Raw genomic sequence first — 72089 nt, 5'->3', positions numbered from 1 at the left:
ATAACTAAATAACTAAATAACTAAATAACTAAATAACTAAATAACTAAATAACTAAATAACTAAATAACTAAATAACTAAATAACTAAATAACTAAATAACTAAATAACTAAATAACTAAATAACTAAATAACTAAATAAATAACTAAATAACTAAACAAACAAACAAATAAACAAATAAACAAATAAACAAATAAAAAACCCACCCTGTTTTGCCTCGGAGAATTTCAAAATAAAATACTGTACTGTGTGTCTATAACAGTGAGCTCATAATAGGGCAACTCTATCAATATCAAAATGCCACTTAAATAGTTGAGCTAGTTTCAAACTAGATTTTGATTTTCTTTCTCTCTTCCTTACTCCCATTCTTTTTCTTTCTCTTTTCCTTCCTCTCTTTTTTCTATCTGTTTCTCTCTCTTCCTCTCTTCCTCTCTCTCTCCTTCCCTCTCACTCTTTCCCTCTCGGCTTCTGGGCAGGTTTGGAAAACTCTGAGTTGATGATGATTTTTAAGTGAGCGATTGCTCACTGCTCAGCTTAGAGGGAACTATGCTCCCAACCCCTCCAGTCGGTGCAGAAGGATACCATGATCAATGGTATCAAAAGCCATAAACATCAGGACTTTTATAGATAGTTTGGCAAGCCATTAATTTATCACCAACCTCTGCACCGGTTTGACACATGCTCCAAAGAGAAAGCAACTCCCCAACAGAGCTGCACAAACTGTGGTGGACTGCATGAAAGAGCTGAATGCAGATTCCACACAGCAATTTGCCATGCCCATGGAAAGCAGGGTAGAAGTCATCAGGAGGAAAAGCCCCCAGGTCAGAACAGAGTTGAATAGTTCTCAAGAAGACACAGTATCTAATGTACAGAGGCCCAATGTCCCATAAAAGGAAAGAAAAGACTCTTTTCTTTGATAAGACTTGAGGGTAGGGCCATCTGTCAAAAGGAATGGGTGTGGTGAATGGTTCTCTGGATTGGAGTATCATTTTTCTCCTGCTTCTGATCATTTGACGGACCTTTTAGGGTCCCCAGTCCCTCAGAGGAGGACAGGAAGAAAGAAGTGTCCTGAGGAGTGATTTTCGGCAGTGGTTAGGATCAGCAAAAACAGGAGAAGCCTTGGAGAAGTCAAGTGGGGGAAGGAGACAGCCTGCAATGGTGGCCGCAAAAGAATGACAACTGACAGCTGGCTGAAGATAGTGGGATGGAGACATAACAGATCCAGTAAAAATTAATCCTGGAGATTCAGTGGGAGTGATCCGGGGTGAGAGAACTAGCTGGAGGATTTCCAGAAAGGAGATAAGAAGAATGGGGCCCAAAATAGAGAGAGGAGAGAAAGTCCTCCTTCTCACTTGAAGTAGCGGTAAAAGGAAAGTTTGGGCAAAGAATTAATTTAATTTATTGTATTTCTATGCTGCCCAACTCCTGAAGGACTCAAGCATCCCTGCACTATGTAAATTATATTGGCTGAAGAAATTAAAAGTCAAAAGACATTGGAGGAGCTTCTTTTTTCTAAAAAAGCTTAAATACAAGAAATCAGATCATTTAAAATTTAGAAAGGAAAAGTGCTGAAGAAGCTAAGGAAGTTGACATTTTGAATTAAGACCGTATGCAGAGTCCTAAGACTGAAGGACTCTGAAGGGTCCTTTGTGGAAATTATATTGGCTGAAGAAATTAAAAGTAAAAAGACCTTGAGGAGCTGCTCAAAGCTTCTAAAAAAGCTTAAACACAAGAAATCAGATCATTTAAAAGTTACAAAGGAAAAGTGCTGACAAAACTGAGGAAGTTGATATTTTGAATTAAGACTGTATGCTGAATGCCAGAGAAAAAAGCAAGAGGGATATTTATGGGCTAAAAAGAGAACAATTCGGGGGGTGGGGATAATAAGCCCATGATTTTAAAGTTCATTTAATTTTGGCTTTAAGAGCAAATTGACATATAAGCAAATACTCTCTGATTTTAAGTTCTAAAAGAAATTATATGAAAAATTTATAAGAAGAAATTGTGAGTACAGTAAAGATGAAAAACTATATATACCTGTTGAATTTATTGAAATTATTGACACTTATACTAACAAAAAGATTGATTGTCAATTATATAATGGATGTTATATTAGGAAGGAGGTATTTGCTTGGACTGAATTTATAATACACTTATTGATACATTTATTCTGAATATTGATTGCTATATAATACTGGTGATTTAGATTTATAATTTAACAATATGTATTTAGAATTAGTTAGTTAATTATCTACCTATTTTTAATATCTATTGTTATATATATCATATTATAGTGTTTGCTATTTGTATTCAATATATTTAATTGATAATTTATTATTATATGTAAAATGTAACCTATATAGACCTAATAGCAATAACTTTGATTATACTGGAGAGAAATATATAAACTAAATAAATGGGGAGGCTGGTTTGAAGAATTCAAAAAGATCACAAGTATTCCCAACCTGATGAGAATTGGAACAGGAAGAAAAGAGACAACACAAACTATAACAATGGAGCCAAGCTCAGCTAGGCAAAGATCTTTGGAAGAGGTGACTCAAAGTGAGAGAGTGAACTCATTTAAAAACCCGCAGTTAATGTTGCAATCAATGCAAGAGGTGATGTGTAAAAACCATGAAGATCTAAAAAAAGAAATAGGGGAATTGAAAAATGACACTGGAGAGCTTATGGAAAAGATGAAGTCAATGGATGGGAAATTTGAAAATTTCTAACACCAGATTATGAAGAATGAACAAAAGCTAGAGGAAATGGAAGAAAGAATGGAAAAATAAGAAAAGAGAGTAGACTAAATGAATGAGAGATTAATTCATGCTAACAGGGAATTGGAATAAACAGTTATTTCCCTGGAATTAAAAAAGGCAGTCCATTTCCTATAGTTTCAAAAGGTTAGAGAAGAGAAAAATGAAGACCTACCAGAGATGATGGCAGACTTACTGGTGGGATCTTTAGGAACTGGTAAAGATGAGATGGCGAATGAGATTGATGAAATCTATAGAATACATACTAATTATGTGAGAAAATATAATCTTCCTAAAGAAGTTAACAGAAGATTTATCAAGAAATCTATTCGAGTTGAGATATTACATAGAACTAGAGATGATCCACTGGAATATTGTGGCAGACAACTAATTGTACCTAAATAAGTACCTAGAAGAGTGAGGGATCTAAGACTTTATCAACAAATAGTCTCTAAATTGACAAGGAAAAATATTAATTTTTGGTGGCTGATGCCGAAAGGGATCATGGTGGTATGAAAGGATAAGAGGCTTCACAGAAGCAGAAGAATTCTACAGACAAAACTTAGGCAGTGAAGAAGACTTAGTAGAAAGAGAGACAAGAGAAGAAGGTGAGATAATAGCACAAGCCATAGAAGAAAAGGAACCACAAATTAAAAACTAGGAAGCTGGGAAAGAAGAGGATATAGATAATAGAAAATATGTTGAGGATAGACTCAAGGAATTCAAAGAGGCTAGACCAACAAGAACAACAACATCCAAATATATAGAGAAAGGAAAGAGAAAGTAGAGATTCTATCCTTGAATGTTAACAGGTTAAACTCCCCATTAAAAAGGATTTTAAAAAAAACTTAGCAAGATTTTTTTGGGTATAATAATCATATAAGAAGCCCACATAAAAAGACACCAATAATTACTAAATTGCCCTAAATTAGGAACCATGTTTGGAGGAAAAATAAATCTGAATCTGATCAAACACTTGTAAGAGCTCACATTGAGACTTATAAAGTGGCGCACAAGGCGACAAGATGCACATGTTGCCTTGTTTGCATCTGCAGAATCCCACCCAGGTACCCTTTTTAGGGTGACTCCCTCCATCCTTAATCAGGGTGGGAGATTGATGAACTCTTGCAGGGTAGTGTTGAAGATTTCAATACGTTTTTCAGAGATAAAATCATTCAGGGGCCCTGGGGGGAGGGATGGTGTTGTGAATGATCCTTATACTCCTCAGGCCATGCCTGATTCTGAGGATGATGAGCCAGGTCCCTCAGGATATCCTGGGTTAGGGAGGGTGTCAGAGGAAATGGAAGCTGAGAGTGAGGCAGACAGTGATTTGGGAGTGCCAGAGGGGGCTGATGTTACATTGGGAAGTTGGTCTCTGTCAGATAGTGAGGGAGACTTATCAGTAGATGAATGGATTGATCCAGGCTATAGAAAGATGGACAGAAGATGAGAAGAAATCCAAGGTAAAAGGTAGTAGTAGCTCTGTGGGTTGTGTGATGTCACTTCCAGGATACAATAGAAAGGGGAGGCATGGTCTGACAATGTTGGTGACAAAGAATGGCTGAGATTTTGTGGTATTCCTGAACAAAGGTGTAAAAATCCTTAGATTTGCCTTTCCAAAATGAATTGAAAACTGCATTCGTGTCTTTATAATGAAGTGCGGTGAGGTAATTGACTTTAAGCCTTGATTTACAGCCTTGTAATCTAAGAATTGGCCAAGGAATGGAATGTTGACATGCTTCCCAGGGAGTTTGAGTTTCAAGCCAAGATAAACTGTATTATTCTTGCTACTTGGCATTTACTTTTCCACCCATGAGGGATGGGGCTTATGTGGCAGAAGGGATATTTTATATTGTTTTTTATATGTTGTAAGCCACCTTGAGTCCCTTATAAGGTGGCATATAAGTAAGTAAGTGAGTGAGTGAGTGAGTGAGTGAGTGAGTAAGTAAGTAAATAAGTAAATAAGATATTAGCATCAGTATCATAACAGAAGAAAGGAGGAGTTGTGATATTAAAAAGAACATTTCAGCAAAACAAATTTATGAAGTTAGTAGAATATTAATAAATTTATGAAATTAGTAGAATATTAGTAGAAGTAATATTTAAAAGATAAAAATAGCCCTTGTGGGAATCTATGCCCTGAATGATGGGCATAAACAATTTTATTAAAAAATATGTGGTGTTATTGGTGAGATTGAATATGATAATATCTGCATAATGAGAGATTTCAATGCAATAGCAGATAGGCATATAGTCTATAGAAGCGGCAAGTGGTATTCATAATTGAGGAACCTTTGATAACTGCCCCAAAATCGATTAAACAAATTGAAGAATTTGGAAAAGTGGCGGGACTAAAAATTAACAAACATAAAACAAAAATCATAACTAAAAATCATATCAAAAACCAGATAAAACAATTAGAACAAATTACTGATATGAAAATAGCCAAACAAGTAAAATATTTGGGAATTTGGATTACAGCCAAAATGGCAACATTAAAAGAGGATATTTATACGATTTTAATGGGCCAAATTAAAACTGATTTTAAAAATTGGGAAAATTTACAACTTTCACTATTAGGAAGAATCAATTCAATTAAAACAAGTGTCTTGCCTAAGCTTCTGTTCCTGTTCCAAATAATTCCAATAAATCCAGGTAAAACTTTTTTCAAAGAACTCACTAAAATAGTATTAAATTATATTTGGTTAGGCAAAAAACCGAGAATCAAACTAAAGGCATTATAAGACATGAGGAGGGACCTCCTCTTTTAAATTATACCATTATGCATCATCATTAACTTGGATTAGAGGGTGGATTATGTTAGAAAATAAGTGAATATTAACTATAGAAGGTCACGATTTATTACTAGGTTGGCATGCCTACCTCTGGTATGGAAGGAATAAGATACTTAAGTATTTTAAAAAACATATATAAAGAAATTATCTTATACAAACCTGGAAAGAAATAAAAAAACATTATATAAAGATACTAGAATGGGTCTCACCAATTAAATTAAATACCATCCAAGTTTAATTAGATCTGAAAATACAATCAGATATAAAGAATCATCAGATAAACAAACAAATCTAAAATCAAAGAAAGAATTGGAACAAAGTGGTAAACCATTAAATTGGTGGACATATCTACAAATAAAAGATGCCTATCAAAAAGATAAAAGGGAACATGGCTTTCAAGTAGTAAGGGGGGATCTAGATAAGACACTCTTAGGGAACAATGAAAAATTAATTGGTAAAAATATTCAAATACCTAATTCGATATGAAACAGAGGTGGAAATTGTAAAGGAAAATATGATAAATTGGGGAAGAAATTTTGGATATACAATCAAACTTGAAAAGTGGGAAAAGCTTTGGATTTACAATTGGCAGATGACAAAATCAATTAAATTCAAGGAAAACCAGTATAAGATGTTTTATAGGTGGCAACTGTCGCAGGAAAGACTATCCCAAATGTTCCCGCCAGTCTCTCCAATATGCTAGAAATGCAAAAAAGAAAAAGGTACATTCTACCACCAATGGTGGACCTGTCCAGAGGCAAAAAATTACTGGAACAAGGTGGTTGACTGGTTGAAAGAAATAACAAAGGAAGAACTGGAAAAAAAAACCCAGAATTATATTTATTGGGTATTTTTAACAAATTTTTTAAAAAAAGAAATAAGATACTTGGTCATTCATATTTTGGCAGCTGCAAGGATAGTTTACGCTCAACAATGGAAATCTGATAAAATACCGGAAGATGGTATGATAATTAAAAAGGTGTTAGATTGTGCAGAGATGGACAGGATGTCAAGAAAATTAGAAGGGAAAGAAGATTCAGAATATTATAAGATATGGGGAAATTTTTATGACTGAATAGAGAAAAGGACAAGAATAAAATAAATAAATTAAAAATTTTCAAAAGACAGATTTTTTTTAAAAAAAGGTAAAAGCAATGCAAAGCAATACGTTAACAAAATAATAACAAGTTATGAGGAAAAAATCTCCAATTGAACATTCTAAAAGAGTGGGGAAATTACTTTTCCCAAATGTTTTGTTTATATGTTTTGTTTTGTTTTCTGTTATGTTTATTTGTCTGTCTGTTTGTTTGTTTTTATTTACTTATACTTATTTTGTTTGCAATGTCTTTGTGTGTATACACACACATATATATGTATCACATGTTTTTGCTGAATTTTTAAAATTAAGGGAGACTAGGATAGCACTATTTTGGCCTTGTTCTGGCCTCATCAGCTAGCCATATCCTTACTGGGATTTGATCCGGCAGCTTCTACCTTGTAAGGCAGAAAATTACCCTCTAGGCCACCAGCTCTGATCCCTTCAGCTTTGTACCAGGGAGGGGCTATATGTTCTTTCTGTTGGATCCCCTCCCTGGTACAAAGCTGAAGGTATCAGATCTGGTGGCCTAGACGTTAATTCTCTGCCTTACAAGGCAGAAGCTGCCGGATCAAATCCCATTAAGGATATGGCTAGCTGATGAGGCCAGAACAAGGCCAAAATAGTGCTATCCTAGTCTCCCTTAATTTTAAAAATTCAGCAAAAACATGTGATACATACAGAACATAGTTTGTTGGCTATGAATAAATTAACTGCCTTGAAATGGCCCTGGGTTGGGCCTAGAGGCAAAAAAGGAGCTGTGACGTTCCTTCAATATACCAGGGTGATCCAACAGAAAGAACATATATATATATGTGTGTGTGTGTGTGTGTGTGTGTGTGTGTGTGTCTGCCTTACAAGGCAAAGGTTGCAGGTTCAAGTCCCAGTGGGTATGGCTGGCTGATGAGTCCAAAATAAGGCCAAAATAGATCTATCCTAGTTTCCCTTAATTTTCAAATTCAGCAAAAAAAAGTGACACACACACATACACACATACACACACACACACACATATATATTTGTTTTCGTAGATTTTCACGGGTACAGGTATGACGGTCTTGGTATATCCCATGTAGGATTTGGAAATTTCTGGCGACGTTTCGACGAGGTCCCACTCGTCATCTTCAGGCTGGTGTTTCTATCCTTGTTCTAAGGCGAACACTGCGACACCTGAGCTGCCTTCCTTCTATAAATACTGGGGGCTGGGTGTGGTTTGATGGCTCAGCAATTGCCTGCTGTGTAGAAACTTCCTGGTGAGTCGGTGGGGTAACATCTGGGGTCGTTGATGTAGCTGAGGTATGCTGATTAGTTAATGGTTGTAGATTAGGCGTGATATCCTGAGTAGTTGGAACTTGCAGGCTACTTGATTGTTTTGCAATGTGTGTTCTGAGTCTGGTTTCTATGGCTGGGATACGTTTGAGGGCTGGCATATATGCTCTGCCAGGCTTCTCCACACGATTAAGTTCAAAAGTAGAAATTCAGGCACACACAGTTGTAAAGTCAATAACACTGTTTTATCAAAAGGAAAATATGAGCCAAACACACTTTAAGTCAGTCAAAGTGCTCTCCTTCAAAGCAACAGCCTTGAATGCTTTGAAGAACAATAAACAAACACAAAGCAGATAAAAGGCAGCTGTAAAGACGTCACAGCCAGCCCCCTTCAAGAGTTCTCAAGTCACAAACTTAACTATGATTTAGTTTAAAAATCCTGGAAACAGTTCAAAGAGTCCTTGTAGAATCCTGATGCAAAGCACACTTCTCTCCTTCACCGAATGGATAAACTTCCACACCCAGATGCAAGAATGCTGGCAATTTAACAGCAGCCCCATTAGCCTAATTACTCCCAGCCACAGGTGATCTCCCTTATTTCCTATAGTATTTCCACAGTTTCTCTTTTCTTGACATTGCCCTGCATCTGCGCACATCTATGAATGTCTCCCCTTCTGAATCCAATGATGATAATGATGATGAATCACTCATGGGGCAACTATCTAATGGGCTGCCTGTAATTACCTGCTATGGGGATCCTACACTTTCACTATCTGCTACAGACACTTCGCTGTCGGAAGCAGTTGGCAGTAAAACTGGCCTCTGACAATGGGAGGATTCTCCCACATCAATCCCCACAGTCCTTGGAGCAGGAGCTAGCCCAGAGCCAACCACAGCATATATATAAAAGAACTGGCAAGATTTGAAAAGGAATTAGAAGAACACTACCTAGGATTTTCCTTAAAATGATGGCAGAGTTGAACATTCAGGATAGCTGGAGGGAGACAAATATGAAAAAAACCCTTACTATTTAAGTAGACATTCATCATAGTCCAGAATCTACATGGTGTGGCTGTCAGTTGATCTTAAACTCTGACGTGAAAAAAGTTATAATTGATACAAACTCCTGGGCAGACCACAACCTAGTTAGAATTAGATGGAGAGGACAAAAGAAAATAAAGAAGTGGACTTTTAAAAGAGCATTTTAAAACATGAAGTATTCAAATTGAAAATGGAAGACCATTTTTTCCAGACAAATAAGAAAGAAGATACAAGCTGCCAAAATTTATGGGATACAGCCAAAGCTTACATGAGAGGAGTTGCAATCACTTATATGGCCAGGGAAAATAAAATTAAAAAGCAGCAGCAAAAAAAATTAGAAGAAGACATTAGGAGAGCGGTTATAAAATTACAAAATGAACCACAAAGATGTGAATTGAAACAATAAATAGACCTAATTAAATATAAAATGTATGGCACAGCAAATAAAATGCACCAAACAAAATTTCTTTGAAAATGCGAATAAACTGGGGAGATGGTTGGCCTACAGACTAAAGAAACATAAGTAATAGATGAAGGATTAGTAAACTATATAACAAAGAGTTAGAGATTATGTACCAAAATGAAGGGAAGAAAAGCATGGCCAATGAATTTTATAAGAAATTATATGATGACGAGGAATGTAAATACAAAGACATTTTACAGCATTGGTAGATAGCCGAAGTACCAAAAGTTCCAGAAGAGATCAAAAACATGTTAAATAAATAGATAACACCCTTAGAACTATCCGATGCAATCAAGAAAAAACAACAACAACAAAACACAGCTCAGGTCCTGATGGTTTATTAGCAGAAATAGATAAAATTGTACAAAAATCTTTAGGTTCAATATTAATATTTATTTATTAATTAATTGGATTTATATGCCGCCCCTCTCCTCCCCTTCAATAAAGTTCTTTAAAAATGTGAAAATTCCAGTCTTGTGGGAAGAAGCAATTATCATATTGGTCCTCAAGGAAAACTCAGATTTGGCATTTCATAAAAATTATAGACCTATTTAATTACTAAATTCAGATTATAAAATTTTTATGAGCATAGAGATTCAAAAGATTCTTGGTAGAATTTATACATACTGATCAAAATGACTACCTGCTGAGAATTTTGGCTATTAAAATAAATATCTTACCTAAATTGCTTTATCTCTTTCAAAAGGCACCAATAAAACTTGGGGGGGGGGATTCTACAAGGAATTAGATAAATTAGTCCAAAATTTTGTATGTAAAGGAAAAAAGCCCATAATTAAATACAAATTACTTCAAGATAAAAGGAGACAGGGAGGATTGGGTTTATCTAACTGGAGGATATACCACCAGACAGCAACAGTAACATGGTTAAAAGAATGGGTAATTTTAACAAATAAAGAACATTAAATATCGAATAAATATCAATATTGAGTTGGCATAAATACCTTTGGAGTGAAGAAAAAAATTTTCCAAATTATTTCAAAAAACAACATTTATTTATTTATTTATTTCTCATACAAATATAGTATTGTATTGTGGTATGTTTAATATAATATAAGTATAGAGATAGAAAAGATAAAAATAATTAGGACAGGAACAGTAGGCACAAAGGTGCACTTATACATGCCCCGTACAGACCTCTTAGAAAAGGGGAGAGGTCTATTGTAGATAATGTAAGGTTAAAGATTTTGGGATTGGTGGAAAAAACAACAGAGTCTGGTAGTGAATTCCAGGCGTTGACCACTCTATTGCTGAAATCGTATTTTCTGCAGCCTAGTTTGGAGCGATTTACATTTAGTTTGCGTGCTGTTGTGTTGCTGTTGTTAAAGGTGAAATAGTCACTAACAGGGAGTACATTGTGATGTATGATTTTATGAATCACAGTTAAATCAGTTCGGAGGCAGCATAGCTGTAAATTTTTTAAATATAGTAATTGAAGTCTGGAGAAGTAAAGTAATTTGTTGCATGAGGAGGAGTTGAGGACTCTTCTTGTGAAATATTTCTGGACTCCTTCAATTGTATTAAGGTCTGTTGTGCAGTGTGGATTCCATACAGGTGAGCTGTATTCAAGAGTTGGTCTGACAAATGTTTTGTATACTCTGGTTAGTAGATCATTGTTTCTAGAGAAGAAGCTGCGTAGAATTAAGTTTGTGACTCTTAGTGCTTTTTTGGCAATGCTGTTGCAGTGGGCTCTGGTACTTAGGTCATTGGAAATGAGTACTCCCAGGTCTTTGACTGAGTGAGGGTCTTCTGCGAGTTCAGTTTGTCCAAATGTGTATTTAGCATTCAGATTCTTTTTAACAATGTGTAGGACAGAGCATTTGTTGGATGAGATTTGGATTTGCAAGTTGTTAGACCATTCAGCTGCATGGTCAAGGTCCTTTTGAAGGGTAGAAGTATTATCAGAGGTATTAAATAGCTTAACATCATCAGCAAAGAGAACACAATTGCTTGTAATATTGTCACAGAGATCGTTTACGTAGACTATAAAGAGAGTAGTCCTAGTACACTGCCTTGGGGAATGCCACTGTTAACTGGAGCAGGACTATTATTTGTTTATTTGTTTTTTTATTTTATTTATTATATTTGTATGCTGCCCCTCTCTGAAGACTTGGAGTGGCTCACAACAACAATATACAATACAAATCCAATGATTAAAAAGAGAACAGATAAAGCCCTTGATTTAAAAACAATCATACATGTTGTTAGTGTGGGCCCATACTGTTAATCTGTCTAGATCTTTCTGTATTTTGAGCCTTTCCCCTAGGGTGTTGGCTGCCCCGACACCAAACTGGCAGGGGTAGCCAACACCCTAGAGGACAGGCTCAAAATACAGAAAGATCTAGACAGATTAACACTATGGGCCCAGACTAACAACATGATGTTCAACATTGACAAGAGCAAAGTCCTTCACCTTGGTAAAAAAAAAACAACCCTAGACACACATACAGCCTGGGAGAAACCCCACTTAGCAGTAGTGACTGTGAAAGAGATCTTGGAGTCTTGATGGATAATCAACTAAACATGAGCCAGCAATGTGCAGCAGCAACCAAAAAAGCCAACACTATCCTAAGCTGCATCAACAGGGGGATACACTCCAAGACCAGGGAAGTATTAATACCACTCTACTATGCCCTGGTCAGACCACATCGGGAGTACTGCATCCAGTTGTGGTCACCACACTTCAAAAGAGACATTGAAACTCTGGAGAAGGTGCAGAAAAGAGCAACCAAAATGATTAGGAGACTTGAAACCAAGACTTACAAAGAGAGATTGCAGGAACTGGGCATGGATAGCCTAGAGAAAAGGAGGGGCAGAGGGGACATGATAGTTGTATACAGGTATATGAGGGGTTGCCACAGAGAGCAGGGGGGCACTCTATTCTCCAGAGCACCAGAGGGCCGGACGAGGAACAATGGCTGAAACCTGACCAAGGAGAGATTGAACCTAGAAGTAAGGAAGAACTTCCTGATGGTCAGAGCGATCAACCAGTGGAACAACCTGCCTGTGGAGGTTGTGAACTCCCCAACTCTGGACACTTTCAAGAGGAGATTGGACTGCCCTTTGGCTGGGGTGCTTTAGGATTCCTGCTCAGGCAGGGGGTTGGACTTGATGACCTACATGGTCCCTTTCAACTCTAACAATAAATAAATAAATGAATGAATGAATGAATGAATAAATAAATACATAAATAAATAAATCCCAAACAAACCATACATAAAACGGGACGGCCGAAGAGAATCAATTTCCCCATGCCTGGTGGCAGAGGTGGGTTTTTAGGAGTTTGTGAAAGGCAAGGAGAGTGGGAGCAGTCCTGATCTCTAGGGCGAGTTGATTCCAGAGGGCCGGGGCAGCCACAGAGAATGCTCTTCACCTGGGTCCCATCTGACGGCATTATTTTGTCGTTGGGACCCGAAGAAGGCCAACTCTGTGGGACCTAATTGGTCGCTGGGATTCATGCGGCAGAAGGCGGTCACTAAGGTATTCGGGTCCGATGCAATGAAGGGCTTTATACACTTTGAATTGTGACTGGAAACTGATCAGCAACCAATGCAGACTGCGGAGTATTGATGTGACATGGGCATATCTGGGAAAGCCCATGATTGCTCTCGCAGCTGCATTCCGCACGATCTGAAGTTTCCAAACACTCTTCAAAGGTAGCCCCATGTAGAGAGCATTACAGTAGTCGAACCTCGAGTTGATGAGGGCGTGAGTGACTGTGAGCAGTGACTCCCAGTCCAGGTAGGGCCCAGGCGAACCTGGGCAAACGCCCCCTTCGCTACAGCCAAAATATGGTTTTATTTATTTATTTATTTATTTTATTTATTTATTAGATTTGTATGCCGCCTCTCACCATAGACTCGGGGCGGCTAACAACAATAATAAAACAGCGTATGGAAAATCTAATATTAAAATAACTAAAAACCCTTATTAAAACCAAACATACACACAAACATAAATTGCATAAATTGCATAAATTGCATAAATTGTATAGGCCTAGGTGGAAAGGAGTAACGCAATTCCCCCATGCCTGATGACAGAGGTGGGTTTTAAGGAGCTTACGGAAGGCGAGGAGTCAATTTTGATCTCTGGGGGGGAGCTGGTTCCAGAGGGTCGGGACCGTCACAGAGAAGGCTCTTCCCTAGGGTCCCACCACATTGTTTAGTCGACAGGACCCAGAGAAGGCCAACTCTGTGGGACATAACTGGTCGCTGGGATTTGTTTCCGAACACTTTTCAAAGGTAGCCCCATGTAGAGAGCGTTACAGTAGTCAAGCCTCGAGGTGATGAGGGCATGAGTGACTGAGCAGTGACTCCCCGGTCCAAATAGGGCCACAACTGGTGCACCAGGCGAACCTGGGCAAATGCCCCCCTCGCCACAGCTCAAAGATTTTTCTCTAACGTGAGATGTGGATCAAGGAGGACACCCAAGGTGCGAACCCTCTCTGAGAGGGTCAATAATCCCTCCCCAGGGTGATGGATGGACAGATGGGATTGTCCTTGGGAGGCAAAAAGTACAGTCACTTCATCTTGTCAGGGTTGAGTCTGAGCCTGTTGACACCCATCCAGACCCAAACAGCCTCCAGGCACTGTTGTGGTTGGCTCTGGCCCAGCTCCTGCCCCAGGGAATGTGAGTGACCTGGAAGAGGGGGGCTTGGCACACAGCCTAGGAAGCCAATCTTCCTTATCTTCAGTCGCTTCGGATGATGAAGTGTTAGACACACGCAGGCGCAGAGTTATGCGTAGAAAAGACCAATTGAGAAAATATTACAGGAGATAAGAGAGGCCACCTGTGTTTGGGTGGGGCTCAAGTAATTAGAGCTGCTGCTATAAATAGCAGCATGCTAGTTTGGCCGTTGTGGAAGATTATCTGATCACAGTTCTTCAGGATCGTGCCTTGCTGTTTCTGAACTTTGTTTGTGGATTTTTCATGCTTTTGACAACAAAGCAGAGTAAAGTGTGTGTATGTTTCACTTTGTTGGAAGAAGGAGGGCTGTGATGTTTCTTCACAGCTACTAGCTAAGTACTTAAGGACTGATTAAGGGACTTGCACAGCCTACAAGGTTGTTTTGGAGAAGAGTGCTCTTTGCAATACAAAAAGGGTGCTTTGTTTCTTTTGAACGTGTGTGTGTCTGAAATTTGTACCCTTGAATTTTCGGGAGGCTTCTATCAGAGAGCCCAGCAGAACAGTATAATCTTCCACCCCCCAGACACACACCGTTCCAGAGTGAAGTGTTTTGGATTGTTTGCTTCTCTTCTTTCTGGCATTTATCTGCTCATGGCTGCTGGTATGGAAGAAATCAGAGGTTGGAAATCAAAGGGTTAACGCAGATAGTGCTGCAATTACAGAACCTGTAATTATCTCAGCAGTCTGTCATTCCACCGGTACAGCCACCAGCTCCTGCCCCATAGCCCCTTCCAAAGAGGAAATGCTTTGCTGCCAGAAAAATTCTGGGGTGACAGATGCCTGTTTGCAGCTTTCCTCAGTCAAGTGCAGTTGTTTATTAATGCACAACTGCCCCATTTCCCAAGAGATGCAGAGAAGGTGGCGTTCCTCTGCAGTTTGTTGGCTGGCCCCGCTGCTTCCTGGGTGTCTCCATTTCTGGACAGAGATGATCCGACACTGCAGGATTATACTGCCTTTTGACAGAAATAGAGATAAATTACAGCCCACGTGGACCATAATAAATCATTTCTGAGAGTCAATGGATTTAAAAGAAAGAATCCTGCTGCAGGATTTTAGATCATAATAGGAGGAGCTAATAAAACACACACACTCTTAACTATTTAATTACTGAATAACTCTGAAAGTCTCTGAATGTCTCTGGGGCTGTCAATACTCATCTTGCTATCTTCTTTCTCTTTTCTCTCTTTTTTTCCCTCTCCCTTTTCTCCCCTTCTGTTTTTTTCACTATTTTTATATTAAGGGTTTGTTCCAGTATAGAGTTTTGTTCTACTGTCATGTTTTTGGTTATAATTTGAGTTTTATCAAGGTTAATTTTAAGACCGGTTATTTCCCCAAATCTATGGATTTCACTCATTAGAATGTGGGCTGATTTAAGGGGGTCTTGAATTGTAAGTACTATATCGTCTGCGAACACTTGAATTTTGAAGTGTTCCTTTTTTTATTTTAAGTCCATTTATTTTTTCATTGTTTCTTATATTTTTAAAAAATGTTTCAATAGCTAATATAAAAATTAAAGGTGCTAAAGGGCATCCCTGGCGTACTCCTCTCGTTATTGTTATTTCTTCTGTGATGGCTTTGTTGAAAAGTATTTTTGCTGTTTGTTGGGAGTAAATAGATTTTATTAAGTTAGTAAAGTTATCTCCAAATTTCATGTGTTCGATTTGTATTATAAAATATTCCCAATAAAGGGAATCAAAGGCTTTTTTCAAGTCAATAAACATGAGTGCCACTGGTTTATCACAATTTTCGTTATAGTATTCTATGGTGTTAAGTATAGTTCGGGTATTATTGCTTATATTTCTTTTTGGTAAAAATCCTTTTTGGTCCGGATGTATGATATTATTTAATATATTTTTGAAGTGTTCTGCAATTATAGATGAAAAGATTTTGTAGTCTGTGTTTAGTAATGAAATTGGCTGGTAGTTTTCTACGTGTTTTTTGTCTTTGTTTTCCTTTGGTATGATGGTAATGTAAACTTCGGACCATGTTTTCGGAAGTTTGCCTTGTTGTAGTGCCTGATTATATAAATTTAGCATTATTGGTTCTAGTATGTCCTGGTGATGCTTATAGAATTCTGAAGGAATACCGTCAGGTCCTGGTGTTTTGTTATTGTGTTGTTTTGCAATAGCCAATTTAATTTCTGTAAAAGTGATATTTCTAATTAGCTTTTTTCTTTGTTCCTCTGTTATCTGAAATGTGTCGTTTAGAGCTAAGTATTTTTTAATTGCAGAATTATCTGGTTTGTCTGAATTGTATAAGTCCTGATAATATTGTTGTATTATGTTTTTCTTTTCCTCTGTGTTTGTTTTCAGTAAGCCCGAATTATCATAAAGAGATTCTATAGTTTTGTCAGCTTTTTGTTGCGCCAGTTTAAAGGCCAACCATCGACCAGGTTTATTAGTGGATTCGAAATTTAGTTGCTTTAGGGTTTTATATTTGGCAGTGAGTTGTTGTTGAGTTTCTAGGTTTATTTCATGTTTTATGGTTTTGATTTTTATTAGTGTTGCTGGGTCATCCGAATATTTTATTTATTTATTTATTTATTATTTGGATTTGTATGCCGCCCCTCTCCGAAGACTCGGGGCGGCTCACAACAAGTGAAAACAAATCATAAATAATCCAATTAATTAAAATATTGAAAGATTTTTAAAAAACCCATATACTAACAGACACACACACAAGCTGTATTGCTGTAATGTTGTTTCTGCTTCCTGTAGTTTTATGTTAAGGCTGTTAAGTTTCTCTTTTTTTTGTTTGTTAGTGTAGGCTGAGTAGGATATATATTTTCCACGTTTATAGGCTTTCATTGCATCCCAAACTACCTGTAAAGTTGTATCTCCTTCGCAGTTGGTCGTTATAAAAGGTGGTAATTCGTTTTCTATTTTGGTTTTAAAATGCTCTTCATTTATGGTGGAATAGTTCATAGTCCATCTTTTGTATGTTATAGAGTCTTGGTTATTGAGAGTTAAGAGTATGGGATTATGATCGGCCCATGTGGCAGGTAAGATTTTTATTTCTCTTGTTTGATTTATAATATAAGAATTGGACCAAGCCATATCTATGCACGCCCAGGATTTGTGTGGGTATGCGAAAAAAGTGTATTGTGTATTTTCCGGGCGGTGTGTTCTCCATATATCTTTAAGGGCAAATTCGTATGTTAGGTGATCAAATGTAGATGGGAGGATTTTTTGAGAACAGTGGTGTTTGCTACTCTTATGGTCTTTGCTTTTGTTGTGTATCGCGTTGAAATCACCTATTATAATAAAATTTGTTAAATTTAATTCTAGAATTTTTTAATGTAGTTGGGTGTAAAATGCTAGTTGATTAATAGTGGGTGCATATCTTCCTTTTATTGTTAATTGTTCGTTTTTTATCGTTATTTGTACCATTAAAATTTGGCCATCAGGTTCTTCATATATAAGGTTTGGTTTATATTGACTTTTGACGTATATTGCTATTCCTCTCCTTTTAACTAATGCTGATGAGGTGAAAAGTTCACCAAGAGCTGGGAGTAATAAGGTCGTGATGTCTTTTTTTACGATATGTGTTTCTTGTAGACATGTAATGTGGAAATTATGGCTTAGGAGTTTGTGGAAATTTTTTTCTCTTTCTCAATCCATTAATATTCATTGAGAATATGGTAATGTCATCTTTTTGTGTTGTAGTATCTAATTTTCTGCCATTTTTATTTTTTGGCTTCAGCTTTTGCCCTTGTGATCGGTCCTTGTCTGTCATGTTTGTTTTGTAGTTTCTGTGGGTCATTTTCCTCAGTCTGTATTGTTTCTGGCTCTTTTTCTTGGATGATGTCTTCTAAACTTGATTCTTCGGTGTTTGTTGTATCTTTATCTTCTATTTCTTTTGAAAATCTTTCTTCGAGGGGTTTTAATAATTCTTCATAAAATTCCTTTGCATTTTCCGGTGTCGTTATTTTATATTTTTTGTCCAGTAGAGTTATGAGTATCCCTTCTGGTATCACCCATTTAAACATAATTTTATTTTTGTTTAGTTTGGATGTTAGGAATTGGTAGGGTTTGCGTTTATCTTGTAGTCATTTGGGAATCTGCCTTAGTACTGTTATTTCTTTTCCTCCATGTGAGATTACATTTTCTTTTGATGTTCTATATATTTCATCTCGTATATTTCTCTTTGTGAATCTTATATGTATTTCACGAGGTAATCTGTGTCTGCGTGCAAATGAGGTAGAGACTCAATATGTCAATTTGTCCTAACATTTCCTGTTTTGTTTTCCGGTAATTTTTGAAAGGATTTTGGATATGGTTTGTGGAAGATCTTGGTCATCTGTTTCCTTCACGTTTTGAAATCGCAGGAAGAAGGCAGATCTTTCCATTTCTAAGTTCATCACCGCCTCTTCTAAATTCTTGTTTATGTATTCTACTCTGGCCTCTGTAAATTGCAGACGCGTTTCTGTTCGTTCATTTTTTTCTTCTATTGTTTGAATTTTTTGACCGTTAGTGGTTACTATTTCTTGTACCGTTTCCATTTTGTTGTCTAGTTTTCCGACGCGTTCGTCTAGGCTGCCAATGTTGTCTTGCATTTTTTAAATATCTTCTCGCATTATTCCCATGCTTCCATACATTGATTCGTGGTTGTGATCGATGGATTCTTGCATCTTTGTCATCATTTCGTAGAGTGAGGCCATTGTAATATTCTGGGGTGGTTGTGAGGCTTGAGGTGGTGTTGCTTTGTCTATAGGAGTTGCCTATGGTGGACGTTGAGCAGATGATGTGGCCGATTGTGTGGTATTCTTTTTCCATGCTTTCGTTATTGTTGTTTGGTTTGTTATAGACATCTTCAGATTTATTGTTCGATATTTCGCGTTAGATTTGTGGGGTGGTATTCAATTCAATTCTTGGGTTAGTAGAGTTATTTAAGTAGGTATAGCGGATAGAATAGTATTAGTATCTTTAAACGTATATTAGTATGTTAATTGATTAATTTTATTTAGTTTTATTTGAAAGTTAAAGATTGTTAATAAGTTAGTAAGAAACATAAGATTTTAATGTATAGGATAGAAGTAAGGTATATGTAGAATAGGAGAATAAGGCATTCAGTTTTGTCAATCAATTTTGTCTATAACATATATAAGAAAACACAGTAAATTATGTTATTAAGTAGGTAGAGTTTTATCTATAATAAATATAAAAAGGAAACACAGTATTCTATATTATAATTTCAGTACAATTTTGTCTATAATGTATATAGGTTATGTTATACAATCAATTAGGAGAGATTTTTATATTTTGTTAATTGGTTTTAATCTATGGAAGATCTACTATAAATATCTATATAAAATCAATTATAAATGTTTCAATACAATTATTTTGATTTCCAATTAATGTTAATATTTACAAAATAACTTTATCTAATAGAGATTCAAACAATTCATTAGTTAATGTTGTATATAAAGGGTAGAAAGGAGAGTAAGTATAAAGTAGTAGGTTTAGAAAAGGAGTAGATTTAGAAAGGGAAAAGAAAGTGGGGAGAGTATATATATTTTATATAAAAAGAAAATAACAATCTAATTGACAATTAATTATATCAGAAATATTATGTGTAATAAGGTTTTTTTCAGTTAATTAAATATATAAAGTATGCAAAGAGGAAATATATATATATTACTACTACATTTCTAAATCTTTTACTATATTAATCTAAATATTAATCTAAATTATTTAGGTACAGGAAAAAAAGAAAGAAAAGAGAGAAGAGATGTTAAGTAAATATAATTATTACTTTAAGTAAGAGTAAGCTATTATTATAATTGCTTATAAAATTAATTTAATAAACAATTAATTAATTTAATAAACAGTTAATGAGGTCGTTTTCTTATCTTTTTTCAACGAAGTATCTTCAGCATGTTTGGATATGAAGTTTAAAATGTTTCAAAGATATTTCACAAAAATGTTCCACCGGTATTGTTGTGGTTCAGCCTGAGGCTGCTCAGGGACTGGCTGTGTCTCTGCTGGCTCCATGCACGGAGGAGGATGACAGCGAAGAGGAAGGGGAATGAGCAGTCGGACATGGGAGAGGAAAGTTAGGAATGGGACAAAGGAGAACAGCAGGAGAGCCACGGGGGGGGGGGGGGCTCTCCCCAGCCAGTAGCTTGGAGTCATTAGGTGATGAAGCACAAGCCGTCATTGACATGCGACAGAGACATTCAGATCAAAGAAAGGAGCAATTAAAGAAGTATTATCAGCACTGAATTAGGAACAGCTGGGCTTGGGTGTGGTCCTCCTTAGTAGGGTTTAAAAGGCAGGCAAGCCCTTGAAGCTATGTGGAGTGTTATCAGTTGGAGTTAGGGTGATCTGCTTTGTTCTCGACGTCTCTATTCCTGGCTTGTGGCCCAGAAATTTGGAAGACCCATGGGAGGTGTAGGTCTGCTATCTACAGCCTCATCTTGGCAGCAAGAATCCTGTATTGCTGCATGGACTTTTGCCTTCGTGGATATATTTGAAGATACAGCGTTTCCCTGTTTGTAAGGACATTTTCTGTTACCTGTGTTTTTCTTGAATTTTATAAACTGCCTTTGCCTTTTACCGGTGTGTTTGGCTTCTCTTTTTGGGTTGGTCTTGGCTTCCGGAGTGACCCAGACAGAACAGGTATTCAAGTAGCTTTTTTAGTCGGAATGTAGAAAATGAGAGAGTTTATTAAATCAGTTTATTTCAGTTTATCAATCTGTCTGGTATCCTCTGTCAATCAGTCAATTAGTCCATCAATTAATTAATCTATCAGTCTATCAGTCCATCTAATAATCAAATAGTCTATAGTCTATAGTTGTTATGAGTAATAGTTATAGCTGGTACAGTTCAAATAGGCACAGAGTTAATATAATCCAAATAGGCTCGAAGAGGGGAAAAGGTAAAGATCCAATTGTGGTTAGGAATCCAAATATTTTAGTAGTTGTCTCTTTGAAAACAAAATAGTTAGAGCAAAGTCTGGGTTGAAATGTGGAGGTAGAGAAGAAAATAAAAAAATAAAAAAGTCAGTGTGGCAATCAGATAAAGGGCAAGTCAAAAGAACATGGAGACATAAAGGGAGAGGATTTTAATAAAGTATATTCCGGCTGTTAGTCTTCAGTATCTCTGACTCAGGTCTCTTTCAGTTCCTTTTCTTCCGTATCAGCTTAGCAGATTTAATCCAACACTTTCACAAACCTTCTTCACTTTCAAAAGACCTTCCACTTTTTCAGCTAGATCTTAACACTTTTTAGCTCTCCCTGGCTCGGTTTCAATCTTTTTAGTTCGGGCTCTGCAGTGCTTTTTTGATGCAATTATTATGTATTCCTGCTGTGTCATGTCGTCTCCTCTGTAAGAGGTTTCAGCCTTAAAGCTACAGAGAGCAAAAACAATGCAATTCCAACGATGTTTTTTATTTCTTTTGGAAACCCCCAGCAATCAAAGTTCTGAAAGAGGTGCTTTCTTAACCATCCACTATTTAATCACTCATGATTCCCTCTTCTTTGTTTCTTTCTGTCACTCGATCTCGTCTTCATGGCTTCCGCTAATGAGTCAAAGGTTGGCAAAGGGGGTTCCCCAATGTCTAGGAGGTGTCGATCACACCCTCAGCTGCCCTGGAGTTTCCCCTATTTGATCGCAGGTCCTCGGGTCTGCGATCGCTTGTTTGGCAGCCAAAAACATCCTTCAAAAGCCCAGCTATCTCGGAGCAGTCGAGAAGAGCAGGGCACCAGGGCAACGTCACAACCAGAAGTCCTACTTTATCATTCTTAATGATGTAAGCTTCTGTTAGTTTATGAGTCCCTTCAGAACCTAAGTCTTCATTCAGGTGATATGTGCTGAGTAAGTTGCTTGTAGCGCTTGGAACATATAAAACATGTGGGATGAATTGTTCCAATTCTTTTATGTAGACTGTTCCTTCTCCTTCGACTTTGCATAAGTGATCTGATACAGCATTCAATTCTTTGATGAAATTCTGTGAAAAGTTCTTTCTGGTAGGTGATGTGAAAAGCTGCTCTGCTGTTTAATGTCCATAAATGTCGAATGTCATACTGTGGACTTTTTTGTGGATCATTGTTCAGGATGAAAGAATTGACATAAGGATGTGGCTCACCTTTCGAACCTTGTTGAGATGTTCTGTAGTTGCTGGAGCCTCTGTTTCTGGAACCCCTTGAATTTGTTCCTCTGGGTGGAGTAGGATATTGAGAAAGTTGAGAATCACCAGATTGAGAGCGTTGAGGATCATTGGATTGAGAGCGTTGAAAATCATCTCTTTTAGGCTGATTGTGCCATGAATATCTTGAAGTGTAGCCCCTTTGTTGATAGCCTCTACTCATTGTAGGTTTGTATCCGGATGATGTAGCTTTGAGTCTGCTTTGCATAAGCCCTCCTTCTTCTGTTAACAGTTTGCATACTCTAGGAGTCGTACGTTGGGCTAACGGTATGTTATTATATTTCATAATATCATCTTTCCATTTATGATTGAGGGAATTGACGATGGCTTTACTTATTTGCATTTGATGTATTTGATAGCCTTGCTCTATTAGATCCTTTTGCATTGCTAGCATCTTAGATAAATGTGGAGCAATTTTCTCTCCAGGTTTTAATTTTGTAGTAAAAAGATCAGAGAATAACAAGCATGTTGCTTCTTCTATAAAGTTCATCTAAAGATGTGATTAACTCATTTGCAGAAATATCATGTGGGAATCTAACTGATAAATCAGTATCCAAAGACATAAGAATCAACAGTGTCGCACGCGTATTAGACTCCCTTTCTTCCTCAGTCCACTGCCTATTTGGTGGATCAAAAACCATTTGATCCACTTTCTCAGCAATTAAAATCAGTCTGATTTCATGCAATTAGATTTTATAATTTTGTCCATTATTCTTTAATCTTGACTCACCTTTCAATGTTGCTAAAGTGACAGGTTGCCTTGGAATTGCAGCTGGCATGGCTGCTTGTTGCGGTACCTGGGGTGCTTGGACTGGTGGTGGTGCCTGGACTGGTAGCAGTGCTTGGACCTGTGGCTGTGCTTGGAGAATTGGATCTTGTGGTCGTTGGTCCTGTTGCATCTGTGCACCTTGGCTTGCTTGTGGTGCTTGTGGTTTAATTGAAGGTTGATCATAAACAATGCCTCTTTACGTCTCCATTCATCTGCAAAAGCCTGTGGGATTTCTGTTAAGATAGCTCTTGACTTAAATTTAAAATCATGTACTCGACTAGATGTTGCTGCAGGATAACTTTTGAGAGTTTCTTGTGGAATGTCTTTGTTCTCAGACACATGGTAAATTTCCACTCCCTGCCTTGCAGATGTGGCATTTTCAGTTTCTCTTTTCTGCTCTTTTTGCTGAATAGAAAAATCTCCAAACTTTTTTCTTAAAAGATTCATTTGAATTTCTCTCAGTCTACTTAAGTGCTTCCTGGATTTAAGAACATCATCTAAGCAAGCATCATTTAACATTTTCTGTTTTTGTGTTAAGGAAGCCCCCAGATCATCATAATGAGCACAATATGCTTGGGTGTCTTGGATCGATTGTTCGAGGTGGGATATCATTCCATTTATTCTATCTAGATCATTAATTGAATCCAGACTCCCGGCTGAACTTCTAAGAGACTGTTTCTCATTGCAATGCTTTACTTTCTGTTTAGCTTTTAAGGAGGGGCGAGTAAGCCCACTGCTTTCGGAGATTCCCTGACTGGCTGATTCAGAGGGAATTATTGTAGCTTCTTCTAAATTACTTTGGTCATAAATCATGTGGGATGGAGCTTCTAAAGGTTTTATCACTTGTGCATCATAAATCACTTGCTCGCTCTCAAGTTGTAAAAAAGAATCAGCACTTACTTTTTGTTCATTGCCCGTCTCTTCTCTTGGAAAGAAAAACATCTCTTCGGCTTGGCTCTTTGTCTCATGAGAGCTTTGCTTTTGCATGGTAGTATTTCTCTTCTCTTTAGAATTATTGATAAGGACCATCAGGTCATCAATTTGATCACTAGACATCTGATCAATGAAGGACTGAGAGAATAACTTCTTGTTCTTATGTTTTGCCGGCATTACAGAGTGTAGTAGCTTTTAAATAAAATCAAACTGAACTCTGCTACCATGACAGAAAGAGAGATAAATTACAGCCCGCGTGGACCATAATAAATAATTTCTGAGAGTCGATGGATTTAAAAGAAAGAATCTGCTTTCAAATAAGGTTTCTTTTATTACAAAAGAAAAAAAAATATCTAAGGAATGCCTTAGGAGGCATATAAGATGTGTCTTACATCATGGCAGCTAACAGAGAATAGAACAATACAAATATGGATGATCTGGAGGGGACGGAAGTGATGCATGAATGATGTGGCAGGATTTTACATCATAATAGGAGGAGCTAATAAAACACACACACTGTTAACTATTTAATTACTGAATAACTCTGAAAGTCTCTGAATGTCTCTGGGGCTGTCAATACTCAGCATGACACCTTTTGCGCCCAGTTGCGGCGGCAGTTTTCAGATCTGGTGGGGAAGCAGACGGCCACGAGGGCATTGAAACAGCTGAAACAAGGTTCATACCCATTGGTGGAATATTTAAGTGACTTTCGTAGCCTCAGTGGACAGGTGCAGTGGAATGAAGCATTTCAGGATGGCTTGTCAGAGACTATGATTGATGAACTGGTGCATGAGGCCCTGCCAGGCACCCAGGATGAGCTGGAGCAGCATTGTTTGACCATTGAGGCTCAGCTGCTGGCTTGAGAGGTGCGCCGGGCTGGGCGGTCTTCCTCCTGCGTTGCAGGCATCACACCAATGCCTGCTCCACAGCGGGGGGTGTCCACTATGCCCGTGCCGACCCCAGTTCCTGTACCTCGTCGCTTCCTGCTTGCCCTGCCTCCTCATCTAGTGGATCGTGCCCCTGCCGGGGAGCCCATGGAGGTGAACTTCGTGCTACCCCATTTGTCCCCAGAAGAGAGAGTGCAGCGACGTGCAACAGGCCGGTGCTTCTATCATAGGGGGGCAGGTCATTTTGCGAATGCCTGTCCCTGCAAACAAAGGAGCACAGTTGCTGCGGTGGTTTTGAATCCTCCCAGTCCTTCTGTTGCCACACTGACTCTTGCAGGACAGCTCCCAGAGTCGTCAACTCCTGTTCCGACCATAGGTCTGGATTCCTCGATGGCTGTCTCCATGCCCCTGGTTTCCCCGCTGGATGTGCAGTCGGGAAACAAATGCAGCCTGGATTGGTGGCAATGCTAGGTCAGGCTGGCATTTCATTGGTTAAGGATTCATTGGATAACAACCCTGGAATGTACCGTCACCTCACGATTAACGTCAAGCTCCTGGTGTATCGGCGTACTCAATCGATTTCTGCTCTTGCCCTTGTGGATTCGGGGGCACCACGAATTCGCTGGATGAGGAGTTTTCACAGAGACATTTGTTGCCCTTGTGTCCTGTGAACCCTCCGTTGACTGTAGAAACCATTAATGGGCGGGTGTTGTTGTCTGGGCCCACTTGTTTTCAGACCTTGCCGGTGCAGATCAGCATCAGGACTCATGAGGAGGCTTTACAATTTTATGTCACGCGGGGCCTCCATTTCCCTCTTGTCTTGGGGTTGTCAACGTTAAGGGCGCATGATCCTCAGGTGGTGTGGTCGCAGAATATCATCACGTTTCCCACTTTACAATGTGTAGACCACTATCGTCATGTTTGTGCCTTGCAAGGGCCCGTTATACCCACAGCGGTGTTACCAGAGGGCCTCGCTGAGTTTGCGGATGTCTTTAATGAAAAAGTGGCGGACCGCATGCCACCGCATCACCCTTATGATTGTGCCATTGAACTGTTACCCGATGCCAAGGGGCCGGCTGGTCACTTGTACTCCATGTCGGAACCTGAATTAGTGGCCCTCAAGGAGTTCATAGATAAAAATCTGGCCAAAGGGTTCATCAGGCCATTGACCTCCCCGTTATCAGTGCCCGTCTTGTTTGTTAAAGAAAAAGACTCGGGACTTACGTCTGTGTTGTGACTACCAGCGCCTGAACGCCATTACGGTGCGCAATCGTTATCCCTTGCCACTGATTCTGGAATTAATTGAACGTTTACAAGCTGCCACTGTTTTTTCCAAGATAGACCTACACAGCACTTATAATTTGGTTCATATAAGGCCAGGGGATGAGTGGAAAACAGTGTCTGGCACCCGATATGGGCATTTTGAGTATACGGTGATGCCTTTCAGCCTCACAAATCCCTGGCTGTTTTCCAGCATTTGATGAACGATGTATCCAGGGACATGTTAGAGCATTTTGTGATCATATATCTGGATGACATTTTAGTGTACTCCCCCTCCAAGTCTAGTCATGTGGGACATTAGTCATGTGGGTTCTGCTCCGGTTGAGAGAGCATTGTTTATATACTAAGCTGGAGAAGTGTCAGTTCCTGCAGGCCACCATAGAATTTTTAGGTCATGTCATTTCTCCAGGGGGCATAGCCATGGACCCAGGCAAGGTGTCAGCACTAAAAACCTGGCAACCCCCAAGGAGAGTCAACGATGTGCAGAGGTTGTTGGGGTTTGCAAACTACTATCACACATTTATACCAGGGTTTGCCTACTTGACTGTGCCTCTCAACTGGTTGTTTCAAAACAGGTCTTGTTTCATTGGGGTGAGGAGAAGCAGCGGGCTTTTGTAGCTCTTAAGGATGCCTCTGATGTTGCTGTCGGCGCTGTCCTTCTACAGGCCCGTCTGGAAGGTGGCACCTTGTTTCCATGTGCCTACCACTCCAGAAAACTCACGCCCTTGGAAAGAAACTACACGACCTGGAAAAAGGAACTTTTGGCAGTCAAGTCGGCATTCGAGATGTGGAGACATCATCTCGAGGGTGCCCGGTATCAGTTAGAGGTCAGGACCGACCATAAAAATTTGGAGTATCTGTAAATGCCCCGAAAGTTGAACCAACAACAGATACATTGGTCGTTCTTTTTCGCAAGGTTCAACTTTCGGATCTGGTATACACCCAGCTTCCAGAATCCCAGAGCGGATTTTTTGTCTAGGAAACCAGAGTTTCTGCATCTGAAACAGCCGGCCCTGTTACAGACAATCTTGCCAGTGGAAGCGCTGGCTGCTACCCAGAACCCCATCGACTTGTGGAGGCGTATCTGTGAGGTGCAGCAGGGGGATGGGTTTGTGGCACAGAGGGTGAGGGAGATGGTGCCCAATTCTTCCTGGACATTTGCTGAGGGATAGCACTGGTATTGGGGCAGTTGTATGTCCCAGCAGGGCCGCTTCGTGGATTGATTCTGTCCCAATGCCATGACAATCCTGTGGAGCGTCATTTTGGCTTGTTTAAAACCTTGGACTTAGTGACTCAAACATTTTGGTGGCCACGAATCCAAGATGACGTTCACTTGTATGTTGCCACATGTGAACAGTGTCGTGTGGTCAAGTCAGCCACAGGCGCCCCGCCAGGATTATTACAGCCATTGCCAATGCCCACAAGGCCGTGGGGAGCTGTGTCCATGGACTTTGTCACACATTTGCCCCCTTCGTCGCAGTTCACAACAGTCATGGTGGTGATGGACATATTGACAAAAATGGTCCATTTCATCCCCTGTCACTGGGTACCCGCATCCCATGACACCGCTAAATTGTTTTTGCAACATGTCTTCCAGATCCATGGAATTCCAGATCGAGTTGTGTCGGACCAAGGAACTCAGTTCACAGCACAGTTCTGGAAAGAGCTTATGTCTGCTTTACAGGTCCAAGTGTGTCTTGCTTTGACCCAGCACCCTCAGACTGATGGGGGACAGAAAAAACCTTTGGAATTTTGGAACAATACCTGCGGTGCCTTGTGTCAGACCGGCAGGCTGATTGGTCACGTTTCCTCCTGGTAGCGGAGTTTGCGTTTAGTAACTCCTGGCATATCTCCATAAGACTCACGCCATTTTATGCAAACTATGGCTTCCATCCCCGGTTTTTCCCATTAACCCTGTTAGATTCCCCGGTCCCCGCAGCAGAGGACTTCTTATTGGAACTGCAAGCAGTTCATGAGATGCTGAAGCAGTATTTGATTAAGGCCAAAGAGGACTCCAAACGGGTGGCGGACCGGTCCCGGCGAGACATCCCCCTGTTGGCTGTTGGTGACCAGGTGTGGTTATTCACAAAACACATTGCTTCAGAATTACCTTGACGTAAACTGGATCCACGCTTCATGGGCCCTTTCCCGATTGAGAATGTCATCAATCCGGTGGCCTATCGGCTTACATTGCCTGCCAACCTGCGTGTTCACCCCGTTTTCCACCGTTCCCTTTTGGTACCTGTTTCTCCCGAGTGCCCACTTCAATCCAGTGTCCCTTTGTTCTGTGCCCCCTGTGTTCAAGATCATCTGCCCGAGGTCATGATCCATGCCATCCAAGACTCCTGTTGGGTGGACGATTGTTTTCAATATCTTGTGCAATGGGTGAAGGGTGAGCCTGACGATTGTTCGTGGGTGGAAGCTGCCCTGGTTGATGCTCCTGTCCTTGCTGGACATTTCATGAACAATTTCCACCGAAGCCTCATCTCTTGCACTGGAGCCAGGGGAGGGGCCTTCTGGGTGTGTGTGTTGTAGTTGGCTCTGGCCCAGCTCCTGCCCCAAGGAATGTGGAGGTGGATGTGGGGGAAACATCCACATGCCACAGGCCTGTTTTGCTCCCAATAGAATCTCCCGACGAAGGCTCCTCTGTCAAAGGAAGCGTGAGTAGCAGGGAAGGGGGAAGTTTGGCAGACAGCCCAGGAGGAGATCAAGCTGGATTCTGAACAAGAACTTATGACAGATCCACGCATGCATAAAGTGATGCATAGGAGAGAACAACTGAAGGATTATTACAGGAGATAAGTGAGGACACCTGTGGATGGGTGGGGCTGCTGTAATTAGTGCTACAGATAAAAAGAACTGTTGCAGTATAGCAAGTTATGTTAGGATAGGATTTTTATTAATCTGGATTTCTAGCATAAAAATATATATACTGTGTGACCCTGATTCAAAAACCCAGGACAAGGAAAGGCCGTAAACTCGCCTAATCTGCATCCCTGGGAACGGGGCTCAGAATATACATCTCAAAGCTTTTACAACTCCGGACAGGACATTATAGGACCAAAGGGGGAAGTTTCATTGCCTGGAGCACACAAACTATTGCAGGGCAATTAAGAGGGATTAGCCAGAAGAAACCTTCAAAGAAACTAGGTGCGAATTAACATCTGCTTTTTAGGAAGTTCCTAAAAGATCGTTCCTTGATATGTGTGGGAAAAGAAGAAACTCAAAGATACGTTTGAAGCTGTATGGTTGATGTATCATTTTGACATGTATATGTAATTATACCCCATTTCCTTATGTTCCCAAATAAAAAGGAGCGCATGGCCTTACACCATGTCACTTCACCCAGAGAGAGAATGTGTCCAGTTTCTACTTTCTAGGATTCGCGTTCGTGAGTGACCCCACTGGGTTGCTCTTACTCAGCAGCATCCACAAAGAACAGCGTGCTGAGTTAGCCTAGTGGAAGTTTATCTGATTCATAGTTTGTCAAGATCGTGGTTTTGCTGTTTCCTTGTTCAACACTGGGTGTGGACTTTCTGGACTTTGGAATTTGGACTCAATTTCCCAGTTACTGGGTGAGAAATCTTATCTCAACCTTTTGAGTTATTTTTTAACTTCGTTCCTTTGCCCCTGTCTGGCATCTTGTGATTTCTCCTTCCCTGTCAGACTATCATTCACACCTTTAAAAAGATCCTCACCCCGAGAAAAAAAGCACAATTAATCCGTGGGGGGAACAATCAGGCAGTCAAAGGAGAAAGTTTAGGTTTAGTCTTTAGTCCAAAATGATTAATCCGAATTTTGCGGGGGTACTCCCGGAATAAATTACACACAAAATCTAGTCATTGACAGCCAATAGCTGATTCCACGGAAGAAGATAAAATAGAAAAAAAAGAAGGTGGTAAAAATAGATGAAGAAAAAATAAAAGTTACTTGTATCCTAAACCTGAAAGCAGAAGAAAAAGACAAAATCGTGGCTTGTGGTCTTGCTTGCTTTTTCACGAAACTGTCTTAATAGTGATGTCAGCCAAAATCACATCTTCCTGCAACAGCTAATACTCGGTCTCTCAGGAAGAGGTTAAAAGCGATATCAACCCCTGTGTGTTTTATTCTGTTGTTTCAGGAGTCAATTCATCTTTGGAAAGGGTGGGGGGCTACCTGTCAGGCCGAAGCTATCATTTGGAGTTATAGACTTTGGCCTGCCACAGTGAAATAGTATAATGGTCACTGGGAGGGGTTGTTGCATGAGAGGGAAAGTTACTAGCCACAACAAATTCCTTTCTTGGAGACCAATGTCATCCTTTGTTCTGCACCAGCAGATGTAAGGAGGAGGTCGATGGAATCCATGCAACTCAACTGGTCCTCATTATGAACTTGGGGTATGGGGATGAGGGATGAACCTTAACCTGGGTGGGGTATTGGAAGGAAGTTAGTATTGGGACCAACATGGCTCTGTTAATAAATCGAACCTTGGATGAGAGATTTGGACTGCAATCTCAGGGACCGCCTTCTGCTGTACGAATCTCAGTGACCAGTTAGGTTTTTCCTTCTCCGGGTCCCGTCAACTAAACAATGTTGTTTGGCGGGGCCCAGGGGAAGAGCCTTCTCTGTGGCGGCCCTGGTCCTCTGGAACCAACTCCCCCCTGGAGATTAGAATTGCCCCCACCCTCCTCGCCTTTCGTAAGCTCCTTAAAACCCACCTCTGCCATCAGGCATGGGGGAACTGAGATACTCTTTCCCCTTAGGCCTTTACAATTTATGCATGGTATGTTTCCTTGTATGTATGATTAGTTTTACAATAAGGGTTTTTTAGTTGTTTTAGTATTGGATTTACATGCTGTTTTTTATTGTTGTTGTTAGCCGCCCCGAGTTTACGGAGAGGGGCAGCATACAAATCCAATAAATAAATAAATAAATAAACAAATCTGATTTATTTCTCAGATGCTATTCGGGGTGCTGACAATTGTATTTGCACAAAATTGGAAAGCAGATATCATTCCTGGAGATGAGCAGATAATAAAGAAAATTTCTACCCTCTGATTTTTCCAAATTTTAAGTCTTATTCAATTTTTCTTCTTTCTTCCTAGTATTCCAAATTTCCCAAGTGCCTTTAATTCACAAAGACATGCAATTTCAAAGATGTTTCCGGTTAATTGTAATCAACCTTGCTTTAAAAATCTTCAGACAGCTACCTAATATTTCCAGGCAGCCAAAACTCCACTTGATGTGAAAAAAAGCCTTCCAGGTGTTGTTTGACTTTCACTATAGTACTTCTTAATCCAAGGGTATTCCCATAAAACACTAATATCATATCTTCTTTGGCCAGTAGATGGCACCCCCACTCTAAACTCTAGTTTTAAACACTGTAACTAAGGGAAAAATAGAAAAAATGAAAAGAAAAAATTTCTCTTTCTTTGGATGAATTCTTCCAATAATCAATTGATATTATCTACAAATTAAATGCCTTTTCCACTGCTAACAGTCTCAGTCCAGTCTTTCTTTATTTTAAAATTTCACAATCTTCCCTTAATAGTTTGTTTCACTTTTAGGTCTGTGATCTTTCTCCATGTAATAAATTGCTGCTTTCTTAAAGCTTTGGAGAATCTTTTTTAGAGTGCTTACATTAAGGTTTAAGTTTCTAATATAGAAGTTGAAAGTTATCTCACCTAGTTTCAATCCCCTGCCTACAACTCATTCCAGCACACATTCTTCTTATCCATTGTCATAGCTTTGGTCTTGCCAAAAATGGCCATTGTCTCTGCTGCTGATCAGGATCAAATGAGGAAATTTCTGTTTTCTTGTGATCTGCAAGTATCCCTCCTTTCTTTACCATCCCTCCAGGGTGGCTTTCATCCCATAGGGTCTCCTGGCAAGCAGTTATCAACTGGGTTTCACAAAGCCCCCACAAAACTCTGTTATCCCATATCTGTCCCCAGTGAAGGGCTACCAATTTTTTTACTACCACACTGTGGGCATGGCTTATGCAGGATGGCCTGCACTTTCTATCAACAGTGCAAATTGGGTGCTCTGGGGTGGAGCTCCATTTTCACTACCCCACTGGGTCCCCCCTCCCATCTGGGCAGCAGCCCACCCCTATTTGCCCCGCTGCTACACCAATTGGTCTCTCAACAACCATTAGAATATTAAAGAATATGTTCTTGCACAAGAACAGCAAACTCAAATACAAAGCCCAAAGAAGGTATAAAAACCCGTCCACTAGCATGGACATATTATTTGATTTGGATGATCATGTATTGTTGCAGCAGTGCAGTGTTTAGAATACATACTGCAGGCTACTTCTGTTGACTGCTGGCTGCCTGCAGTTTGCCAGTTTGATCCTCACTGGCTCAAGGTTGACTCAGCCTTCCATCTTTCCAAGGTCACTAAAATGAGGACCCAGATTGAGGTGGGTAATATGCTGATTCTTTTTTAAAATGTTTTTTTAAAGCAAAACATATACATCTTTTATGGAGAAAGTGTTGTCCAAATCCTTTATCTTACATCATTTCTTATACATAGTCAATAATACATCTCATTTCCAATTTCAGCCATATTATTCTTTTTCCACAATTCTTTATCCTTATAATTTTTTTAATTTTTAATTGTTTTTTACCTTTAAACATTATATCATTTTTACACCAATCTACACCCAAATCTCATACATTGTTATTTACATATTTAATTATAATACAATACATAGATTTTCACTATCCCATTTCCTGGTCTTTTTTTTTCATATTGCCTCACATTTTTCTCTCTCTTTTAAAATTCAAATGTACCTTTTAGTCCAAATGTAAATTATGTAGTAATCTGAATCCTTTTGTTCTTTTATTTTTTTTAAAAATAGTTGTTATTAATTATTTACACTGAAACACAAACAGGACAAATACAATGCAGAGAAAAGAAAACAATACAACAATACACACAACACACAAAAATGAAAGAATTTTAAAAAACCACAATAAATAAATAGTAAATGAATGAATGAATGAATGAATGAATGAATGAATAAATGAATAAAACAAAACATGTTTTTGCCAGCCTGCAGGTTGGCACTGTTACTACAGCTTTCACTATTGTTCATATATTTACAAGAATCTTGGTTATGTATATTTCACTCTTGTATCCAATATTTTATGATAAAGGAATAATGAAGGGTAACAAGATTGCTAGGAAACAACATATTTGACTGCATTGTAATTGTTTAAAGTTTTAAATATTTTTTTTGGTCAGCCCAGTTATACCATCTTTTCCATGTCTGGTAGAATTCTGTATTATCTCTCTAATTTCCATTGTCAATTTATCCATTTCAGCAATTTCATATATTTTATTTATTATATTTAAGGTTGATGGAATATCATTTAGTTTCCAATTTTGCGCAAATGTGATTCTGGCCGCAGTAGTTATGTGTATTATTAGATATCTGTCCTTTTGCTATTTTTTGCCTGATAATTCCGAGCAGATATAACTCTGGATTTAGTGGAATTTGTAAATTTGTTATTTGCTCTAAAAGACTTGATTTTAGACCAATATTTTTTAGCATTGGAGCAAGTCCACCATGCATGGTAGAAAGTTCCAATTTTCTTTTGGCACTTCCAGTATGTTGGTGGTCTATTCGGAAACATTTTAGAAAGTCTGGCAGGTGGCAAATGCCACCTGTAGAACATTTTATAGATAATCTCTTTATAGGTAGAAGATGTTGTCAATTTATAATTAATAGTCCATATTTTTTCCCACTCATCAATATTAATAGTGTACCCAAAATTTTGTGCCCATGCTATCATGGGCCCTTTGACCTGATCTTTCATCATTTCGACATTAAGGAGTTGTTTATAAAATTTTGAGACCAATTTTTCTTCTGGGCCAAATAATATTTCGTCTAATTGATTTTTCCATTGGAATCCTATTTTCTTATCTTCATTGTATTTTGACTTTATTTGTAGGTAATGGATCCAGTCAATAATAATCCCTTTATCTCGTAATCCTTGGATTGTATGTAATTGAGTATCATCATTTAATAATTGCTCGTATGTTAGAATTTTATTTGTATCTAATGTGTTTGGGTAAATTATTGCTTCTGTTGAAGATATCCAATTTGGTAATTGTGTATAGTGTTGCCCTTTAATTTTTAACCAGATTTCTATTAAATTTTTCTTTATGTAGTGTTGTTTGAAAAAGCTATATGATTTATTTTTTGCACCAAACAAGTAGGAGTGCCATCCAAATTCCAGATTGAAGCCCTCTATTAGCAATAATCTTCTGTCTCTTACAGTTATCCAGTCCTTAATCCAAGTTATGGCTGCAGCCTTTTGATATAATCTCCAGTTTGGTAACCCCATCCCTCCTCTTGTCTTATGATCCTGTAGGTATCTTAATTTGATTCTAGCTTTCTTTTTGGCCCAAATGAATTTGTGAATTATTTTGTCTAGAGCGTCAAAAAAGTTTTTGTTTAATTTAATAGGGGCTGTTTGAAACAAATATAATAATTTCAGGAGTACATTCATCTTTATTAAAGCGATTTTGCCGAGAAGTGATATTTGAAGTTTTGTCTATTTTTCTAGATCCGTTTTTACTCTTTGAATTACTATATCGTAGTTGTCTCTTTTTATTGTTGAACATTTCAATGAAAGTGTTAATCCTAAGTACCTAACCTTTTAAACTATATTTACAACTAGGGAATTCTCTAATTTTTCATTTTGCTTGGCTGTCATATTTTTAGTTATTATTTTGGTTTTGGTTTTATTAATTTTAAGTCCTGTAACTTTTCCGAACCTTTCAATCTCCTCAGAGGATAATAGCATTTTCTAGCGGCTCTTCAAGAATGAAGGCCATATTGTCAGCATAAGCTTTTAATTTGTATTCCTCTTTTTTTATTTTCAGGCCTTTTATTTCTTTTTTATTTCTTATGTTTCTTAATAAACTTTCTAGTGCTAATATGAAAATTAATGGAGCAAGTGGGCACCCTTGTCTGATACCTTTTTTTATTTCTATTTTGTTGATCATATCTCCATTTATCAAGACTCGGGCAATTTGTTGATCGTAAATTGCTTTTACCATTCTACTAAATTTATTGCCAAATTCCATTTTATTTATTAATTTGATAAAGTAGGACCAATTTATTTTATCGAAGGCTTTTTCTGCATCGATAAAAATGAATGCAACTTGTTTGTCGATATGAAGATCATAATATTCTAGTGCGTTCAAGATAATCCTTGTATTCTTTTTTATTTGTCTATGTGGGAGAAAACCATTTTGATCAGAATGGATGTATTTATTTAATTTTTTTAAAGTCTATTTGTCATTGTTGCAGCCATAATCTTATAATCTGTGTTTAATAATGATATAGCTCTATAATTTTGTATTTTCTGTTTGTCTGCTTCATCCTTTGGTATTAAGCTGATATATGCCTCCTTCCATGATTCTGGAACTTTGCCTTTATCTAATATTTCATTAAAAAGTTCTAACATTATTGGTTCCAATGGGTTTTGGATTATTTTATATAATTCCGAGGGGATATTATCCGGGCCAGGTGATTTGTTATTCTTCAAGTTCTTTATAGCTTTCCTTAATTCTACTAGGGTGATCTTTTTATTTAACATTTCCTTGTCGTCCTCTGAGATTATTGGTAAATCGGTTTGTTCTATGTAATTCACAATTTGTTTTTCATTTACTTCCTCTTGTTTGTATAGATCTGTATAAAATTTTGTTATTATTTCTTTTTTGTTTTTATTATCACTTTGCAAATTTCCTTCTAGGTCAGTTAGTGCATCTATACTCCTATCCGCTCTTTCTTTAGCTATTTTATATGCCAACCACCTGCCTGACTTATTTGCATTTTCAAAAAAAAATGTTTTGTTCTTTTCAGTTTCTTTGCCAATTCCTCTTGCATTATTATATTAATTTTGTGTTTTGTTGTATTTAGCTCTTCTAAAATTTTTATATCTGAGGGATCTCTTTGCAGATCTCATTCCAAGGTTCTTAGACTTGTGGTCAGTTCATTTGCTTTATTTATTTATTTTCATTATATGATGCCTGAAATGCTATTGATAACCCTCTGATATAAGCTTTTGTAGTGTCCCATAAATTGAATATTGTAATGTCATCATTTTTATTTATTGGTGGGGAAAATTTTAATTCTTTTTCCAGCATATTAATGTATGCTTTCTCTTTGATTATTGTTTGATTTAGTATCCACCTTTTGGTGACTTTTTTCAGAATCTTTCCATTTTATCCTCAGAGAGTTCTGATCTTCCCATGTATTGGGAAATATTTCACATTCTAATGTTTGATTTATTAAATCCTGATTTGCCGAAGCCATGTCTATCCTGGACCAGGATTGATGTGGGTTTGAAAAAAAGTGTAGTTAGAGGTGTTTGGAAAGAAATATCTCCATAAATCTTTTAATTGATACTCCTCTGACATCTGTAGGAAGGTATCAGGTACTGTTTTCCTCATTTTCTTTATTCTTTTATTTTTGTTTTATAATCTCTTTTCCTGTCTACTATTGCATTAAAATCACCAATATATTAATTAATTAATATATTAATTTTGAATTTAGCCAGGGCTTTATATAAACAGCAACCCCCCTTTTTTTGATTGGTGCTGTTGTTACGTATAGGTTGCCCAATTTTGGATTCTCTAGTAATAGTTGCCCTTTTTTAATATGAGTTTCTTGAATATAAATTATGTCACTATTTTGTTTTATTAATTTATGATACACGTTATTCCTTTTTCTTACAACATTTAAGCCATTTATGTTTATTGAAAGCATTCTTATTTTGTCCATTAGTTATTTACTTCTTCCCTTCCCCTTTACTTTTGTTCCTTTCCAACTGTTTTTGATCTGGTGATGGCTCCCTCTCTGTCGTTATTATCCTGCACTCCCTTTTTTTCTGTGTCCAACAGACTTTCTTGTGAGCTTACCTCATCCTTTGTCTCCCCCTCTCTTCTTCTTTCTTCTCTGACCTCGTGTTTCTCTATTTCTTTAATATGTTGTTCATAAAACTCCCTTGCTTCTTCTGTGGAATTTATTCTATATTTCTTATCGAGCAATGTAATTAACATTCCCTCTGGTATTAGCCATCTAAAGAAAACTCTATGGCGGTTTAGTTTAGAGGAGAGGAATTGGTAAGATCTTCTTTTTTCTCAGGCACATTTCGGGATTGTTTTAAAACAATCACTTCTTTCCCCTTATATGTAAGCGTATTACCTCTAACTGCGTTATAGACCTCATCCCTGGCTGCCTTCTTGGCGAATCGCACATGAATTTCTTTTGGCAGTTTGTTCCGTCTGGCGTAGCTAGTATAGACTCTGAACATTTTGTCCATTTCTTTTAGAGCCTTTTGTCCTTTTAGTTCTATTGTCAATTTGTCCATTTCTGCACATCTGTATATTTTATCAACCAATACGTTTTCCAATGGAACATTATCCTCTTTCCAGTATTGGGCATAAATTATTCTTGCTGCTGTAATGATGTATAGTGATAAATATTGTATGTCCCTCAGTTGTTATTTTCTTGTTATACCCAATAAAAAGAATTCAGGAATATATTCTATTTTCTTTTCTGTAATCTGTTGGAGCCAGTCGTGGATTTTTTTCCAGTAGCTTTTGGCTTTGGGCATAACCACTACATGTCAAAGACATTTGCATTTCCAACAGGTTGAATTTTAGTTTGGATATATCTTTCCCAATCTTGATGGTGCTAAATGCCATCTATAAAACATTTTGTAATAATTCGCTTTATATGCTACCAATTTTGTTATTTCACTATATATGATCCATGTTTGCTCCCAATCATCCAGGTGTATATTATGGCCTAGGTTCTTTGCTCAAGCTAACTATGTTCTCTGTTCTTTCGAATTCCAGCAAGTAACCATATAATTTAGATATCATTTTTTGTTCCAGGCCCGTCAAGATTTTATCTAATTGCTGTGTTTCCAATTCTATACCTATCTCCTCCAGATCTTTTTGTATCTCAATTTAATTTATAAATAAGGCCACCAATCGAGCATTATGTTTTGTTCTGCCAATTTATCTCTATTTTTCAATTTTCCGGTCAAATCTAATATATTGTTGTATTTGTATGTTTTAGTTATCTCTATTAGGTTGGGGTAAATCATGGCTTCCATTGTTGATAGCCACTTAGGGATTTTTATATACCCCCCCCTAATTTCCTCCCAAATCTTTAATAAATAGTTCCAAATTAAGTGCTGGTTAAAGCTTTGGTATCATTTAGTTCCATCTTTCCAAATGTAGACATGTCATCCTTTCTGAAGATCGTGGCCTTGTAAAGTCAACATTCTTTCATTTTTTAAGTCTATCCATTCTTTTATCCAAACCAATGATGCTGCCTTATGGTAAACTTTTGGGTCAGATAGCCCAAGTCCTCCTTCTTATTAATTTTTTTATACATGCTTTTTATCACATATCATATCACATAAGGGCATGGGGTGAGGTATCATCAGTACGCTGATGATACCCAGCTTTACATCTCCACCCCATGTCCAGTCAACGAAGCAGTGGAAGTGATGTGCTGGTGTCTGGAGGCTGTTGGGGCCTGGATGGGTGTCAACAGACTCAAACTCAACCCTGATAAGACGGAGTGGCTGTGGGTTTTGCCTCCCAAGGACAATTCCATCTGTCCGTCCATCACCCTGGGGGGGGGAGGAATTATTGACCTCCTCAGAGAGGTTCTGCAACTTGGGCGTCCTCCTCGATCCAAAGCTCACATAAGAGAAATATCTTTCAGCTGTGGCAAGGGGGGCGTTTGCCCAGGTTTGCCTGGTGCACCAGTTGCGGCCCTATTTGGACCGGGAGTCATTGCTCACAGTCACTCATGCCCTCATCACCTCGAGGCTCAACTACTGTAATGCTCTCTACATGGGGCTACCTTTGAAGAATGTTTGGAAACTTCAGATCGTGCAGAATGCAGCTGTGAGAGCAATCATGGGCTTTTCCAAATATGCCCATGTTACTCCAACACTCCGCAGTCTGCACTGGTTGCCGATCAGTTTCCGGTCACAATTCAAAGTGTTGGTTATTACCTATAAAGTCCTTCATGGGACCGGACCAGAATACCTGTGAGACTGCCTTCTGCCGCATGAATCCCAGCAACCGGTCATGTCCCACAGAGTTGGCATTCTCCGGCTCCCGTCGACTAAACAATGTCGTCTGGCGGGACCCAGGGGAAGAGCCTTCTATGTGGTGGCCCCGACCCTCTGGAACCAGCTCCCCCGGAGATTAGGATTGCCCCCACCCTCCTTGCCTTTTGCAAACTCTTTAAAACCCACCTCTGCCATCAGACATGGGGGAATTGAGACATTTCCCCCTAGGCCTATATAGTTTTATGTATGGTATGCTTGTGTTGTATGTTCTTTTAAATAATGGGTTTTTAGATTTTAAATATTAGATTTGTATATTGTTTTATTATTGTTATGAACTGCCCTGAGTCTCTGGAGAGGGGCGGCATACAAATCAAATAAATAAATGAATAAATAAGTAAGTAAGTAAGTAAGTAAGTAAGTAAGTAAATAAATAAATAAATAAATAAATAAATAAATAAATAAATAAATAAATAAATAAATAAATAAATGAATGAATGAATGAATGAATGAATGAATGAATGAATGAATGAATAAATAAATGAATAAATATTAAATCAATGGGTGCTGGGGATTTGGAACATAGGAAAGAAAAGTGGAAGTTACATAGTGAAAGCCCTTTTTTGTCAATTAGAAAAGAAATTGGAGAAGCTCTAAAAAGAACAAAAGAGAAAAGACTTGAAGAAGAAAAATAACTTTTTTGTTCCCACCCTTTTGATTGGGTTTAAACTTTTTGATATTTTGAAAAGAAAATGAATAAACAGTAAGGAGATCTGAGAGAGACAAGTAAACTGCTTTAGAGAGGGCTGTAAAGCACTATAAGTCTAAGTGCTATTGCTTTTACTATCAGGTCAGTTTTGACTCCTAGTGACCATATAAATAGATTTTCTCCCAGACAATCTATACATAATCTGTTTTTGATGTCTCCCAATGCTGTTTTCATCACATCTGTAACTGAATTCATCCAACTCATTGTTGATCATTTTCTTCTCCCCCACCCCCTTTTGCACCTTTCTAGCATTAAAGCCTATTTCAGAGAGCAGGGTCTTTGCAATGTGAATAGGATAAATTGAGCCTGGTCATTTATGCCCCCAGTAAGAACTGGGGGTTGGTTTCTTCAATGATCCATTGGTATTTTTTCCTGACTGCCCACGATATTCTCAGGAGTCTTCTCCAATACCCAATGTTCTGACCTGGCCTTTGCAGAAACAAGAAATAAACTCCCCGTAAAGAAAAAGCTCTGTTTATTTACACATTGGAAACTAACTACATTCAGAATGTCCAGGCAAGAGTCCTGCAAGAAGTTAACTGAAACAATACTGCTAATCAGCTTGTTATGATAAATGCAAGGCTGTGAGCTTCCAGCTGCAGAGGTTTAAAAGAAGATAAAATAGCACTGGGCCTCTTCAGATCAAACATTTATTTTAAAAACCTTCTTCATTTTGTTAAGTTGTCTAGAACAACAATAAAATTTTTTTTAAGAAATAAGTCAAATAATTTGAACGTTCTATAGACATTTATAGTTATTGACTTACCTCCTTGCATCCAGTTTCAGCAATTGACTAGCACAAGAAAATAAAATTCTGCCTCTGCCTCTCCCTCTCAGCAATTTGCCTCCTTGCAGTTTTAGTTTTACTTTCATTTTAGCACATGGATCTGCTGCAGCCTCAATCAGCCTCAGTTTGGGAGGTCAATAATCAGTTGCTTATGCTAATCAGGCTCTGCACGGAGGTAAATTGCTGGGAGGCAGAGGCCAAAGGGTGGAGGTGGCTAGGTGGAGCTACATTCAGTGGATAAGATGCACCAGAGTTTGCATCCTCTTTTGAGGGGTAAAAAGGTGTGTCTTATACTCTGAAAAATATGCTATATAAAGTGCTTGAGCAACCCCATTCCTAGCTATTCCTCAAACTTTTTTCAGACTCATATATTTTTTACATCATAGATCTAAAACCTGTGAAATATTCTTTGTCTTCCCCTGAGGATAACGTTTTTACCTGCCTGTTTATAGTTACTTAACAAAAGTAGATTTTTCATTTCATACATTTTGTAGATATGGGGGCATCTTGGAGACAAAGTCAATTTTTATAACCCCCTATTGTCCAATGAGCACACTGACTAACAAATTTAATAAGGGTTTATTAATAAATACAGTGGATTTCAAAAACGATTTCTAATTATAGCATTAGCATTTAGACTTATATACCACTTCACAGTGCTTTATAACCCTCTCTAAGCAGTTTACAGAGAGTAAGTATATTGCCTCCCAACAATCTGGGTTCACATTTTACCGACCTTGAAAGGACAGAAGGCTGAGTTAATCTTGAGCCTACCGAGATTAGATGTGCCAAACTGCTGGCAGACGGTGATCAGCAGAAGTAGCTTGCAGTACGGCAGTCTAACCACTGCACCACTGAATCTAAAATTAATAAGGGTATAATTAATGAAATATTAATCATTAGTTTGATTAAGAAAGAAGTGTTATGAATTGTGAACACCATACATACAGAGTACATTATATAAATTTAGTATTTTCATATCGGATGTATTTTCCAAAGTTATAATGCCAATTATAAAGATTCTGTTTTGCTGAGTGGCATGTTGTGTTTTTGATTTAATCAATTACTACCCAAAGTAATGCTTAAAAAGGCAGAGTTCAGCTAATTGTACTAAGAAAAATGTGATAAATGCATTTTATGCATCATTTTTTCCTGCTTTTGAAATATTATTTTTAATAACAATAAAAAAAGAAAAACTTTTGTAATATTATTTCTTAATTTTTCTCTTTATTTTCTTATCCCAATATTCTCTATATATTTACTTTTTTTCTGTGGCCTGTGTCTTGCAGTTAAAGACAAGGTTAGGGATGCTTTGAATCCACTGTATGAAGACCAGATACCTTTTTTGTTCTACTTTTTTTTCCTGATAAGTGGTTCCAATAAAGAAATATACTTATTCCACCCACAATACCTGTAAGACCCAGCCTCTCCCCTTATTCAAGAAAGACTCTTGAAACTTGGTTGAAATGCCAAGGAACCTTTTATTGAAAAGGGTTGATAGCAGGACAAAAGTACAATGTGTATTCAGCCAATCCAGAGATGTGAAGATGTTATTGTATCTGCCAGTCTGAGAAACAGATAAGAGGACCTTCTCAGGGCCATTTTCCAGTGATGCAGTCCAGATGGCCCCCCACTCCTTCCATTCCCCAAGAGCTGAGAAATTATCAGGTGACTAAGGTGCTAGGCAATGGTTATAAATCAGGTTAAAGGTTATACAATAATGCAATGCAGGTTATGGGATACATAGAAAGGATAATAAGAAGTAAAAGGTACCAGGAACCAATGTCCCCTTCCCTTGAAGAATGGCAGATAAATGGATCTGACTTACTGCCCCCCTTAGAAAAATGGATAATCCACCTGGAAAGACACAAAACATATAATACATCAGGAATTAGGATGGTTTGTTAGGGTATTGCAAATGAACTGCAAATGGAATTTCCTTTAATGTGTTTCTGGGCTACCCACTCATTCTGAGAAGGCGGCACGTGTTTCCAGGCTACTAAGTATGGTGAGTGCATGAGTCAAGGATTTCCAATGCTGCCCTCCTTCCACCATAAGGGGGACTGGATGTTTGGGTAATTTCTGGCTTCTGATGTTGGATGTAATTTCTGGCTTACGTAAGTTGCAACTGGGTGCATCTGTCTGAGTATTTTGGGGTGGAGCAATTCTACTGTAACAGGGTTTATGATTTTGGTGATGGAAAATGTTAGATCAAGCTAGGAAGGACATGAAACGCTGTAGCTTCTATTACTTTATTATACAAGAGCAACCTGTAGCGGTAATCACAAGGGCTGTGCTCCAAAGGGAAGCCACTTTTAAAGGTTTTCCCTTGGAGGTGCGGCTCTGACAGCCCTTTGAATTTGCTGGTGATGCACTAGCCAATCCGTGACCTATTTTATGCATATATTTAAGGCCCCCATGGGCCAGACAGGCAATGCATAGTCATCATTCAGTCCCTCATTGACCCAGCTCATGAATGTCTTCTGGCCAGTCCTCTCAACAAGCTAGATCATGGAGCTCCTCAGTGAATTCAGCCAGCAGCCAATGACCTTGCTTGAAGACTCATGTGCACATCTCAAAACTGGTAGTAAAGGTAAGTGAAGCCCATTACTGTTCTTGGTGCTGCACTGCAATGTAGAAATGGGAAATAGAGTGGCCAGCAAAGGGAAGGAGGTGGAGCAGATAGAAGAGAGGCCTGCTCCATTGCCCATTTTGCCATTGCAGCACTGCATCATGGAGCTTTTCCCACCCACCACTGCTCAGATACTCTCGCTTCCCCCAAGCGTTTCTTTGCCTACTTATTTCCAGCTTTGTCGTGTTCCTCTGTCATGTTTTTCGCCATTGTGTGCAGGGAAACAAAAGTTCACTCAATTGATTACAACTTTGCAAGATCTTTTTCTTTGTTGAGAAGTTAGAATTGATTGATTGAACTTGCTTTTTAGTCCCACAACTTTTGTTTCCCAGCAGATGCACGCCAGTAGGAAAGGTGCAGGAATGGTGGCAGCTCTGGGGACATCTGCAGGGGAGGAGGGGGAGGAAGGGGAGGAAGGGGAAGAGGGGGAGGAAGGGGAGGAGGGGGAAGAGGGGGAGGAAGGGGAGGAGGGGGAGGAGGAAGAGTGCGGGGCTGGCCTGTGGAGGGAGGGAGGGTCTCACCCTTGCCCCATACAAGTACAGGCCACCACCCATGAAAAGGCTGTCTGGGTAGCCACCCAGTGCCAGCAGCAGCTCATGGATCATGGTGCCATGCAGGAACTGGGACTTCACAGGAGCCGCAATGATGCTTCCAATCTTCTTAGGGCACAGGCAGTTCCAGATGCTAGATCAGCCCCTTGGCAAACCTGTTGTGGTCACTGCCTGATGTGGCACCTGGACTCCCAGTGAAGGATGAGGTCCTTTGGGTACCTAGCTTAGCCACCTATTTAGAAGCTCCAGCCCCTCCCTCTAGGACCATTTTCAGAGCTGCCTTGGGGCTTTGCCTGCACTTATGTTGCTTATTTATAGAGGAATGATGGTGGTGGTAGCCAAGATGCCAAAATGGCCTCAGGAGAGACCGGGCAAGAGATGAGTGCCCGGGAAGATAGAGGGGAACTGCATGGGGATTCAATTGGTTCGCTGAACTGCATACAGAATTAACAATGGGTTCAATCAAACTAGTGTGCCACTAGTGTATCATCCACAACCATCAATCGCCCACAACCATCAATCGTCCACAACCATCAATCAATCGCCCCTGACGATATCTTAGAGATTTCTAGAAGTGGCCCTGTACTAAAGTACAGTGATGGATCAATGGCTCCCCGGTTGTGCAGAATAGTCTGCAAAAATGAAACTACCAAACAACAGTTCATTAAGACCATGAACTCCATCGCCAGAAATAACGCAAAATACAACAAACTCAGATCCAGACCAGACCTAACACTACTCCAACGCATCCGCTCTTGGGAACTACGGGCCGAACTGCAGAGACCTTGTGACCAAGGTGAAACTAACCTCTACATTGACTACCGCTCTGATTGCCTCAGGACCAAAGCTCATAACCCTCCCTTCATCTCCAAACCCACTGTCCCTCCTCAACCATCCCACACTTCTCCACCCACCATCCCTCATCTACAAACAGACCCCCCAGCACTTCAAGCAACGAATAGGATAGCGCGCCTCTTACTACCTCATTTCAATCCAATTTCAACTCAACTCAATCCAATCTCACCCCTGATCACAAACTCAATCTCAAATGTAAACTAATCAATGCAAGAAGTATAATCAACAAGTTGTCTGAATTCCTCATCCTACTTGACACAAACTTATTTGACTTAATCTTTGTTTGTGAAACATGGCTGAATTCTTCCTATCCTGACTCCATCATCACACAAAGTAACTACCTGGTCTTCCGGTCTGACCACGAATCCTGCAGAGGGGGTGGTGTAGCCATATTCTACAAAAGCTCACTCAATCTAAAAAACATTCAAGTTGCACATGATCTTATCCTCCCTGAAAGCCTAGTTTGTGACATTTCCCTCAACACTACACTCCATTTCCTACTGTGCTACAGAGCTCCAAACTACGACATTACCCATGCAACTAAACCTTCCCTATCTGCCAGACCAGACGGTCTCTGTGCATACTTCCTAAGGAAACTTTCTTCTGCTCTTGCTGAACCCCTAAGCATTATCTTCCAAAAATCCTTCAGGACCAGCACGCTCCCCAAGCTGTGGTCAAAAGCAGTAGTCATCCCCATTTTCAAAAAAGGAGACCCTTCACTAGTGGACAACTACAGACCAATATCTCTCTGTTGCATCCCTTGTAAAATCATGGAATCAATTATAAATTGATCAATCACCCTCTACTTAGAATCTAATAACCTACTCTCAAACAAACAATTTGGATTCAGAAAGAAATTATCCTGCAACCTACAACTACTTCACTGCAAAAACATTTGGACTACCCACCTCGACCAAGGAAAACCCATTGATGCAAAGCCTTCGACTCAGTGGTCCACGACAAACTACTCCTAAAACTCAAATCCTATGGCATCTCAGGACTCCTCCACAACTGGATTACTGCATTCCTGTCAAACAGGCAACAAATTGTCAAAATTGGTAGCGCCATCTCCACCCCCACCCCTGTCATAAGCGGCATTCCCCAGGGAAGCGTACTAGATCCTACTCTCTTCATTCTCTACATCAATGACCTCTGTGACCATATCGAAAGCAACTGTGTTCTTTTTGCCAACGATATGAAACTTTTCAACACCACTGATAACACACTCACTCTCCAAAAAGACCTGGACTTTGTCTCAGACTGGTCTAACACCTGGCAACTTCAAATATCAACCAACAAATGCTCTACCCTCCACATCGGCAAAAAGAATCCAAACCGCACATATGAACTGAATAAACAATCTCTCATTGCTAACCCACACTCAGTAAAAGACCTTGGAATACTAATATTGAATGATCTAAGTGCTAAAGCCCTCTGCAACAATATCACCAAAAAAGCTTCTAGAGTTGTTAACCTGATCCTACGCAGCTTCTGCTCAGGCAATCTCACACTACTCACAAGAGCCTACAAAACTTTTGCCAGACCCATCCTAGACTACTGCTCATCTGTCTGGAACCCATACCACATCTCAGACATCAACACCCTTGAAAATGTCCAAAGATAGTTCACCAGAAGAGCCCTTCACTCTTCCACTCGAAACAGAATATCCTACGAAAATAGACTAACAATCCTGGGCCTAGAAAGCCTAGAACTACAGCGCCTAAAACACGATTTGAGAATTGCCCACAAGATCATATGCTGCAACGTCCTACCGGTCAATGACTATTTCAGCTTCAACCGCAATAACACAAGAGCACGCAACAGATTCAAACTTAATACAAACCACTCCAAACTTGACTGTAAAAAATATGATTTCAACAATTGAGTTATCGAAGCATGGAACTCATTATCGGACTCAATTGTGTCAACCCCTAACCCCCAACATTTCTCCCTTAGACTCTCCACGATTGACCTCTCCAGGTTCCTAAGAGGCCAGTAAGGGGCGTACATAAGTGCACTGGTGTGCCTTTCGTCCCCTGTCCAATTGTCTTTCCTTTCTTTCACCTATCATATATATTCTCTTCCTTTCATATATCCTCTCCTCTAAGTTCACTTTTACCCTCATATATATTACCACATGTCTATTTTTCTTCCTATGTATTTGTGTATTGGACAAATGAATAAATAAAATAAATAAATAAATAAACTATTGATGATTGATCCTAAAGGGTAGACACTCACAAGTCCACCAATTCAGTATCTTCATTACAAATTCTAAGGCTACAGTACTTGTCATAATTTGGTCTTAGCTGGGTCATCTTGGACTAATCACTTTTTCTCAGTCCTAAGAAGGAGGCAATGGCAAATCATTTCTGAAAAATCTTGTCAAGAAAATTACAGTTCTGCAATGAAATTCAAAAAGAAACCAGCATGGCTACACAGAGACCCCATAGACAAACTGAATGAAAAAAAAAAAGACAAATACAAAAAAAATGGAAAGAGGGACACAGAATTAAAGCAGAGTACCAATAGACAGCCAGAATCTGCAAAGAAAAGAATCAGGACAGCAAAGGGCCAATATGAACAGTCTTGCAACAAAAGTCAAAGACAATAAAAAAGTTTCTTCCAACACATAAACAACAAGAAAAAAAATCAAGGAAACAGTTAGTCCATTAAAAAGAGAAGACGGCAAAGAAGTAACAGACAACAGAAACAAAGCAGAGCTACTTAACACATTCTTTGCATCAGTCTTCACACAAAAAGAAACTGCAAATCGGACTTCCGGTTTGGACCGGGGCTGCAGCGGAGGCTCTGGGGCAGGGCTCTGTCCCCGAGGCTCCTTCTACCCCTCCAAAGGTTGCCCCCAGCGATCAGATCGGGCCCGGATGGACCGATCCCAGAACAGGGGGTTTCCCTGAACCTGAGGAGCTGTCGCCGAAGCTCCAGAGGGAAGGGACCACCCCGCAGCTTTGGAGAAGGGAGAACCGATCCTCGTCTCCTAGAGGAATTGGCCATTGCAGTCCGACCTCACCAGAGGGAAGCAAAAAGAAGACAAGAATCAAATCCCGAAAACAACCCAGCAAAGCAGAAAAGGAAGACAAACTGGAAAGAAGAATCCAAGGTATAATTTTCATATATGATAATTTTGGAAAGAACAAGAAAAGATAAACTTATTAAAATAAAAGGCAAAAGGAAAGTTTGTAAGACCGGAACTACTTTTCTTTCTCGTTCCCTTAAAAATTAAAGCTGAATTTAAGATTTAATAAAACAGTGACTGGACATAAAACTCTCATCCCCGAAGAGGCTTCTAGGGGGTGAGAGCCAGAAGAATTAAAATTTCAAATTTTCAAAATCTTAAAATTTGTTGCAAGAGGATTTTACAACAATGACGAAACCTGGGCTCTTCTTTCTTACATCTGTAGCGGAAGGATTTCGTCTTAAGTTTTTTACTTTAGAAATAAAATAAAGGAATAAAATCTGTGATCGTAACTGACAAAGGAATAAAGAAAATAAAGAAGAAATTGTACCGACTGATTATTTCTGTTGTCCTGGATTTCCTGGACCTTTTGGATTATTCATGATACCATCTGCAAAAGGAAAAACTTTTTTCTCTTATACCCTCATTGTTTGGAAGGATACATTTTAAGCATTTAAATTCAAAATTGGATTATAATTAATTTTTACATTATTAGATTTAACTATTGGATTATAACTACTGCACCTGGGTATTAAGGATTAATTGGTATATAAAGAATCAGCTATAGAAGACAATTCTGGATTGGTATTATTGGTTTTGAAACCCTTTTGGAACATAATCATATTTGCAATTGTAGTTTGACTTTGAGATTTCTTTTGGAGCTATTCCTGGAATATCGCAGTCGGTGTTAGTGGGGGGTCAGAGGTCGGCTCCGAGGTCTCTCCCTTGTGGGGTGCCTCAGGGGTCGGTCATCTCCCCCCTGCTATTTAATATCTACATGAAACCGCTGGGTGAGATCATCCAAGGACATGGGGTGAGGTATCATCAGTATGCTGATGATACCCAGCTTTACATCTCCACCCCATGTCCAGTCAACGAAGCGGTGGAAGTGATGTGCCGGTGCCTGGAGGCTGTTGGGGCCTGGATGGGTGCCAACAGACTCAAACTCAACCCGGATAAGACGGAGTGGCTGTGGGTTTTGCCTCCCAAGGACAATCCCATCTGTCCGTCCATCACCCTGGGGGGGGGAAATATTGACCCCCTCAGAGAGGGTCCGCAACTTGGGCATCCTCCTCGATCCACAGCTCACAAAGAACCACCTTTCAGCTGTGGCGAGGGGGGCGTTTGCCCAGGTTTGCCTGGTGCACCAGTTGCGGCCCTATTTGGACCGGGACTCATTGCTCACAGTCACTCATGCCCTCATCACCTCGAGGTTCAACTACTGTAATGCTCTCTACATGGGGCTACCTTTAAAAAGTGTTCGGAAACTCCAGATCGTGCAGAATGCAGCTGCGAGAGCGGTCATGGGCTTACCTAGGTATGCCCATGTTTCACCATCACTCCGCAGTCTGCATTGGCTGCCGATCAATTTCCGGTCACAATTCAAAGTGTTGGTTATGACCTTTAAAGCCCTTCATGGCACTGGACCAGAATATCTCCGTGACCGCCTCCTGCCGCACGAATCCCAGCGACCGATTAGGTCCCACAGAGTGGGCCTTCTCCAGGTCCCGTCAACTAAAGAATGTCGGTTGGCGGGCCCCAGGGGAAGAGCCTTCTCTGTGGCAGCACCGGCTTTCTGGAACCAACTCCCCCCAGAGATTAGAACTGCCCCTATTCTTCCTGCCTTCCGTAAACTCCTTAAAACCCACCTTTGCCATCAGGCATGGGGGAATTGAAACACCTCCCCCGGGCGTGTTCAATTTTATGCATGGTATGCTTATGTGTGTGTCTGTTAGTTATGGGGTTCTTTTAAATCTTTAAATATTTTAAAGCTATCTGAATTATTTATGATTTGTCATATCTTGTTGTGAGCCGCCCCAAGTCTTCGGAGAGGGGCGGCATACAAATCTAAATAATAAATAAATAAATAAATAAATAAATAAATAATAAACTATTGGGATTAAATTGCTGTACTTTGGATTAGAGATTAAATGGATTTCGGAAGAGAACTTTAAATTTAAATCTTCAATCAACAAAACATCTTCATATTCAACTTGGAAATTATAAGTATAATTTTGGTATATTGATTTTCCTTCTTTGCTTTCTTTCCTCTTTATACACTGGTTGACTTTTTTTTCTTTTTGAGATATTATTGTATAAAATCAATTGAAACAATGAATTATTAATTTTAAATTCCTCCCCCCTGTGTGGTGCTTTATAGCCTTTAAATTGCAGTATTTTTTTTTACATATTTAAATTTATATAAGACATTTTAAATAAACTGAATCAAATTTTTAGTTTGAATAGTACTGATTAAAAGTTTTTCTGCTTTTACTTTATTTTTTACTCTATGTTATTTCTTTTTTGTTTTTGGTTTTTTCATTGGTTTTATCTTCTCTAGTAATTATATATACTTATTATTACAAGTTATAAACTATTAAGTCTATATTTCTATTAAAATGATATAATTTTTTTCTTTTCTGTAAGAGTGGAATATAAAAATAAGTTTTCTTTTGGGAATATTAAATGATAATTATCAAATAAGTTTTGTTTTTCTTCATTATTTTAGTCAAGATTATAACTGGTCTGGTGATTAACTTGGTAATTTATATTTACAGATTTTAAAATTAGAACTAAGCTTTCATCTTTGCTAAAGTGTTAAAAAGTCAAAGTGATACAATCATTATTTTAAGTGGTAATATGTACTTGACATCCTATTTATATCACAAGGTAGTGTTTATTTGTAGTGATTTTAATTATGTATGTAAAATTAAGTAGAAAGTGTTTCTTACTTTTTAACTTTGTTATATAATTAGTCCTTTTGGTATTACAAACAAATTTTTTACAATCAGATATTAAGTTGGAAATTTTTGTTATATAATTAGTCCTTTTGGTATTACAAACAACATTTTTACAATCAGATATTAAGTTGGAAATTTTTGACTGGTTTGGAGTTTATTTGATTTTTTAAATTTATAAAACAAGATCAGGGAAATTTAGAAAAAGAAGATTTCTACTTAATTTTACATACATAATTAAAACCACTACAAATAAACACTACCTTGTGATATAAATAGGATGTCAAGTACATCCACATACACAAAGACTATTAAAAAACAAACTTTAACTTCTTCAACATCTCCACAAGTCTCACCGCTGCCATCACCAGTAAACCAAAGTGCCGCTGCAATATGTTAGCCAAGGAAAAAGAGAAAGAGAAAGTGCAAACATAACCTACGCTTCAGACAATACAGGAAACATTGAATGCAATGAAAGAATTTATGTTAAAATCTCAAAAGGAAGCGAATCAACAACATGAAGAATAAAAGGCAGAAATAGCGGAATTAAAAGCAGATACTGAAGAGATGAAAGCAGACACTGGAGAGATGAAAGAGAAGATGAAAGAAGTTGATGAGAAAGTTGCTGAAATACAACAGACACTGAAAGAAAATGAACGAAGAATTAAGACGGTAGAGGGGGAAATCGATAAAGTAGAACAAAGAATGGATGACTTCAAAGATAGATCGGATTTCTCAAATAAAAGATACGATGAATCAATCACACACTTAGAAATTCAATGTGCTTCTTACGGCCTGAGATTCCAGAATATAACAGAAGAAAAAGATGAAGATTTACAAACAAAAATGGCAGAAATAATTGGAGGAATCCTACAGGTGGATCCCTTGGAACTAATAAAAGAAATTGTTGAAGTTTACAGAGTGCAAACTAGCTATATATGAAGGCACAACCTACTGAGAGAAGTCCACATTAAATTTGTGAGGAAAACTACAAGAGATGATATTTTGAAGTGGACAAGAAATGAAAAATTACAAGACAAAGGAAAAGAAATTACAGTATTAAAGCAAGTTCCAAGAAGAGTAAGAGAAAGCAGGAGGGATTATTACTTTTTAACCAAGATTTTAATCAAAGAAAATATAACCTTCCATTGGCTCATCCCAGAAGGACTTTCCCTCTACTGGCAAAGAGTAAAAATAGAAAACCTTGAAGATGCTAGACAATTTTATGAAACAAGTGGAATATGTAAATTTGAACAACCAATGAAGGAAATATCTGCAAGAAAAGAAGAAGAGACAGGTAGCACCACCCAGGGGAAGGAAGAAGAACTAGGAGCAAGAAGAAAACAACCGCAGCACCAATCTAAAGACACCAAGAAGCACTATAAATAACTATGTCAGAAGACTTGAAAATATTTTCAGTAAATGTAAACGGACTAAACAAACAGAGAAAAAGAAATCAAATATTTTCTAAACTTGGAAAACAAAAAGCACAAATAGTGATACTACAATAAGTGCATATCAAAAAGACTAATAGAAAATTATTATTGAATTCTAAAATTGGAAACATGTATGCTAGTTTGGCTAACCAAAGAAAAAGAGGCATAGCAATTTATATTGAAAATTCAATAAACTCCAAACAATTATATGCAGACCAGGAGTGTTGAATACTAATTGTACAGGTAAATATAGACACAAAACCTCTTGTTATTGTCTCTATCTATGCCCCAAATGAAAACCAAATGATATTTTATAAACAATTACATCAAAAAATAAATGAGTTAAATATTGAAAATAGGATTATAATTGGTGATTTTAATGCAATTTCTAATAGATCATTAGATCATTCCAGGGGGGAAAAAGATAAGAAAAAGAAAAATATATTGCCAACTACCTTTCAGAAAATGAGATCTGAGCTACTATTAAATGACATTTGGAGGGAAAGACCATCCTTTAACTAGGCAATATACGTTTCATTCTAATCCCCATAAAATTTGGACAAGAATAGATATGGCCTGGGCCTCGAAAACAACTTCAGAACAAATTAGAGAAATTGAGATTGACACAAATACATGGGCCGATCATAGCCCTATAGTGATATAGTGGAAAAATTATAAGAAACATATGAATTGACAGATGAATAGGAATATTATAAGAGACAATCAATATAAAGAATGGCTAGAAAAAGAACTAGAATTTTTTAAAAAAATTAATAAAAACTCAGAAACCTCTTTTCAAAATCTATGGGACACCACCAAGGCATATATTAGAGGATTAACAATTTCCTATAGAGCTAAGAAAAACAAAGAAAAGAAGATACAATACAAACAATTAGTAGGAGAATTAAAACAGTTAGAGTTAGTACTGCAACATAATTCTAAAGATAGTGAGACTAAAAGAAAAATGGAATTAGCCAAGCATAAAATAAAGCTTATTGAGCAAAACCAAATAGCAGAGAAAATCAAAAGAGCCAAACAGCAATACTTTAAACATGCTAATAAACCTGGAAGATGGCTTGCATATAAACTAAGAAAGTATAGGCAATCAAAAATAATTAAAGAATTAGTAGATAACAAAGGTATGAAAAAATATAGAATTGATGAAAAAGCAAAAATAGTACAAGATTTCTACAAAGAACTATATAAAAAGAGGAAATAAAAGAAGATGAGATTTTTAAGTATTTAGACTCCTTAGACTTACCGCAATTAACGGAAGAACAACAAGCAGGATTAGATAGCCCAATTACAATAACAGAATTGCAAATAACTATTAAAAAGCAAAAAAATAACAAAGCAACTGGACCTGATGCCATACCGGCGGAATGGTACAAAATAGAAAGTGAAGTTATAATGAATAATATGTTGGAAATTTTTAATGAAAGTTTAATGGACGGTAAAATTCCAAAATCTTGGCCTGAGTCTTTAATAACATTAATTCATACATCCGGAACAGATAAAGACAAGATACAAAACTACAGACCTATATCATTATTAAATTATAAAATATGGATTATAAAATATTTACTTCTATTTATGCAGAAAGACTCAAAAAGATTTTAGAAGAGAAAATACACCAAGACCAAAATGGGTTTTTACCAGGCAGACAAATAAAAAACAACCTTAGAACGATTATTAATTCACTAAAATACTATGAACAATATCCGCCCCGAGTTTGCGGAGAGGGGCGGCATATAAATCCAATAAATCTAATCTAATCTAATCCAGGAAAACAAATGTCATTAATGTTTCTGGATGCAAAAAAAAGGTTTTGATAATGTAGACTGGACATTTATTAAAATGCAATTGAATAAAATGTGATTCGGCACAAAATTTGTGAATTTAATTGAGCTATATATTCAAAACAAACAACAAAATTATATTAAATAATGAACAATTGGAAAAATTTGAGATTTTTAAAGGAGTGAGACAGGGGTGTCCGATATCACCTTTACTGTTTATTTTATCCCTGGAAGCTTTATTGATAAAGATAAGAGCAAACAGTAAAATACAGGGACTAACTATTGGGAAAGAGACATACAAAATACAAGCATTTGCAGTCGATTTGACATTTATAATAGAAAATCCTATGATAACATTACCAATTTTGATTGGAATGATAGGAGAATACGGTAAAGTAGCAGGCCTAAAAATAAATAGAAGTAAGACGCAACTTATAGTTAAAAACATGACAGAATTGCAGGAAAGAAGACTAGAACGTATCACAGATATGAAGATAGTGAAGAAAATAAAATACCTGGGAATTTGGATTACATCCAAAACTATATCCTTTAAAAATGACAAATATATAAAAGTGATTGAAGAAATTAAAAAAGATTTAGAAATTTGGAATAATTTAAAATTATCTTTATAATTTTAAAATTATCTTTATAATAGCAACCATCAAGATGAATGGTTTACCTAAGATGCTGTTCCTATTTCAGGTTTTACCTATAAATCCAGGGGGAAATTTTTTAAGGATCTAACAACAATAGTTAGAAAATTTCTATGGCAGGGTAAAAAGGCAAGAATAATGTTAAGTATATTAAAAGACTCAAAGGAAAGAAGAGGGTTTGCACTACGTAATTGGAAATTATATTATCAGGCAGCCGCCTTAACTTGGATTAAAGAATGGATAACATTAGAAAATAGGAGAATATTAAATTTGGAAGGTCATGATTTGATGCTAAGATGCCATGCCTTTATTTGGTATGATAAAGATAAAACACATTCTTATTTTTAAAAACACACAATAAGAAAGTATTTACTAGAAGTTTGGAAAGATATAAAGAAAGATCATTTTTTAACTATTCCAGACTGGATCTCTCCATTAGAGGCAATTTGCCACCCCAATTTGATGCAGGAAAGAAATATAAATAATTATTAGATGAGCAAATGAAATTAAAATCAAGATACAATCTACAAGAAGAAGGGATCGAAATAGATTGGTGGCAATATATTCAGATACAGTCTAGATTCCAAAGAGATAGTAAAATATATATATTTAAGAAGAGTAAAAAAAAAATAGGTAACTTATTAACCACAAATCAAAAGAAATTAATAGGGAAAGCTTACAAATATATGACTGAGTACAAAAATATAGATTTGACTTTAAAAGACAATATGATAAGTTGGTGCAAAAATATAGGTAGAGAAATTGATGTTGAAACTTGGGAGAAAGTTTGGATCACAAATTGGAAAAGGACGAAATCAGTTTCATTAAAAGAAAATCAAATTAAGATGTTTTATAGGTGGCATCTCTCTCCAAATAGAATTGCCAAAATGTTCCCTAATATGTCCCCAAAATGTTGGAAATGTAAAAAGGAAATAGGTTCTTACATCAATGGTGGACTTGTAATAAAGCTAAGATATATTGGAAAACGATAGAAAAAATGTTAAAAGAGATTGTATCACAAGAAATAGAAAAAAACCCAGAATTTTGTCTTTTAGGTATAACTAAGCAGAAATATAAAAAAGATAATTTTTATTTAGCTATTCATATTTTGACAGCGGCCAGGATAGTTTATGCACAAAATTAGAAGGGAGAAAATACTCCCAAGAAAGAAGACGTAATAAAGAAAATCCTAGACTGTGCAGAGATGGATATGATGACAAGACAGTTGAATAATCAAGAAGAATCTGAATTTTATATTATTTGGAATAAAATTTATACATGGATAAATAAAAATAAAAATTAAATGTTATGGAGAAATATTAGAAGGATTTTTTATTTCCTTCTTTTTTTCATTTTATTAAATTAATTTTTTGTTATTATAATGTTTGAACAATATTCTTCTTTTCACCTAGATTAATATGTTGATTTAGTGAATTAAGAACACATTCCTTTTCTCTATTAAAAATTGACTTCTAAGATGAGAGGGGTAATTGTAACCCCAACTACATGTTAAGTGTTTGTATGTTTGTGTGTGATTTTTATGAAAAATTAATAAAGTTTTATTAAAAAAAAGAAAAAGAAACTGCAAATCAACAAGCCTGTAACACAACTGCAAAAAACAGAGTTGAAACAAAACTCAAGATAAAAAAAATAGAGTAAGAGACCTCTCGGAACGTAATGAGTACAAATCACCAGGACCAGATAGACTACACCCCAGGGTCCTAAAAGAACTAGCAGATGTCATTGCAGAACCACTGTACCACACATCTTCCAAAAATCCTGGTTTACAGGAGAACTACCAGAAGATTGGAAATGAGCTGACATGGTCCACATCTACAAAAAACATTTTATTGGTGGTATTTGGCCCTGAACAAATTGGCTAAAGTATATCAGACCCAGATAACTATAGTCCAATCGCGTTAACATCAATACCTCGGAAAATACTAGAAAAAATAATCAAGAAACAGATCTGCTACCACTTAGAAACAAAGAAGGTTATAACCAACAGCCAACATGGGTTTGTTAGAAAAAATCATGCCAAACCAATCTCATTTCATTCTTCAACACTGTGACCAAATCAATAGACCAGCGAAATGCAGTGGACTTAGTATATCCGGACTTCAGTAAAGCATTTGACAAAGTGGACCACAACCTACTATGCTGTAATTTTTTTAAAAAATGGGTTAGACAGCAACACAACCAGATGGATTAACCAACTGTACCCAAAGAGTAGTCCTCAATGTGTCCTAGTCCACATGGAAAGAAGTAAGCAGAGGAGTACTCTTGTGGTTGGCTTCAGGACAGCTCCTTTGGCTGCTGATTTTGATGCAGAGGAATGGGAGCTGTCTGTTCACAGAAAACCTGTCTGGCTGGAGGACGAATCAGGCAGTGAACCAGAAGGAGAGGCAGGGAGGGGAAATGGAGCAGGAAGGGGCTGGCGAGACAGAGAAGGGAATGGAGTCAGTCAAATCTCCAGCCAGAGATCTGACTGACTCCATTTCATCTCAATCAAAAAGGGAAGAGTTAATGAACAATCCTATTCTTAATGTTCGGGGCAGGAGAATGCTGGGAAGACAAGAGCAGCTGCGCAAATGGAGAAACGGATTATAGGTCACAGGTGATAAGAATTAATGATGCTACTGCAACCTTGACAAATGGGAGGGTTTCAGAAGACTGTGTGGGAGTCTATTGCTCAGTTTTGAAGAAAGTTTGTTGAATTATGGTTTCGTGTTTGCTGTGGATTTCTGGACATTCTGACATTTATGCTGTGAATTATTTCTGGCTGACGTAAGCCTGAAAGGCTTCTGCGCTGACTGGAGTAATTAATTCTGACCTATTGAACTCTGAAACAAACATTGCTTGAAACTCTGTGGTTTGCAGTTTTTTTTAATATAAAGATTAGATTAGATTAGATTAGATTTATTGGATTTATATGCCGCCCCTCTCCGAAAACTCGGGGCGGCTCACAGCAAGACAAAAAACAATATATAATGACAATCCAATACCCACCAATCCAATTTCAGTTTTAAGCTAAAAATTCACAAAAACAACCCCAAGTATTAAAACAAATAAACAAAACACACATACAATCAATCTAATACCAAAACAACATGGGCAAGGGGGAGATGTTTCAGTTCCCCCATGCCTGACGGCAGAGGTGGGTTTTAAGAAGTTTGCGAAAGGCAAGGAGGGTGGGGGCAATCCTAATCTCAGGGGGGAGTTGGTTCCAGAGGGTTGGAGCCACCACAGAGAAGGCTCTTCCCCTGGGTCCCGCCAGACGACATTGTTTAGTCGACGGGACCCGGAGAAGGCCAACTCTGTGGGACCGAACCGGTCGCTGGGATTCGTGCGGCAGAAGGCGGTCCCGAAGATAATCTGGTCCGATGCCATGAAGGGCTTTATAGGTCATAACCAACACTTTGAATTGTGACCGGAAACTGATCGGCAACCAATGCAGGCTGCGGAGTGTTGGAGTGATATGGGCATACTTAGAGAAGCCCATAATTGCTCTCGCAGCTGCATTCTGCACGATCTGAAGTTTCCGAACACTTTTCAAAGGTAGCCCCATGTAGAGAGCGTTACAGTAGTCGAACCTCGAGGTGATTAGGGCATGAGTGACTGTGAGCAATGACTCCCGGTCCAAGTAGGGCCGCAACTGGCGCACCAGGCGAACCTGGGCAAACGCCCCCCTCGCCACAGCTGAAAGATGTTTCTCTAGTGTGAGCTGTGGATCGAGGAGGACGCCCAAGTTGCGGACCCTCTCTGAAGGGGTCAATAATTCCCCCCCCAGGGTAATGGATGGACAGATCGAGTTGTCCTTGGGAGGCAAGACCCACAGCCACTCCGTCTTGTCTGGATTGAGTTTGAGTTTGTTGACACCCATCCAGGCCCCAACAGCCTCCAGGCACCGGCACATCACTTCCACTGCTTCGTTGACTGGGCATGGGGTGGAGATGTACAGCTGGGTATCATCGGCATATTGATGATACCTCACCCCATGTCCTTGGATGATCTCGCCCAGCGGTTTCATGTAGATATTAAATAGCAGGGGGGAGAGGACCGACCCCTGAGGCACCCCACAAGGGAGAGACCTCGAGGTCGACCTCTGACCCCCCACTAACACCGACTGCGACCGACCAGAGAGGTAGGAGGAGAACCACTGGAGAACAGTGCCTCCCACTCCCAACCCCTCCAGCCGGCGCAGAAGGATACCATGGTCGATGGTATCGAAAGCCGCTGAGAGGTCAAGGAGCACCAGGACAGAGGACAAGCCCCTGTCCCGGGCCCGCCAGAGATCATCCATCAACGCGACCAAAGCAGTTTCCGTGCTGTAGCCGGGCCTGAATCCAGACTGCCGAGGACCTAGATAATCGGCTTCTTCCAAGGACCGCTGGAGTTGAAGTGCCACCACCTTCTCGACAACCTTCCCCATAAAGGGAAGGTTGGAGACTGGACGGTAGTTATTAAGCACGGCTGGGTCCAGGGAAGGCTTCTTGAGGAGGGGGCGCACAAGTGCCTCCTTATAAAGGGCCGGGAAGGACCCCCTCCCCAAGGAGGCGTTGACAATCTCCTGGACCCAGCTCCGTGTCACCTCCCGACTGGCCGAAACCAGCCAAGAGGGACACGGATCCAGTAAACAGGTGGCGGAACTCACAGCTCCAATGGCCTTGTCCACTTCATCAGGTGACACCAAGTCAAACTCCGCCCAGACAGGTGGACAAAGACGTTTAGCCCCAGTCGCCTCAACTGACTCGTTGTCAGTCGACTCTGTTTTACAATTGGAGTCGAGGTCCGCCCGGATCCGAGCGATTTTATCAGCGAAAAACGTGTTAAAGTCCTCAGCACTGCTCTGCAAGGGCTCCCCAACTCCCCCCTGATTAAGAAGGGAGCGGGTCACCCTGAACAGAGCGGCTGGGCGGGATTCCGCTGATGCAATCAAGGCGGCATGGTACGCGCATCTTGCCGCCTTGAGCGCCACTTTGTAAGTCTTAATATGAGCTCTTACAAGTGTTCGATCGGATTCAGACTTACTCTTCCTCCATCGCTTCTCCAGACGTCTCTTCTGGCGCTTCAACTCCCGGAGCTCCTCGTTGTACCATGGGGCTCTACGGGGTCTAGTGCCGCGGAGAGGTCGCAACGGCGCAATCCGGTCAAGAGCCCCTACTGCAGCCTTGTTCCAGGCCTCAGCAAGGGTCTCTGCCGAACTGTGAACGAGTGTATCTGGAATGACCCCAAGCGCCCTCTGAAAACCTTCTGGATCCATCAGGCGTCTGGGGCGGAACAACTTAATTGGTTCCGCCTCCCTGCGGGGAAGGATTGGAGCCAGGAAGTTAAGCCGCAGTAGGAAATGGTCTGACCATGACAAAGGCAACACTTCTAAGCCCCTTAGTCTCAGACCATTACTCAATTGCTCAGAGAGGAATATCATATCGGGTGCGTGCCCACCCTCGTGGGTTGGACCCTGAACTACTTGAGTCAGGTCCATGGCTGTCATGGTGGCCATGAACTCCTGTGCCAGTCCAGAGGAACCGCCGAGTGACGGCAGATTGAAGTCCCCCAGGACAATAAGTCCGGGGAACTCCACCGCCAACCCGGCCACCTCCTCGAGCAGCACAGGCAGGGCTGTTGACACGCAGCTGGGAGGCAGGTACGTGAGTAACAAGCCCACCTGAACCCCTAAGTCCAACTTCACCAGAAGGGACTCGCAACCCGCAACCTCTGGAGCAATGAGCCTACGCAGGCAAAGACTCTCCCTGGCTATAATAGCCACTCCTCCCCCCCTTCCCTGGGGTCGAGGTTGATGCCACACCCGAAACCCAGCTGGACAGATTTCCGAGAGAGGAACTCCTCCCTCTGGGCCCAGCCAGGTTTCGGTCACACAAGCCAGGTCGGCCTCCTCATCCAGGATCAAATCCCAGATGAGGAGAGCTTTATTTACCACCGACCTGGCATTGAGCAGCAGCAGCTTGAGCCCAGGGCCAGGATTACACTCGTCACCAGTATCTTGGGTTGAGCTCAAGGAGCCGGAAGGAGGGATCGCTACTAAGCAGCGATCTCTCCTTCCCCTGGAACGGCTAGCTCCAAGGCTCCCACCATATCTGCCTCTCCCCAGCAAGACCGGGATATTTTGACCCTCCGCCACCCCAGAGATAGGTGCCCCCTCCCCTCCTGCCTCTCCAGCGTCAGGTGTGCCAAGGGTATTATTTAAAACATAACCATTCAATTCATACATACTATAATCCCACCCCCCAAACCCATTCCATTTACTATCCCCCTCCCACCCACCCCCATTAAATTCATTCCCATAAAAATCCATTTCTAAAACCCTAATAATTAATTTAATTTAAAAAATAAATTATTAAAAAACACTACCCTTAAAATCAATTGATTAAAAACAGTAAGTATAAAAACATTAATATAAACCTCAATTAGGAACTATAAATTAATTATTAAATAGAAATGAAGGCAAAGAACAGCAGCAAGAGGGAACCAAACTCCAGGCTAACTGATGTCTTGGTCTCAAAGTGTCTTAAAGTGTCTTAAAGCCAATGTCTTAATCTTAAAGTGCAATAAAAGAGTGGACTTCTCAGTGTTGGCAACTGCCATTAACCGGCACCCCAGGGTCTGACTCTTATCTTGTTTGGGATTGTTCCAAGTTCTCTCCCTGTAGCAGTCCCAATAATCGCTGGTCACCCCAGTCTCCCCCCAAGAGTTCTTAGTTCTTTTGGGCGACATCTCTGAATCCCCACAGCTTCCGTTGCTCCGTACGGCTCTCAAACCTCTTCTGAGCAGCCTCCACATGGCCCCGACAGAGATGGTAATTAGTTGGCAGTTCAGATTCCACTGCCAGGCAGCATCCCCTTCGACACCAGGCGCCCCCACCATTTGGCGTCCTGGCATCTGAGATCTGCCTTGTCCGGTAAGCCAGGGCTAGCAGGGCTGTCTAATCCGATCCTGGTCAGCTGCAGATCGGCGCGGCAGGCAGGAGGCAATGAACGGCTCGAATTCTCTCCTCGCAGCCGTCATTTCCTGAGTCCCAGCCGCTCCCAGCTGACTCTCGGCGTCCTCAATGCCTCTGCCGCTTTTTCTCCTGTCGGTTCTTCTCACAATTCTCCTACCGACGACAGGCAGCTAAGTGGCAAGCAGATGTCAAGCAGTTGCAGAGGAGGATGGAGGAGGATGGTTTAGACGGCAAGCGGCAAGCGGCTAAGGGGGGGGGGGGGGCAGGCGGCTCAGGTTGTAACGGCGGCCGCCATTTTCGGCGTCACAGCTGGTCCCAGCGGATCAACAAGTTGTCTCTCGAACGCCTCTCCAGCGCCTCCAGCATTTTCCCAGTCAGGATCCTCCAACACGGGCACTTCTCCCCTCTCCGATGTTATAAAAAATAAGTTGCTGTGTTTGTTAAAGAGCCTCCATATTTCGATGTTCCCCCCGTAGTCCAGCGGAGCAACGGAACTCTCCTCCCTGTTGCTTCACCGGAACCGGAACCGGACTGGTCAATGAATGTATAGGTTGATTGATTGAACAACCTGTGCTTTATTTTTACAAGCTTGCATGTGTGTGTTTGATTAATTACTTCGTTCCTGGATGGCCCACGGCCAGGCAGAACAGATACCAAAAGGTTCAGTCCTAGGCCCAATACTCTTCATTTATTTATTTTAATGATTTTTAATTGGGTTTTTTTATATTTATATTTTTATATTTATCTTTGGTATTTTTTGTTGTTGTTGGGTCCTTTGAGAGATGGAATAGGTCTAGAGTCTTTGAGTTTGTTGTTGACAAAGTTGTAGAAGGCTCGATTGGATTTGGTGCATAGAAGGTGCATAGAGTCTGCCTAGAGAGGACTCTTAAAACTCTTATCTCATTTCTTTCATACTTAGATCTGCCAGGCTTCGCAATTGTTTATAAAGCTTTTCAGCCTTCCTTTCACTTGCAAATGCAACAACAATGTCTCTGCGGATCTCTACAGCCAAAACTCCAGTGGGTTCTTTCAATGTCCAGTTCATCAATATCAACATCTATTGCTTTGAACCAGTGTTGAATGGCCTCAGATAATCTCAATCCTTCTCCAAATACCTGCTTAAAGCCACAGAAATGTAAGTTGCCTCTCCTCTGGCGATCTTCTAAATTTGCTATTCTGAAGTTTTGTTGTTTTGTGATATCATTTGCCTTTCTAGCTTGAGATTTCATTTCTTTTCAGTTGTTTCAATTTTCTCTTTTTGCTCTTGGGAGCCCTTTCTAAGCCCTTATACATCATTAATGAAGCCCCCAAATACACTTTCCATTGCTTTAAATTTTTCCTCCATAGAGCCAAACATCTGTAGCAATTTATGTATCTTTCCTTCCATGTCCATCTTGGCTCTGTCCTCCGCCATGTTTTCTTTGTAATCTTTGTATTCTACTCACTGTTTTTCAATTTCAGAATCCAATGGCATCCAGTGGCATCCAACTTTTCCAAATTTTATTCTTCACCTCTCTTTGTTCTTCTTTAATTTCTCTTTCTTTCTATCCACTTTTTTGAGGAGTTTAAGGGAGTTTTTTGGAATTTCTATCAACTTTTCAAAACCTTTTCAGGGAGCCCTCCTATGGTTGTGTCTAAAATCCACGGCGACACATGCATAATCCCCATGATGTGCAATGACATTCAGGAGGGAAAGAAAGCAGGTTGTTATTGATGGATGGGTGTCATCCTCTGGGAAGTATGCCCAGTCTGCAGGAATGGATGCATTAGTCTTGTTCGTTTATGTGGCACAGCTAATAGGTCCCTACATTCTTATTGTTATTTTCATCTCAGTAACCAAATAAGTAAACAAAACTAAATAGACACATTTTAATTTTTTGTAGAACAATGGAATATTGTCTAGGAATCAATAATTTGAAGACCAACATGCAATATTAGTTATGTGTCCTTTTTCTTTCATTGTGGTTTTGCTGATATACATGAACAACCCCAATGAGTGCATGCAATAATAATTTGGTTTCTGAAATGATCTCATAGGATTCCATTCAGTTATTATTTATGCATTGGTAATAAATTGCGGGATGGAGAAGACTAATACAATGGCATATCGCTAACCAACTGTTCAGAAACAGCCCAGGGCACCTCATGCCACAAAGGCTTAATCCCCAAATAGATCTGTGGAAAAAGTACAATTAATGAATACATAGTAATGCTCCTGTGGGAACTCAGCACTGTTAAATTTGTAACCAATTAGTAGTGTTGCACAATTCCAGCAGAGTAACCCCAGTCTCCATAGATCCAGTATACAGACCGAAATTAGTTTAAACAAATACCCATTAATCACTTGTTCTTGGCTCGTACAGGGCTCCAACTGCTAAGTGTTACTAGCACTGGGAAATTCCAATTCCCCATGTCAAAAGTTTACACGAGCCCTGCTTATGAGAATTTTTATTCTGCATTCATTTTAAATCACTGTGCCAAGGTAAATTTTTCCCCTAGAAACAAGTGTGGTGTACACTTTTTGTTACATTTTAATGTTATTTTTTTTTTGGCTTTCTTTGCAGTATTGTACAGAGTTGAAAAGATCACAGTAATTTGGACTGAGAGTCTGGCAAAAATTATCAACTAACAGAGCCTAGATGTGAGCTTTTAACAACTTTCAGAGCATATTGTTTTCCTTGATGGTAGAATGTTGTTTTGCTGTCATTCTTTTGCCATGAGAGATTAAACAGAAGAACCAAGGTGGTTTTTAAAATCACTAAAATATTCATTTATGTGATCTTTGCAGAAGTTACATGTGTATGTTCTGCCCTCTACTGGCAAATATGTTTATTATAACATCTTATTTTTTTAGGCTTTACAGTAATTCAAGTGAAATCAAATATTGTTTGTGGTATAATTTTCTTATGCCATATATTGAAAAACAGGTTTTTCAGAATATTTTATTGCCTAGAGTGCTTTCAATTGAAATTTATATTTACATTTCTTTTTCCAGCTTGTAGCAAATCTGAACATACAAAAACCACCCCTCTTTAGTGGTTCATTATAGAATAAATATACTGCTCAAAAAAAAAGGGGGGGGGAACACTTAAACAACAGAATATAATTCCAAGTAAATCAAAGTTCTGTGAAATCAAACTATCCACTTAGGATGCAACACTGATTGACAATCAATTTCATTTTGTTGTCAGCACATTCAACTGTGTACAAAACAAAGTATTCAATGAGAATATTTTATTCATTCATATCTAGGATGTATTATTTTAATGTTCCCTTTATTTTTTTGAGCAGTGTACATATTAATATAGTTTGTGGGGTGCCTGTTTATAATAGTTATAGCAGTACTGTTGGAACTATCATTCACTTAATATTGTTTTTCATAGTATGATTTATTGACTAATTTTTCTGTTGTTGAGGCTTTAATTCGATTTTGCCATCAGTCTTTGCGGAATGAGGTAGTATATAAGAATTAGATGATAGATCATATATGGATATAGGCAGGCAGAAAGATATATAGATATACAAAGAAAGATAATACATAACAATAATCAGAGAATATCTTCATCCTAGATAATAACAATGATGGATAGAAAAGAGTGCACCAAATTCTGGTATTAATCATTTTCAGTTTCCTGCTAGTATGATAAATCATCTCTAAGCATGTAACTTATCTTGTAGGATACTAGAACATTTTTTACTGAGTGCTAGGCACCTAGCAGAAGCAAACCTTTCTTAAAGCATAACATGTGACCATGTACAGTGCTTTGTTGTTTTCTATGACATTGTCAGCTAGATCTTCAGTGTAGGTTTTTCCTTTGATGCATGCTTGCTATTGGCTGCCATAGTAATGGGGAGAGGGACATGGCATTCAGGTTTGGTAAATGAGTTGGTGTCATGAAGGCCCATGTGAGCAAAAAAGGAGGTTTGGTCTCAAGAATTACTGCGCTGCTGAGTAGAGTTGTTTATAACTAGTCAAAGCCAACTGTCCTAAAAGTCCAGATGGACAAAAATAAGATAAACTTCACATGACATTATGCGAGATGTGGATTGGACATGCAGCCTGGATCCTTGCAGGGAGGGCTTTGGGAAAACTTGCAACCTGTCACTTTTGTGCCTTTTGAATCAGATCTTGCTTTGCTTTTGCCACTGTCATTTCAAACTGAGTAAAATTACCTCTTCTCTACCTCAATGGAGTTGGGGGTTCTTTCTTGGGTTTTGAATGGAGGCAGGCCTGACATTTGACAGTCAGAAAATGGAAATTAAACACAATTTTGACCTGAATCTATATCTTATTCAATCAGATTTTATGGACTAAAGACTGGTATAACAAATGGATTAGTCTACAAGGTATGATAAGAATGTTATTTTTACTATACTCTGGTTTTTCTTCAGATCGTAAGAATGTTATTTTTATTGGTACAAGATTTATAAACATTATTTGATCACAAAGCTTTAATGTATCTGACAGTCTTGATCGCTGTTCCCTCTAAGCCGCGCACCCATCAATTAAATGTTGTGTAGCATTTTCCAATGCTGTGCAAGGGAGCCGGGCACTGTTTCTACCTACCCAATCCTCTCCTTCCAAAAGTGGCTTCCCTGCTGTAACACCTACCCACCGTATTGCAGTCTGTGGTGGGGAGGTGCCAGGAGAGGATCCCGGTGTAGCTGCCTTGGAGCAACGTGCGTCGTGTGACCAGCCACCCTGCAACAAGGTTGCCCGAAATGTCGGCATTTCTGCAGGGCTGCGAGAGGGGAAGGGAGGGGCGGAGCTGGCAAAAGTGGACTGGAGAATGGCCAAAGAAAGGGGGGTGTTCTGCAAGGAGAAGCCTCCCTCCCCTGCAGTCCCACATGCTATTGCATTTCCCCCACTTGCCGAGTCTGCACGTGCATCTCTCTCCACCTGCCCTGCATGGGTTTCCCCCCTGCCAAGAACAGGAGCATCAACAGGGGTTTCTAGTGGTTTATCACTCACATCCTTCTGCCCTTGTAAAATCCCATGGCTGACTCGACACCCCACCAAGAGCCGCCTGGAGCCTTGCTTGTCTGGGGAGTGGGGTGTGTGAGAGCTGCACTGTTTACTTGTTGTCACTTCCTAGGAACTCTCTGAGTTCTACAAAAACAGCCATCCCCCCGCTCCCCCTCCCTCCCCAGGCAGAAAATACCACTGCTGGAAAGCCTCGAACAAAAGACTCCTCAGTCTTTAATATTATCTTTGTTTGTGAAACATGGCTCAATGCATCCTACTCAGACTCCATTATTACAACAAGGAACTATCTTGTCTCTCGTTATGACCGTGAATCCCACAGAGGAGGCGGGGTACTATATTCTACAAAAAACCTCTAAACCTAAAAAACATCAAAGTTGCACAGGATCTATTATTCCCTGAAACGATTGTCTGTGATCTTTTCCTGAATACCACAATTTGCTTCTTACTATGCTACAGAGCTCTGGACTATGACATTGTACATGCAAACAAATTATCAGAACTACTAACATGGGCTACCCAGTGCCCACACCCCATCATCTTCCTCTGAGACCTCAACCTACACATATCAACTGGACATTAAATGGATGTAAAAATAATAATAATAATAATAATAATAATAATAATAATAATAATAATTTATTAGATTTGTATGCAGCCCCTCTCCGAAGACTCAGAGAATGTAGCACAGAACCTATCCACTCTACTATATATAATACCATCACCAATTTGGGACTTGACCAACTAGTAACTAACAATACTAGAGTAGATAACTGTCTAGATCTCATCTTCTGCAATAGCAAAAGTACAATATATGGCTAAATAGTTAATAATAGAACCTTTCTCCAACATTGACCACAGCATGATAAACTTCAGTCTCAACCTAAGCCACACTGAGATCCACCCAAATAATGCGACACAGAAATTTAACTTCAAAAAAGCGAACTATGAACTCATTGATACCCATCTCTCAACATTAAACTGGCAAACTTTATTTGCAAACTGCAACTCTATGGATGACCTCTACAACACATTCTTGCTCGAGATGAAAATAATCACCAGACTTTACATACCATTAACACCAAGCTCAATCAAGAAAAATAACCTAGCCATCTCAATAAGAAAATTACTAATGAAAAAAAAATCTCTCTGGCATAAAAACAAAAAAGGACAAGTAGCAAACTTCAAAAACCGTTATAAAAGCATATGCAACCAAATAAAAGCAGAATGTCTCAACTACCAAAGCATACAAGAGGAAAATCTCCTATGCTCCAAATCCAATCGAGCCTTCTACAACTTTGTCAACAACAAACTCAAGGACTCTAGACCTATCCCACCTTTCAAAGGAGCCAACAACAAAAAATGCCATGATGATTCATCCAAAGCAAACCTCCTGAACTAATTCTTTGATTCTGTATTTGTCAACAGCAATGGTTCATCCCCCAAATTCATCTCTTGTACCACAAACTCTCTCAATGACCTAACCCAAATAGACTTCAGTGAAGACCAAGTTGAAAAAGCATTATGTGACCTTAAACCCTCTCTATCAGTTGGACCAGATGGCCTATGTGCATACTTCCTAAAAAAACTCTCTTCTGCTATAGCTGAACCACTGAGCATAATCTTCAAAAAATCCTTCAGACAGAACCAGCACACTTCCTAAGCTATGGTCATCCCCATCTTCAAAAAAGGAGACCCCTCTCTTGTTGATAACTACAGACCAATATCACTATGCTGCGTCCCATGTAAAGTCATGGAAGTTTGGAGGCGAGTTTTACCGCCTGAGGCTTTTTAACTGGGACGTGAGGCAACAGCGGAGAAAGAGAAAGCTAACGAGATCAGCTGTTGGGCGGAAGATGGCGGATGGCTTCAAATGCTGCCCCCACCCTCGTCTTCAACTTTGTCTCACATCTGACATGATATTTCTCTCAGAGCAGTTGAGTAATGGTCTGAGACTAAGGGGCTTAGAAGTGTTGCCTTTGTCATGGTCAGACCATTTACTGCTGCAGCTTGACTTTATGGCTCCAATCCTCCCCCTCAGGGAGGTAGAACGGACTAGGTGGTTCCACCCCAGATGCCTGATGGATCCAGAAGGCTTTCAGAAGGCGCTTGGGGTTTTACCGGATTCACTCATACACAGCTCGGTGGAGTTTCTTGCTGGAACAGGGCTGCAACGGAGGCTCTTGATCGAATTGCACCCTTGCGACCACTCTATGGCACTAGACCCCGTAGAGCTCCATGGTTTACCAAGGAGCTCCGGGTGTTGAAACACCAGAAGAGATGACTAGAGAAGCGGTGGAGGAAGAGTAAATCCAAATCTGACCGAGCACTTGTAAAAGCTCATATTAAGACTTACAAAGTGGTGCTCAAGGCGGCAAGATGTGCATACTATGCCACCTTGATCACATCAGCAGAATCCTGCCCGGCCGCTCTGTTTAGGGTGACCCGCTCCCTTCTTAAACCGGGGGAGAGCTGGGGAACCCTTACAGAGAAATGCCAAGAACTTTAACTCTTTTTTCACTGATAAAGTCGCTCAGATCCGGACAGACCTCGACTCCAATTGGATAGCAGTGTCGACTGACAACGAGTCAGTTGAGGTGACTGGGGCCCATCCTTGTCCATCTGTCTGGGTGGCGTTTGACCTGGTGACACCTGATGAAGTGGACAAGGCCATTGGAACTGTGAGTTCTGCCACCTATTTGCTGGATCCGTGTCCCTCTTGGCTGGTTTCAGTCAGCAGAGATGTGACACGAAGCTGGATCCAGGAGATTGTCAATGCCTCCTTGAGGGGGGTCCTTTCCAGCTCCTTATAATGAGGCACTTGTACACCCCCTCCTCAAGAGGCCTTCCCTAGACCCAGCCGTACTTAATAACTATTGTCCAGTGTCCAACCTTCCCTTTATGGGGAAGGTTGTCGAGAAGGTGGTGTCGCTCCAGCTCCAGTGGTCCTTGGAAGAAGCTGATTATCTAGGCCCTCAACAGTCGGGATTCAGGCCCGGCTACAGCACGGAAACTGCTTTGGTCACACTGATGGATGATCTCTGGCAGGCCTGGGATAGAGGTTTATCCTCTGTTCTGGTGCTTCTTGACCTCTAAGCGGCGTGCGATACCATTGATCATGGTATCCTTCTGAGCTGGCTGGAGAGATTGGGAGTGGGAGGCACTGTTCTTTAGTGGTTCTCCTCCTACCTCTCCGGTCAGTCGCAGTCGGTGTTAGTGGGGGGGTCAGAGATCGACCTCGAGGCTTCTCCCTTGTGGGGTGCCTCAGGGGTCGGTCCTCTCCCCCTGCTATTTAATATCTACATGAAACCGCTGGATGAGAAGCACAGGCAGGGATGTTGATACGCAGCTGGGAGGCAGGTATGTGAGCAACAAGCCCATCTGAACCCCTAAGTCCAACTTCACTAGGAGGGACTCACAACCCGCAATCTCTGGAGCAATGAGTCTATGCAGGCAAAGGCTCTCCCTGGCTATAATAGCCACTCCTCCCCCCCTTCCCTGAGGTCGAGGCTGATGCCATATCTGAAACCCGGCTGGGCAAATTTCAGAGAGAGGAACTCCTCCCTCCAGGCCCAGCCAGGTTTCAGTCACACATGCCAAGTCGGCCTCCTCATCCAGGATCAAATCCCGGATGAGGAGAGCTTTATTTACCACTGACCTGGCATTGAGTAGCAGCAGCTTGAGCCCAGGGCCAGAGTTACACTCATCACCAGTACCCTGGGTTGAGCTCACAGAGCCGGAACGAGGGATCGCTATTAAGCAGCGGTCTCTCATTCCCCTGGAACGGCTAGTTGTGTGGCTCCCGCCATATCTGCCTCTCCCCAGCAACACTGGAATGTTCCGACCCTCTGCCACTCCAGAGATCGGTGCCTCCTCCCCTCCCGCCTCTCTCTCATCAGGTGGGCCATGCAAATCATTCATATCATACATATTTACCCCATCCATACCATAATCCCACCCACCCCACCCATTCCATTTGTGCCACTCTCTTATTCCATACATATTATTAAACCCACCCCAATTATCCATCAATTAAAAATTAGAAATCTAAATATTACTACAAAGATTAATATTAAAAAGTCTAAAAATTAACATTAGCATTAAAAAGTTAAAATTTTTAAAAATAATTTTAAAAATAATTTAAAAATTTATTAATCAGTAATAGTCAATTTGTCTAAAATCAGTTATATATAAAATATAATGAAACAATTAGTCATTCTAAGTCAGTAGATAAACAGTGTCTTCCATAAATTTTTCTTTAGATCTTTAAATCTGCTATATATCATATCATCCACTAGAGGCACAGGTCCTCAATAATATTCTTCAAAAAGAGTGAGAAGATGGATGTGGGATTGGGGGGGTTTGCAGGGGGAAGGTGACAGGCATGTTTTAAAAATAGTTTTTATTGTATTACAAAAATATAAAAAGAAGGAAGAGCAGGTACATCATAATTTGCATCATTATATCGACATTGTATTCACTATACAATTATTGTACTCATCTCATGTAGATATTCTATCCAAGTAAACTGTATCATTTCAGTAAAGGAAACTTAATATATCAATACTAAAAAAATAAATTTTAGACGTTCTGTCTGAATGATTTTTACCTTCTGACTCTTCCTTCACCCCCCCCCCCCAATGAACTGTTTCTGACAGTTCTAACTTTCTTTAATTAAACGTTGTGCGGTATATGGTGGCCTCAGTTTTTCAATATTTTTTCTGATCTGCACTTGAACTAAAGTCCATTTGGATTGGAGAAGATGTTGATAAAGGTCCATTAAAGGTTTTCAGAATTTTGTATTTGGTCACTATCAGTCTTTTTTCTATATATTAGCCTATATTTAGTTTACATTTTATCTTTTTTCTTTTTGTTACCCAATCATAAAATTTTTCCCAAGTTTCATAGTATCTTGTTTTTAAGTTTTTGGGTGAGTCTGTCCATTTCTGCACAATCGTATATTTTCTTAATAATTTCTCTTTCATATGGTGTGTCCTCTTTTTTTCAGTTCTGTGCAATTGTGATTCTCGTGGCTGTAATTATGTGTTGGATCAAATAGAAGTCCTCTTTTTTACATTCTTGATCTATTATGCCCAAAAGAAAAATTTCTGGTTTTATTTTTAGTGTAATTGTCGTGATCTCTTGAATCCATGTTTGAATTTTTTTTCCAAATCTTTTTTATACGTGGGCATGTCCACCATAGGTGGAAAAAGGATCCAGTTTTGTTGTTGCACCTCCAGCAGTTAGGCTTCAAATTAGGATAAATTTTAGCCAATCTGGCTGGGGCTAGGTGCCATCTATAAAACATTTTTTGTGAGTTTTCTTTGTATGATACTGATTTTGTTAATTTCAAATTTTTCCACATTTGCTCCCATTGGTCTAGGTAAATATTGTACCCTATGTTTTGGGCCCAAGTAATCATATTTTCTTTTACTATCTCGGTTTCCATTTTATATCCCATTATGTAATTATACATTCTAGTTATAA

The sequence above is a fragment of the Erythrolamprus reginae genome, chromosome 4 (genome assembly GCF_031021105.1).
Source record: "Erythrolamprus reginae isolate rEryReg1 chromosome 4, rEryReg1.hap1, whole genome shotgun sequence".
Lineage (NCBI taxonomy): Eukaryota > Metazoa > Chordata > Lepidosauria > Squamata > Dipsadidae > Erythrolamprus > Erythrolamprus reginae.
The sequence above is the reverse complement of the archived record's forward strand: the minus strand, read 5'-3'. Positions refer to the sequence as shown.